A 72,089-nucleotide genomic window follows, 5' to 3' on the forward strand; every position below is an offset into this window, starting at 1 on the left:
GAAACTACACACCAGCCTATCATTATAGGCAAGTGGTTTTTAAAAATGTAACAATGTTTCTGGTACTGTATTATAAATATGACTGTAATATGGTATGCCATAAAAATTTTATAACCATTCATTAGTGTATAGGCTAGGCTACTGGGAAGCAATCCTACCGATTACAGTAGGCTACCATAAAGCAATCGTACTGCTGCTTCTTCACTATCGACCCATGCATTGTTGCATTTGTAAATGAGAATTTCTTGTTCACATTATCTTTTCATTTTTGATGTCTAGTGTGAATAATATATAATGGCTACGGTGTTTGCATCTTGTAAGACAATATTGATGTAGTTAATGACAGATGATTCATCTTTACAAGATTTACACATTCATCTTTACACACTTACAATGTGATGTAAACTTACGGTATCTATAAATACAGTATAGTACTGTACATGGATTTTCTCTTCCTTATGCTTTGCTTAATAATTTGCTTTTCTCCAGCTTACTTTGTTTTAAGAAAACAGTATATAATACTTGTACAAAATGTTTGTTGATTGACTTTATGTCTTCTGCTCTATCAGTAAATTTTGTGGGGAGTCAAAAGTTATAGTGGATGTTCCAATGTATGGGGGTCAGCACCCCATCCTCTGTGTTGTTCAAGGGTCAACTGTGTATTAATTTACAGTCAGACTCTACAACTTGCTTTGGCTGAAATTAAGATAATTTGGCATCTTAGCAACTGGCCAAGTGAAAGCTGCTTTTAATATTTTGTCATTGATTCTTTCTGCTTTTAATACCCTAAAAGCTACTACGAAATAGTCTAAGTCACAAAAGCTATTTCTAAAGCACAAGATGTAAAATGTCAAACTATCACCGGACACTTGATGTTATCATTGGTACTTCCCTATTATGGAATATAGAGAAATGATTAACAACTTCATAAGTCATTTATGTTTCTACATCAGACATGCTTTTCATTCTTTTATTCAGGCAAGGAAAGCAACAGGGGAAAACCTGACTTTCATTGTAACACAGGTTTTAGCGTCCATACTGACAGACTTAGATAAAATAGCCCAGAGAAATGCTTTTAAAAGATAGAAGCCTATAAAATTGGGAGTCATTACGCTCCCAAATATGCTTTGTTATACCAAGTTAAAAGTAAACTGGTTTCAAAAAAAGCTGGGTATTCAAAAATATAATCTCTCTTAACCTCATTGTCCTTGCTCTAGCAGTTTGCTCTGCTTTTTCTATTTCTTGACACATTACTCTGTATAATTATTGTCATTTAATTAGCAACATTCCCTTTGTACATGTGAATACCAATGTTTCTGTTTACAGATTTTATTTTCCTGAAATATGCCATGATGTGTCATACTGGCTCAAAGACAGATGTAGAATTGTATATAATAGTGGCCACTTATTTTTCCTATGGCAGAAATATGTTTTCAAGTAATTTCTAGAGAACTGTTTGCTTCAAACCCACTTCAAGGCTTTTCACTAAAACCCTCTCAAAATTTAATAAATTTCATTCATGAACTCCTCATCCAAATTGAGGTCCTAAGTCTTCTCCCTCAAGCTTATTCTCTGTCAGGGTCACACCACTGTTACAGTAAGTTGATGTGTGATTTACTTAGAAGTTGAACTGAAGCTCTGAAAATAACTTTACGCCTTTACTTTCTAATCATCATCATGAAATAAGAACTGGAAACCACCTGGCTTGTCTTGGGAAAGCTAGCCCTCGGGTGCTGTGACCAATGTCCACTGACTTGGTGGAAAGCAGGGGGTTTCAAGCCCCTGAGGTCTTAGCAGGGGTGGAGTCAGAACAAGTGAGGGGTGGGCCTGGTTGCTGTTCTCCAACCCTCCCTTCAGCCAGAGTAGCTCACACCTCTCGTTTTATCAGTCTGATTTGTACATGCTGCCATTGAGTTTGTTGTGCTCGCTTGCTTGCTCTTTTTTCTCTCCGCCACCTCCTGCCTTTCTTTTTCTAGGAGGTATGGAATGTGCAGCCCTTCCCTTCTTCTGCACGATTCTGTCCTAATGCCATTTGGTGGGCCAGAGCAAGGCAGGGGTCTGTGCAAAGGGGCAGCTAGTGTAGGGTGTCAGAGACTAGAGGAGAGTATGCAGAGGGGGTGTGAAGTGTGGGAGAGGGTAGATAGCCTGGTGCAAGGAGTCAAAGCCCAAAGAGGGCAAGGTGTCTACATGGGGGGAGCGGCTTGGCATGGTGGTTGGAGCCTGAGCGGAGTGAGGAGAGAGGGTATCCTTCCATGGGGGCAGCTTGGCGTGTAGTTCTATATCCCAAGCATGGCAAAAAGGGCAGTTGTGCAGGGGGAAGACTGGGGGCCTGGTGTCAAAGCTCAAGCAGGATGAAGAAGGGGCTCAGGCAGGTGAATGAGGGGAGTCAGAGACCCAGCAGGGTAGAGTGTCTCTGTGTGTGGGTGACTCAGAGCTAGGCAGGGTGAGGAGTGTCCCCACAGAGAGGGCGTCCACTGATGAGGACTGGAACCCAAGTGTGGAGAGTATCCATAGGTGAGGGCAGCCCAGAAGGAGGTTTTAGACAACAGAGGGTGAAGATGTTTACAGGGGGTGGGCGTGGGGGAGGCCCAGCATGGGGTGTTGGAGCCTAAGTGGGATAAGGGGGGCATCCATGATGAGAACAGCCTGGTATGAAGCATCAGAGCCCGAGGGGGTTAGAGGTATCCATGTGAGAGAGAGGTAGCAGTGGTGATGAGAGACAGGTTACAAACAGGGAGACTGATCTAATAATTTACATATAGTAAAGCTAAGGCGACCCAGTCTTCCACAGTCAGAGAAGAGAGAAACCCTATAGTGTTGTTACGTTTGGAGATACCAGTATGAACTCATGGATTTCAATACAGAGACAGAAATCTAGATCTAAATGTATGTCTATATGCACATACATATGTTCCCTAGATTTGTCTCCTAAAAGAGCTCGGGAGAGGCACTCTCTCCAAAGCAACAAGCACACAAAATGCCCAGACCTCGGCTTTTAAGTACTCTCCACTAAAAGACACAAGGGCTCCTGGGAAAAGGGCTGATTCCTGGGTGGGGGCAGGGAAAATTCAAGATGAATCTAGAACATCCTATTGTAGCAAAAATGTAAGGGACTGAAATAATGATTTGTCATTAGGGCACAGAAACCAGCCTGCCACTGGCCAAATAGGGATAATAGGAGCATCAAAAGAAATTATGATAATAAAGGGTAGTAAAGTATGGTCCCTGGGCCAGCAGCAACAGCAGCACTGGGAACTTCTTGGAAATGCAAACTTTTTGGGTCTCCAGACCTACAGGATCTCTGGAGATGGGGCCTAGCAGTTTGTGTTTTTACAAGCCCTCCAAGGCATTCTCAGACACTCAAGTTTGAGAACCACTGAACTAGGAAAACAGGAGTCCGTTAAGGAAGGAAATGAATAAAATGAAAGTTTGTTGAGGAATGTAACTTCCACATAGTCTCCAAAGTACCACTTCACAAAATACTATAAAAAGAGTAACCTTACAATGAAAAAGTCTGGGCTACAGCACTTGGTGAAGTGGTCAAAGTGAACACAGTAAGTAATGGGACAAAGTGAGTGAGCACCGCCTGATAAGATGTGACGAGAAAACATACTTCTGTGATATTCCTGCTACACAGATGCGTAACTTAATAACGAAACGTTGGACAGACCCCTGTTGAGGGTCATTCTACAAAATCACTCCTGCCTCATATTTTAAAAATACCAAGGTCATGAAAATCACGAGAATCACGCGTTGGAACAGCAACTCATTCTTTTCAACAGTAGTAGACACATTAGAAGTGCTCAATAAATGTTTATGAAGTAAAAAGTTTGCCTTAAGTAGCTCTGGAATTTTGGTTTCTTCAAGTCATGATTCCTATAAAATATATAAAAAATCAAAACTTTACAATTTTACCCTATTACTTTTGTAATAGTTTATCTTAAGTCAGAATAGTTGACCTTGAGGGGTTCTTTCTGACAGTAACTGGACTACAAAGAGAAATTATACTGAGGCAGCTCCAAATAACAATAAACCATGTCATCAGTATATGGAATAATGTGTGTTTTCTGAGTCTGCCTGCAGTACATCCAAAAGTATATTTCTACCCTAGGAAAAGGCTGATGTGAACACACTGCTGTTTCACTTGCCTGGAAATTCCCTAATGAATGATCTAATTCACTAGGAAATAGTTTCCAACTCTAATTTTGGAGGTATATTAAGACTACATTCTGTGTATCAATAACCAAGAGTCTTCATCAGACTCAGAGTTGGAAGAAAACACAGGAGTAAATCTTCATGATCTTGAGTTAGGCAATGACACCAAAAGCATAATAGACAAAAGAAGAAATTGATAAATTGGACTTCATTAAAATTGAACTTTTGTGCTTCAAACAATACCATCAAGAAAGCGAAAAGACAGTTCACAGACTGGGAGAAAACATTTGCAAATCCTGTATTGGTTAGGGTCTTATATTCAGATTATATGAATAACACTCCTACAACTCAATGATAAAAACAACCTAGAGCAAAGGATCAAAATAGACACTTCTCCTAAGAAGATATGCAAATGACCAATAATCACACGAAAAGATCCTTAACAGCATTAGCCATTAGGAAAATGCAAATGAAAAGCAGAGACAGTTCACATGCTACAATCAGAGACAGCAGGTGTTGGGGAAGATGGGGAGAAACTGGAACCCTCCTATATTGCTGATGGGAAAGTAAAATGGAGCAGTAAAGTGGTGCAGACTTTGGAAAAGTTTGGCAATTCCTCAAAAGGTTAAACGTAGAGGAACAACGTAACCCAGCAGGTCCACTTTGAGGTACATACCCAAGAGGAAGAAAAACATGTCTACGCAAAAGCCTGAACACAAATATTCACAGCAACATTATTATTCATAATAGCCCCAAAGTGGAAACAGCCCAAATGTCAACTGATGAAAAATATGGGACATACATATCACAGAATATTTGGCAACAAACAGGAATAAGTACGTACTCTTGCTTGATACAACACGAATGCTACTTAAAAACATACTAAGTGAACGAAACCAGTCACCAAAGACCACAGAAGACATGATTTCATTTGTGAAATGTCCAGATAAGGTACATCCATATAGAGAGAGGATTAGTGGCTGCTTGGGCTAGGGGACTGGGGAATGAAACGGGAGAGACTGCTAACAGCGCATTTCTCTCTGCAGTGATGAAAATGTTCTGGGAAGTGACATGGTTTTAGCGAATATACCAAAAACCCCTGGATTTTATACCTTGAATTAAATTGTGTGGTATGTGAATTTTATCTCAAAGCTGCTAAAAATAAAGAATAGAAAAGCATGCATTTCCTCTAAACATTAAGAGAACAGCAGTATGCCAATTCAAATAGTACTTACTGCTTTTTTCTTGATAAACTAGTTGATAATACCATCAAAGCTTTACTGCAGTCTTTTTAACTAGTGTGAGTAACAGTAACGGTAGGGACGAAGAGAAGATAGTGTTAACAATATTATCAACCAACTTCCTCTACTTTTCAATTCCTGATGAAAGGATAGGGTTCGCAGGCCAAGCAATGGTACCAGTGGCAGTTTGTGTTTTCCCCACACTACACTGGCAGTGGAGGCAGAGAAATACTGTTGGTTTTATGGCTTAAAATTCTGCTTTCTAGTGGTGAAATTTTGTATGAGTATACTGTGGTAAAAAAATATTTCAATTAGGGTAGATGCCAAGGACAAAGTAATTCTTTTTAAAGATTTATTTTAGAGCAAGTGGGGGGAGGGTAGGGACAGAGGGAGAGAATCTTCAAGCAGACTGCTTGGCGTGAGCTGAAACCAAGAGTTGGATGCTTAACCAACTGAGCTACCCAGGAGCCCCGAATACAAAATAATTTTTAAGGAATTTATTTTGAGTTGATATTTAAGAGAATGCTATTGATAATAAACTTTACAGAAATGTACCTTTAAAAAGTTTAGAACACCCAACACCAAATCTATGGAGCCTGACATTATAGTTAATAAATGCTGAATGATCTAAAATAACTTAGTTTTAAAAGAAAGCCTTACAATTACTATGGATAAATTTAATTTCAAGGGGACCTGGGTGGCTCAGTCATTAAGCGTCTGCCTTTGGCTCAGGTCATGATATCAGGGCTCTCGGATTGAGCCCGGCATCGGGGGTCTCTACTCGGTGGGGAGCCTGCCTCTCCCTCCCCTCTGCCTGCTGCTCCCCCTACTTGTGCTGTCAAATAAATAAAAATCTTTAAAAATAAATAAATATACATAATTTCATGTATTTTAATCCTAAACTTCACTATGAAATTTTATCCTGTAAAATGTATAGCAATCTAATGCATGTGGATATGTAAATAATTGCTACTATACTCTTTAAAGCTACAACCTATATCTGAGAACAAAATTAGCATATCTGAGAGAAAAGAGTGTGGCTGAAGTCCTGGGACCTTTTAAGAATCATTAGGTATACAACTGAATGCTACCTATCTATAAGAATTACAGAATAAAGGTAATAAAGATATATAAACAAATGACTTTATATTAACTAAGGACATTTTATGCACTTGACCCAAAGGTATGAATTCCTGTATTAAGGTGTATTCAATTTAATATTTTCTCTTGATATCTAGAGAATCTTGCTTTCTTTACATCTATAGTTACCAATTTGGTTAATGAACTGCAGGTCCAGTATAGTCCAAGTAAATTTCATTCAAGAGGAATGGCATGAAAAATAGGCACCAAAATCATTTCCGGTTTACATATAACTAAGATTTAGAAAAGCTTTTTTAGGGGGCGCCTGGGTGGCTCAGTCGTTAGGCGTCTGCCTTCAGCTCAGGGCGTGATCCTGGAATTCTGGGATCGAGCCCCGCATCGGGCTCCTCTGCGGGAAGCCTGCTTCTTCCTCTCCCACTCCCCTGCTTGTGTTCCCTCTCTTGCTGGCTGTCTCTCTCTGTGAGATAAATAAATAAAATCTTTAAAAAAAAAAAAAGAAAAGAAAAGCTATTTTAGAAAATATGCATAATACTCCCATAACCTTAAAAAGGGGGAAAAATTTTCAAGTCACAATATGCAGAGTTAAATTGTAAAATATTTTTTATTGTAAAAACAGAGTCATCAGAAGTTGACAATGCAAATGTCATCCCAGAACATTTCCCCTTGGTTCTTGAATTTGCTAGGTTCCCAGGTACCAGCAAGTCTCCATTAGCACTTCTCAGGTTTCATGGTCATTTTGAGATATGTTGATTAAATATATGTATATATTGCTTGGAAATAAATGTCCATCTGATATTAAAACAAACAAACAAAAAAACTGTTGCGTCTTTGTTTCACATTTCCTACAGGGAAATCTATATATCTCAGATACCTTCACAATTTAACAGTAAAATTAGTGCCTTAACCAAACCCCGAAATTCTCCATCACATTATTAAATCAAACTCATGACATTTGCAATATATCCAGATTTAAATGTTTAAAAACAAAAAAAGTTTGGAATTTAAAACAAACTTTAGGCTGATTTTTTCATATTTAAAAGACTGTAGTTACTTGCAGCATACAAATGGAGAAAATAGTGCAAAATGCATCAAGTTTTATATGATAAATATACTTTCAACCTAAATGGCTTCCTCAAAAGCAAAGAGTGAAAAATTACCAATTCTCAAAAGCAATCTAGACTCAATAAAGTTCACAATTTAGAAAGATCAATTGCTACTCTATTTCTATAGATTGCAAAAGATTTCAGAAACAGATTAAACATACAATTGTTTTACAAAAATAGAAATATTGTTTGGGACTTTACAAAACTTTATAAAATATAACACTATATTTGCAAATTCAAGATAGTTTCACACTGAAATAGACAATACGTCCACCGATATAAAGTCTAGTCAATCTTAACTGGTCTGTCTTGACCATTCTTACACATTATTTCTTCCAAGTCTTCAGCCTAAGTAGATCTGTGCTCTATCATGGGATTTTTTTTTTTTTTAAGAGATTGTTTAATTTCAAAGGTTTACAAGATTTTTCATTCTAGAAATAATGTTAAACCAGATGAATTTATACCTACAAATATGTTTTACTAAAAGTAGAAACTAATGCAATGTGAAAATTCTGTATGTGATAAATTTCAAACCAAATTCTTAAGAATGAAAACCTACCTACTGATTTAAAATATATATTTGACAATTATAATTTGGTACCTATAAAACATAAAAATATAATCACAACTATTTTATGGAAAAAATATTTATTCCTATAAAATGAAGAAGCTCTAAATTTCGTTATTTGTAGCTGGCAGATGAGAAGTATTTTCAAATTACACCCATTCATAAATGCTCATTTTATCACCTCAAAGAGCACCAGTGTATTTTCAAAACAAGCTAAAAGTGAGAAGGTAGGGGCTTATTTCACGTAACAGTGCTATTATGATAAGGCACCATTTGGTATATGAAACAGCCGAACAAAATAATTTCAAATCACGTTTTTTTGTTACTGGTGTCTTAACCATTAGATAGGATGGTTAGGAAAAAGCTAATTAATATTAGCCAACCGCATTGTACTCCTTTTCCCATCTTTTTTTGCTTTTAGTTTTTCCATGTAACAGAACATACAGTAAACAACAATGCAGTACCCGATCTGTTAAATAAACATCTTTTCCCAACCTTCCAACAAAATAATCCAAAATTAGACAAGAATAAGAAACCAAAAATTTATCTGATATACTTTGCAATAATCTATCCCTGTAGAAGAGTGAGGAGTTGGGTGGGGAGGGGGTGACAACACAATGACAGGACCTATTTTCTATAGCATATATTGAGGCACACAGGTTATAAGTTTCTCAGGCAAATTCAAGGCTAGAGCAAAACCGAGAGAAAGCTCAGAATTTTACATTCCCCCCAGAGCTGATTTCTCAGGTAGTCACACCCAATTAAATATTTCAAAGTATGTCCTTAGTCACTGCTATCATCATCATCATCATCATCAGACACATCATTTAAAGGAGACTTCAATGACTGACTGTAGGAGTCTGATCTAGTAGGCTGGCATGCGGACATGTCCCCCGTAGAAAGCAGGTCATAGCAGAAGTCACAAATCCGCACAGGCTTAGAGGACTGGCTTGGAAGAAGAAATCTCTTTTCAGAGCAGGGCCCACAGACGACAAAACCACATTTGCGGCAATGGTGACGACGATTAACAGGTGTGAATTTTGCTTTCTGGCAACGCATACATACAGTTGCTTCAGAGTCAGGAACCCAGACAGCAGCATGTTCATTACTGGGTGTCTTCCCACTTTTGGAGAGTAAATCAGTAACACATTTATTTATGTGATTCATCCATTCTGATTTCTCAGTGGCAGTGGCAGCATAAACTGCAAATGATTTAGTTGGTGTCTTGATAAGCCATCCATTCCTCAAGTCTCCCTCATCTTTGATGGAATCAATAGTGACATTTTCCAGGGGAATAATATGTTGTTTGTTATATTTTTTCTTCTGGATGACAATATTGCCATATACAAGAATATCATTAAATAAGAAAAACTGCCTTGCTTTGGGCTTTTTTCTGCACAACTTAGTCAATACTCCTTCTCCAATAAGAACCCTTCCAGGTATAGTTAAGGGTTGACCAGCTGCTCCAAAACAGTTTTCTACTATATTTATACGTCTAGTATTTGCTTCACTGTTTGCCAAGCGATCCACCATCTTTTGCTAGTAGCCTTAAAAAAAGAGAGAGAAAGAAAGAAAGAAATAAGCACATAGAAATGATAAATTCGTAAGTTAAAAATTATATAACCTAAATTTAATCTAATAAATCGTTACTTTTACTCAAAGGCAAAATTCTCTAATATTGTTTCCCTCTCAAGATAATCACCAAGCATACCAAAAGCATTATTAACATCTCCTACTTTTTATAATCATCAAAAACATTTATTAACCATCTCCATATAGCACTATGCTCGTTATGTAGGTATTTATAAAAGTATAAACTTCTTAAGGCATAAAGGAATAAACAATTGGACAATGAATATAAGTCATCTTGCAAAACAATAATCTCAGTTCCACGAAATTTAATCTCAGAGGGATTCTAAAGAAGAGGGCGAAATTCCGTAAAAACCTGGAGAAATTGATTTTTCTGGTAAACTATTCCCATGGAGCTAAAGCCTTAATCCTCTCACCTGGATTACCAGAACGGTTTCCCAACATGTCTCTTTGTCTTTGGTCTTGCACCCTAAATCAATCTTCAGGCAGTGATTTCTCAAATGCAAATCTCACCATGTCATTATTCAAAAGAACTCCCCTTGATCTACAAAATGCAGAATTTTTAGCATGGCATACAAGGCTGTTTATTATCTGGGTTTTTTTTTTTAAGATTTTATTTATTAATTTGACAGAGAGAGAGAATGAAAGAGGGATGGAGAGAGAGCCACGTGCACAAGCAGAGGGAATGGCAGAGAGAGAGGGAGAAGCAGGCTCCCTGCTGAGCAGAGAGCCAGATGCGGAACTCATCCTAGGACACTGGGATCGTGACCTGAGCTGAAGGCCGACGCTTAACTGACCAAACCACCCAGGCGCCCCCATGATCTGGTTCTTGCTTACCTTCCCAGACTCGTCAATAGTCACTGTCACTCTTTACCTCAAACTTTATGTTCTAAGAAAACTCTACTACTCAGAGTCCATTTCATCCATGCATGCCTTCTCTCACGCTGTTATATCCTTTACTACTTACTACTCAGAGCTAACTCTTACTGATCCTTCAGGACTCAGTTTAGGGTATCATACTGAAGCCAGAAGTCTCCCTTAAACTCTTTTAGACTAAACACCTTCCTCTGTGCTCTTTACATTCCATGTACCCTCTGGCTGCATTATTAACAAAGGATTGAAATGTCTTCCTTAAAGGCTGCAATGGAACCTAGAAGACAGAGACCATCTGATACCTATCTATCTTTGAAACTGACACCCTCTGGCACAACAAAGGTGATCAAAAATGCTGACAAGAATATTTTGGCATTGTGCAAAAACTTATATTAATCTACTCTTAAATGATGACAGATTTAATCTCTAGATCCAATAGTGACTTCACTCAAGTCCTTGAGTTGTGCCCTATTTCAGATCTACTAACCTAATACTACCACAACCAAGTCATATTAAAGAGAAGAGGAACATTGAAAGTCTAACAGCACAGTCTAAATTCCAGTATTCAGCTCACAAACTGTTTGATGATACTGCACCCCTTTTTGGCCTCCATTATAAAGGTTCTGATCATTCCTGAACTTGTCTCCTCTAATCTTGGGTCCTTATAAAGCCCTCTTGCTCTCCACAAGGGTAGGCTGTGCCCTGAAAGTTGTTCCCAATAAATTATATGATAATGCATGGTTCCAAACCGTGATGACTTCTTTTTCTAGTAACAGCAAATGTGCCAGCCAATTAAAGGTTTATTGTCCTATGCACAGTGCATCACAGAAGAGGAACTAAAAACAGCTCATGAACACCAACATGCATAATTAAAGAAATGATAATACAACATTAGGATATTTTTTTCACTTATCAGATTAACAAAAATTTTAAAAATGTCCTAAGATGCAGTACTACTGAGGATATAGGGAAACAGGCACCCTCATACACTAGAGAAAAGATGTGTATTCACTGATCTAGGGATTTTATCAAAAGAAATTCCAGACAAGTGCATAAAGGATATCCAACACTGCGCTGTTCGTAACATACACACAAAACTGGAAAAGCTCCAAATGTCCAAGAGGAACTGGTTGAACAATTTATGATACACCCATAATAATATGCTAGATATCTGTTAATAATGAGATAGATGTAAACACAGTGATATGGGAAAATGTTCAAAATATTTGGGGGGGGGATGTATTTGTTTCAAATATATACTGCGTTTATTGCGTTTCATCAAATCTAAGATGCTACAGATTTTCATTTTATGTGCCACTGAAAATGAAAAAATGCTGCCAAGTATATCATGGCATACCCCTGATTATATGAGGTCCCAATTTCAGAGACATAAAATACAGTAAAACATGTTCATCTTTAGACTCAATGAAATATGGTATAAATGCATAATCACGGGGCACATGGGTGCCTCAGTCGTTAAGCGTCTGCCTTTGGCCCCAGGCGTGATCCCAGGGTCCTGGGACCAAGCCCCTCATTGGGCTCCCTGCTCCGCTGGGAGCCTGCTTCTCCCTCTCCCACTCCCCGCTTGTGTTCCCTCCCTCGCTGGCTCTCTGTCAAATAAATAAATAAAATCTTAAAAAAAAATGCATAATCACAGACACTTGTAAATATGTAAGCATACACACATAAAATAAAATTAGAAAACTATATACCACAATATCAACAACTGTTATTAATCTCTGAGAAGTACGATAATGGATAATTTTTCATACTTTACACTATCTTTAAACATTCAACAGGTATTTATTTTGTTAGGCACTGATCTAAGTGCAGGAGAAAAGAAATATACAAAACAGGCACGGTCCCTGCTCCTTAAGGCTTACATCCTAGTTGGTGAAAACGAGTGAAAAGAAAAGTGAGAACGAACTTGTAAATCAAGTTATAATTAAAGTGATTTTTTAAAAAACCAACTGGGAAGCTATTCAGACTGGATGGTCAGGGAAGGCCTTTCTAAAGTGGTATTATTTTAGCTGATAAGGAGGAACTAGATAGACAAGAGGCCCACGTGGAGAGAGAGTAGTATATTTCAAGCAAACAGAGTAACTGCGAAGGTCCTAAAGCAGAAAGAGGTTGGCACTTTGAGAGAACTGAAAGTACCTATTTATTCCCATCTAAATCAACTGCAGAGTCTACTGCTTTGGACGCACAGTTATTAATCAGCTCATAAGCAATGCAAACAATTTCCTATGATTGCTACTACTGGAACTGATACCATCTAAATTTGTGCAGTACTTTTCACATTTATTATCTTCTGATTTTAACTGTCACAAATTCCTGTGAAGTAATGAGAAGTTTTTACATCTTCCAAAGCAGCATCTAATAATATTAGCTGAAATGTGAGCTGAAGGAGAAACTAAGGCACAAAGTGAGAGATTCCATAATGTTCAAGGCAAAATAGCCTGGAAGTAATTCTACTCATTGAGAGTCCAGCAACCAGCTGAGCACTTTGAATGTGATACAGTATATTCTATTCACTGCAACCTTAAATAGATATGCGCTACTAGCCCCACTTTACAGATGAGTAAACAGATAAAAAGTGGTTAAGTACTTGGCCCAAGGCTGTCACAGAAGTGAGGCTCCAATCTGATTCCTTGGTGCTGTTACCAGCGTATTATGGTACACTAATTATTCCTTATGGCTCCACTCACTCTATAAGAACTGAGAAAGCTATTGCTAACCTTTGGACCTCCTCTGCAAAACCTACAAAGAAGAAAGAAGAAAGAGAATACTAACTTGAGCAAATAACCTGAAACGACAGGTCATCATGATTTAGCCAGTCTCTTGAATGTTTCATTCTTCAAATTTTGCAATATATTAAGCCTGAATCTCTTTTCATAAATCTTGCCCCATTTAAGAATGATGCAACAAAAGAGAAGCTTAGGCATCATTAATTGGTATTTGGCTAGAACAAAATAGCTTTCAAAGTTTGACAGTGACCCACATAAAAAGTACATTTCACACTGCAAGGTTATAAATACATACTCATAATTCTTTCAACTATAAATAATGTGTTCTATTATCTTCACTTATTTTAATGATATGCAGCCCACTTGATTGATTTCACTAATGGATTATAACCTATACTGGAAAAACAATGAGCATGAAGAACTTAAGACCTTTCCATTATCCCTGTATGTCCTAAAATAGTTTCTGTATGTGTCTGACATGAAGAAAGAAAGCACTGAGCTAAAAAACCCAGGAATACACAAATGCCTTACACACACACACACACACACACACACACACACACACACACACACGAGATAGTTGGGTATCCAGCAGGAACAGCACAGAGAGGAATGGGAAAATAGGGGGAAGTTACCAAAAGGGAAATCAAAGTACCACTTTTAGCTGGATTACTGCTAGATACCCCAAAGCAAGGTTCTTTGGTAAACTGGATTAGGGTACTACCCTTTGGCTCAGAGCCTCAACATGGCCTCAACAGGGCCTCTGCCTTCCCCCAAAGCCCAAATCCAAATTTACCACCAGCACACTGAAGTGCCCCAAGCAGTAAGAACTCTTAAAGATTTTTGTAAGAATATTACAAGATTACTCAGCCTGGCCAAGGAGTGAATCCTATGCACAACTTGCTCATTGTAGGGCACAGAAAGAGGAAGCAGAAGACAACTACAGGACAAGGCCCAACTAAATTTGTCTACTTTTCTTAGGAAGGAATACCAGTTACTATAAGAAGAGCTACGAAGAAAGCATCTGAATCTCCTGGCAGAGATGACTTCTTTAGAACAGTTTCCAAGAAGTAAAATTACTGGGTCAAAAGACATGAATGTTTAAGGCTCCTGCCACCTTGTATAAAATTTCCATTCTGAAAGGTAACACCAATTTACCAAGCAGTACAATGACTGTACCCATCCCATCTCGTCTCATGTATTTTTCTTTAAAAATGTCAGTAAACAAGATAGATTTCAAAAATGGTATCTCATTTTATCCATTTATTTTTTTATTTATCCAACATTTATTGAACACTTTTTAGATGGCATTCATATTCTTTTCCTCTTAGAGCACAGAGTCTGCTGAAGGAGAAAGAGAGTAGGTAAGTAAATAGGTGATTCCGAAAGGTGAAGTGCAATGAAGGAAATCAGCAGGGTGTCAAGATACAGGGAAAAACTCATTTACTAAGTGGTTCAAAAGGCCTCACTGGAGATGGTGCTATACACGAGTCTTAAAGGATGGGGAGTCAGCCATACAAAGGAACTAATACCACGGACATAGGTCCTAAGACAGCAAAGAACAAATACACTACTTTCAGTTTAATTAAATGTTTTATTTCATAGCTACCTAGTGAAGGCAACCACTTTCTAATGTGTTTATTAACCACCTGTATTTCTAAGCTCATATATTTAGAGTTTATTAATTCGCATGAGAGTGTTTTACACATAAAGGCTAAAAACCAATTTCTTTGCTTTTCCTAGTATATTAAGCTGTAATTTTATGGAGTTTGGCATGGGGCAGTTTTATCTCTTAAGTAGTTAAACTTACCCATATATTCTTTTGTGCTTTTTCTTCCATTACTCCTAAGCTCTCCTTGTTCAGATATCAGATACACCTACAGGTTTCCTCTGCCACCTCAGAGTAGAGCATTCCTAGGAAACCTTTTGTAAGCCAAAAAGGCTTAAAGCAAAAAAGCAATTACCACTAATTTACGTGGAAAACTTTTGAGTGTTCCCAGACCGAAAAAAAACCCACTTTATTAGGCTTTTCTGATTCCTTAGGACACATCTTGTTAACAGATATACAAAAATAAATCAAGATAAAACACAGATGCTTTATCAAAGACACATGGCGGCTTGATGTGGAGATGCTGAGTTCCAGGAAAGGAGCTTGGTGGTGCCACTCTTCCTGCTCAGGGTATGTACTGCCTCTATAATGGCTCGCTGCAAAACACTATTTTCTTTTTTTATATATTTTTTTTAAAGTAATCTCTACACCCAACGTGGGGCTCGAACTCACAACCCCGAGATCCAGAGTCGCATGCTCTACTGACTGAGCCAAAACAGACACTACCTGCACCTATTTCACTTTTTTTCATAAAGGTAAATTCTTTGGGTTTCTTTCAGCTACTGAAAACAGGTACTAATGTAGGTCTTTCATAAAAGTGAATTGTGTAATGCAAAGTTCAAAAAGTGGGGTATACCTGTATTTAGTGTCTATATATTTAGGATATGAACTTTACATTTAATTCTTTTATCCACCTGAAATGTACTGACATAGGTAAAAATTCCTTTCTTTTTAAATATTTACATTCTAAGAGAGCTAATTAATTTGCTTCAGAATCACCAAATACTGTGTGACCTCAGGTTTCCTCCCTTGTAAATGGGAATAATAGCAACAGCTATGTCAGGAAGAGGATTAAATGATAATGCATATAAAATGTTCATCAAGTAGTGAATAAGTGATAGCACTTAACAGTATTAATAATCTAATCTACAGATTTATAACACTCTCTTTATATTAACTTTTATATATTCTGATATCTGCTTCTGGGCTGTTTGGTCAAATCCATTAAACTGTTTTCTAATTCTTATGTGAGTACCATGTACCTCGTAGGACTAGTCTAGGCTATCTCCATTACTTAACCTTTTAAAAAAAGGCTTACCTAATCTCCTCTGTTTATTTGTTCAGATGAAGTTTACTTAGAACAGTGGTTCTCAACCTTAGCTGTACACTGGAACCACAGGAGAGCTTTAACTTTCAGTATACCAGAAAAAAACAGCCATCCCAACTTACTGAGTCCAAATTACCCCTCTTATTTATTTTTAACATTTTAAGCCATTTTATGACTAATTTATAGAAATAATAAAGGAATAGTTAAAAAATGATTTTACGAATCTTTATAAAAAATTAAACATAGCAAATTTCTTTTTTTTTTTCCATAAAGATTTATTTATTTATTTATTTAACAGAGACAGCCAGCGAGAGAGGGAACACAAGCAGGGGGAGTGGGAGAGGAAGAAGCAGGCTCCTAGCGGAGGAGCCGATGTGGGGCTCGATCCCAGAACGCCTGGATCACGCCCTGAGCCGAAGACAGACACTTAACGACTGCACCACCCAGGCACCCCAAACATGGCAAATTTCTTGTTCCACATTTCTCTGTTATTGAAGGTATATATATCCAAAAAACCAGCATCTTTTGAATGCAACACTCCTTATAAGCTATCATGCATGAATCTGTAATACGTTCATTTCCGTCTTTAGGAGTACTGTTCAATGATTTGAGTTTGAGAAAACTCATCTAGAATATCATCTGAACACTCAGTCTGAGATTTCACTTATGATTCACCAACATTATTAGTCTAAGTGTTGCTGTTTCTTTATATTCATCTTCTGACTTGTCTGGTAGTTCTGAAATGTCTACCTTTTCTGATTTTTTTCTTTGCAGTTAAAGATGAAAAATGTAGAATAAAAAAAATCTTAAATTCTCAAATATGTTAAGTGAAGGCTTAAAACAAACAAACAAAAGTAAAAGAAAGACGAATATCTCCAAACTGTTTTTGTATCTTTTTGAAAGATGATGCAGTACTTTGGGCAATGCCATAATAAAACTGAAGATGGTGCAATACTGATGATTTATTTCATCCTCATATCATCCTTCTAGGCAATTACATCACTCTTCCATTTTTTTCTTTTTGGTTAAATGATTCTTAGGACACTGAAATAGTGAACTGCTTCAAAACATAGAAAAGCAAGGTCATTAAGATCCTGTATTGTAGATTTATATATGTCCTATGAAGCTAGATGTAATTGCAAGCTAGAATGAATTTTATTCTATTTTTTAGTAATTTCCCTTTTTATTTTGCAAATCTCTAAGAAATAATAAAAGTTACAAAATATCAATTACTACAAATAATTTGAACTGCTTAAACAGAAACTCAAAAACCAAAATGGAAGCCAATGGACTCTGATGATAAACAAAAAGAGTTACAGAAATACTGATCCCTAAGGTCCCTCCCCCAAAATAAAATATTCTGATTTTATTGGTCTGGGGTATGGAAGGTATGGAGGGAAACTGGAATATTTTATTTTATTTATTTAATTTTTAATAGATTTATTTTAGATTCACAAAAAGGAGAGAGAGAGAGAGAGAAAAAAAAACATCAGTGGGGGGGAGGGGCAGAGGGAGAGACAGAGGGAGGGAGCAGGGAGCCCAACATGGGGTTTGATCTCAGAACTCTGAGATCAAGACCTGAGACAAAACCAAGAGTTAGACCCTTAACCGACTGAGCCACCCAGGTGCCCCTGGACACTGGAATATTTTAAAGTTCGCCAAGTAATTCTAATATGCAGCTAAGGTTTAGAACCATTTTTCAATTACAATAAATATAGAACAAAATCCACTAAAATTATGGAACTCATATTACACCCATATATTAATTTAGAGTAAGTTAACATCTTAAGCTTTTTTTTTTTAAAGATTTTATTTTTAAGCAGTGTCTACATGTGAGGCTCAAACTCAAAACCCCAAGATCAAGAGTTCCCTGCTCCACTGATCGAGCCAGCCAGGCACCCCAACACCTTCTTAAGTTTTTATTGTTCCTAGTCAGGTTGATAATATCTCTTCCCAAGGTTTCAAATCTTCTTTTGTGGCCCAATAATTTTATAGGTTTCTTCTCACAAGATTATTACACCTTTTTTTTTTTTTTTTTAAAGGGAGGGTTGGGGGAGAGGATGACAGAAAAAGGGAATCTTAAGGAGGCTCCATGGAGCCTGACATGGGGATCGATCTCACAACCCTGACTGAGGTCAGAGAGTCAGACACTTAACCAACTGAGCCACCCAGGCACCCCTACACATTTCTTTAGTGGGTTCCCAGGTATTTCATACTTTTTGTTGCTATTTTGAATCTAATCTTTCCCCATTATATTTTCTAATTAGTTACTAGTATTGATAAGAAAACTACTGATACATGTCTTTTCTCCCCTATGTCCAGCCATTTCACAGAACTCTATAAATTCCCAATTTCCCAAATGATTTCCCCTTTGTCTTCTTTTCCAGCAAACAGTGTCTGGCAGTGCTATTTCATAGCTAAAAATGTTTAAGACTCCATGGCAAAAGAATAAAAAAAAAAAAACTAAACTTTTACAAAGCTAGATTTGTATACCAATTTAAAAAATTAATCCGAAGTTTCAAGTTCTCTCCTTCAAAACTGCAGACAAGAACTGCTTTTGAATTGTCCAAGCTCCACCCTAGTCTTTTGGTAACATCTTGTTTCTGAATATGTTCTTCAGTGGAGTGTCTACCACCTGTTAAAAATGTAACACTAGAAGAGGCAAAAACTCTTCTAAAAAAGAGACAGAATACTATTTACAATGGAGAAGAGAGCCCAACTGTCACAGAATACTATGGCCCAGTTCTTACCAAAAATCAAAACTTCTTATCTTTGCAGTTGAGTTTAAAACAAAAAAAACCATCTAATTAATTTCTTACATGTACCCATGACATCTGATATCAGTGAACATCAGTATTCAACTATGCATTATAGTTGGAAAAATCAATAAACTATGAACCAAAAACCTGGATTCTAATGACAGCTCAGGCACTAAAATAAGAGATTTCATACAAATTACCTAACTGTTGGGGAGGAGGGAGGAGGGGAGGAGGAGCAGTGGCAGCCACAGCCTTAAATAAAGTAATCTCTAAAACACCTTCTGTCTTTAAAATAATAAACTCTGACTGTAGTTGGGCCATGTTTCTGGTTTACTGCAAGGCTGACTTGCCTACTAATAAATTTTTAATAAAAAATTTGACTGTGTCTTAATATCAATCAAGATTTTAAAATCTGTTGTTACTGCTGAATTGAGACTACAGAAAATGTAAAAGGGAGAGACAAACAGAAAAGTGATGAAGAGGAAAAAAATAGCAACAAATTATCAGAGATACATCTTCCCTGGGCAAATGTTAAAGTACTAAAGCACACTACTCCTTCTCCTAATACAGTAAGTCAGATGAACAATTATTCTTTGTGCCTACCATATGCAGAAGACAGGACCATTCTCATTTTCAAAAGTTCTATAGTTTAGTAAGCATGATAACAATAATCAGGAAATTCTAGGTCAGATTTTCAATAAAATAATAGGATGATAAAGCAAAGAAGAAATACTTGGAAATTTATCAAAATTTGTAATTTCAGTAAATTTTACTTATTCCATCAATAAGAAGAGACAAAATTTTGTCCTCACCTTTCCAATAAGATTTCTGCCACTGTGACAAACCAACTGCATAAAAGAATACATGTGTTTACTATTGAGGTATAATTGACGTATAACATATTAGCTTCAGATGTACGTTTTGACATTTGTATACACTGCAAAATGATCACTACAGTAAGACTAGTTACCATCTGTCACCGTACAAATTTTGTTTTCTTGTGATGAGAACTTTAAAGATTTACTCTCTTCAGAATGTGCACAATATTGTTGACCCTGTCACCATGCTACGTATTACCTCCCTACGACTGGAAGTTTGTTCCTCTTGATCCCCTTAACCCATTTCACCCACCCCCCTGGCAACCACCATTCTGAGTTTTTTTGTTCATCTTTGCTTTTAGATTTCAATTTTAATTGAGATCATATAGTACTGTCTCTGCCTAACTTACTTCATTAGCATAACACACTCACGGTCCATCCATGTTGTCACAAATGGCGAGATCTCATTCTTTTTTATGTCTGAGCACTACCCCATTATGTATATATATAGCCATTCTAACAGGTGTGAGGTGATACCTCATTTTGATTTTGATTTGCATTTCCCTGATGATCAGTGATACTGAGCATCTTTTCACGGGCCAGTTCTCCATCTGTATGTCTTCTTTGAAAAAATGTCTATTCAGATCCTTTGACCATTTTTTTTTTATTAAAATTGATTGTTTTTTGTCCATTGAGTTTTAAGAGTTCTTTACATATTCTGGATATAAATCCCTTATCAGATATATGATTTGCAACTATTTTCTCCCATTCAGTAGGTTGCCTTTTTATTTTGTTGATGGCCACCTTTGCTGTGCAGAAGCTTTTTAGTTTGATGTAATTCTACTTATTTTTATTTTGTTGCCTTTGCTACTAGAGTCAGATCCAAAAAACCATTGCCAAGATGGATGTCAAGTAGGTCACTGCCTACAATTTCTTCTAGGAGTTCTATGGTTTCAGATCTTAACGTTCAAGTCTTTAATCTGTTTTAAGTTGATTTTTGTGTATGGTAAATGACAGTACCCTAGTTTCACTCTTTTGCATGTGGCTGTCCAGTTTTCCAAATACCACTTTTTAAAGAGACAGTCCTTTTTCCATTGTATATTCTTGCCTCCTTCAATATAGTTTGAAATCAGGGAGTGTGATGCCTCCACCTTTGTTCTTTCTCAAGATTGCTTTGACTATTCAGGGTCTTTTGGGGTCCATACATATTTTAGGATTGTCTGTTCAATTCTGTGAAAAATAACACTGGTAGGGATTGCACTGAATCTGTAGATTACTTCGGGAAATATGGACATTTTAAGAATATTCTTTTAAACCATGAGCATGGAATATCTTTCCATTTATTTGTGTCTTCAGTTTCTTTCATTAATGTCTTAAAGTTTTCAGTGTGCAAGTTTCTCATCTTGGTTAAATTTATTCCTAGGTATTTTATTCTTTTTGATGCAGTTGTAAATGGGACTGTTTTCTTAATTTCTCTTTTGGGTAGTTTGTTGTTACCATATATAAATGCATGATTTTTTACTTTCTACACTGAGACTCTACTGCATTCATTTATTAGTTTTAATAGTTTTATGGCAGAGTCTTTAGAGTTTTCTATATAGAAAAGCATGTCATCTGCAAATAATGAGTTTTACTTCTTTCCAATTTGGACAGCTTTTATTTCTTGCTTAACTACTGTGACTAGGGATTTCCAATACTATGTTTAATAAAAGTGGTGAGAGTGGGCAGGCATCCTTGTCTTTTTCCTAATCTTAGAGGAAAAGCTTTCAGTTTTTCACATTTAGTATGATCTTAGTTCTGGGCTTGTCATACATAGCCTTTATTATGTTGATGAATGTTTCCTCCATACCCACATATTCAGAAGTTCTTATCATAAATAGATGTTGAATGTTGACAAATGCTTTTTCTACATCTATTGAGATTACCATATGATTTTTATCCTTCATTTTGTTAATGGGCTATATTACATTGATTTGCAAATGTTAAACTATCCTTGCATCCCTGGAATAAATCCCACTCAATTACAGTGTATTATCCTTTTAAGGTATTGTTAAGTAAGGGTTTGCTAGTATTTTGTTGATGATTTTTGCATCTGTGTTCATCAGGAATACTGGCCTACAATTTTTGTGTGTGTGATGCCCGTCTGGCCAGATAATGCTGGCCTTGTAAAGTGAGTCTGGAAGCATTCCCTCCTCTTCCATCTTCCCGAAGAGTTTGAGAAGGGTAGGTATTAACTCTTTAAATGTTTGGTTGGTAGAGTTCATCTGTGAAGCCATCTGGTCCTGGACTTTTGTTGGGAGGTTTTTGATTACTGCTTTGATCTCCTTACCCCCATCTATTCAGATTTTCTATTTCTTCATTATTCAGTCTTGGAAAATTATATGTTTCTAGAAATTTATCCATTTCTCCCAGGCTGTCCAATTTCTTGATGTGTAAGCATTTATAGTAGTCTTTTATGATCCTTTGTATTTCTGTGGTATCACCTGTAACTTCTCTTTCATTTCTGATTTATTTGAGTCCCCTCTTTTCTTCTTGGTGAGTCTAACTAAAGCTCTGTCAATTTTATCTTTTAAAAAACCAGCTTTTAGTTTCATTGATCTTTTCTATCATCTTTTAGTCTCTTTTTCATTTATTTCTGCTCGGATCTTTATTTCCTCCCTTCTACTAACTTTGGCTTTGTTTGTTCTTTTTCTTCTATTTCTTTTAGGCATAAAGTCAGATTATTTGAGATCTTTCTTGTTTCTTATGGTAGGCTTATAATGCTATGAATTTCCCTCCTAGAACCGTTTTTGCTGCCTCCCATAGACTTTGGTAAATTGTATTTCCATTTTCATTTGTCCCAAAGTATTTTTTTTTAATCTTTAAAAATTTATTTAAGTAGGCTCCACACCTAGTGTGGAGCCCAGAATTGGGCTTTAACTCCAGACCCAGAGATCAAGACCTGAGCTGAGATCAAGAGCTGGACGCTTAACCAACTGAGCCACCTAGGTGTTCCTCAAAAAAAAAATTTTTTTTTTTTTTTAAATTTCTCCATTGATTTCTTCATTGACACACTGGTTGTTAGGTAGCATGTTGTTTAATCTCCCAAGTATTTGTGATTTTTCTAGTTTTCTTCTTGTAATTGATTTCCGGTGTCATACCACTGTGGTCAGAGGAGATATTATGATTTCTTCTTAACTTTGTTTTGTGGAGTAGCATATGATCTATCTTGGAATATTCCATGTGCATTTGAGAAGAATGTGTATTCTGCTGCTTTTGGATAGAATGTTCTGTATGTACCTATTAAGTCCATCTACTCTAATGTGTTGTTTAAGGCTGATGTTTCTTTATTGATTTCCTATCTGGATGATCTATCCATTGATGTAAGTGGGGCACTGAAGTCCCCTACTGTTATCATATTGCTGTCAATTTCTCCCTTTAGGTCTGTTATGTAAAGCAAACATTATTTAGGTGCTCCTATGTTGGGTGCATAAATACGTATAAATGTTATAATCCTCTTGTTGGACTGAACCTCTTATCATTATATAATGCCTATGCCTATCTTTGTCTTTTACTACAGTCTTTTTTAAAAGTCTAGCTTGTTTGATATAGGTATAGCTACCCCAGCTTTCTTTTGGGTTCTATCTGCATGAAATGTCTTTTCACATCTCTTCACTTTCTGTCTGTGTCTTTACATCTGAGGTGAGTCTCTTGTAGGCAAGGTATAGATGGGTCTTTTTTGGTTGTTGATTAAACCTATTCAACCACTCTGTGTCTTCTGATTGGAGAATTTAGTCCTTTTACATTTAAAGTACTTATTGATTTCTGGCTGTTTTGTTGTTCTTCTCTATTCCTTTCTTCTTCTCTTGCTCTCTTCACTTGTGGTTAACACTTTCTTCAGTGTTATGCTTAGGTTTTTCTTACTATGTTTTGTGTATCTAAAATAGGTTTTTGTTTTGTCATTACCATGAAGCTCACATGTAACATCCTATATATAAAAAACAGTCTATTTTGACTTGATAGCAACCTAAGTTTAAATGTATTCTTAAAACTCTATACTTTTACCCCTCCATGTTTTGTTTTTGATGTCACTTTTTATTTTGTGTATCCCTTAACTGATCATTGTAGTTACGGTTTTTTTAAATTACTTTTATCTTTTAACTTTCACATTAGCCTTATAAATAATTTACCCACTATCTTTACTATATATTTACCTTTACCAGTGAGATTTATATTGCCCAATGTTACCTTGTTATTAATTAATGCCCTTTATTTTCAGCTTAAAGAAGTCCCTTAAACATTTCTGTAAGACTGGTTTACTGGTGATGAACTTCTTCAGCTTTTGTTTGTCTGGGAAAACTCTTTACCTCTTCTTCAATTCTGAATGATAACCTTGCCATGTAAGATATTCTTAGTTGGAATTTATTTATCTTTCAGCACTTGGAATACACTGTGCCACATTCCCGTGGCCTGCAAAGCTTCCGCTGAAAAATATGCCTTTTCTTGTTACCAGTTGTTTTTTCTCTTGCTATTTTTAAGATGCTCCCTTTAACTTTTGACATTTCAATTATAATGTGTCTTGGTGTGGATCTTTGGGGGTTCATCTTATTTGGAACTCTCTGGGCTTCCTGGATCTGGATGTCTGTTTCCTTCCCAAGTTAGTAAAGTTTTTAGCCATTATGTCTTCAAGTAAGTTTTCTGCCCCTTACTTTCTCTCTTCTCCTTTTGGGACCCCTATATGCAAATGTTATTCTGCTTGATGTTGTCCCATAGGTCCCTTAAGCTATCTTCATTTTTTAAAGTTCTTTTTTCTTTTTGCTGCTCTGTTTCGGAGAGTTATACTGCCCTGACTTCTAGATTACTAGTCCTTTTTTCTGCTTCATCTAGTCTGCTGCTGAATGGCTCTAATGTATTTTTCAGTTCAGTTAGTGTATTCTTCAGCTCTGTGAGTTTGTTGGGTACGTTCTTATTTTTCTATCTCTGTTGAAGTTCTCACTGTACTTATTCTTCTCCTAAGTTCAGTGAGCATCTTTATGACCATTACTTTATCAGGGCAGAGACCCCTGGCTCCTCAAGGAGCAGCTTCATTTGTGAGATCCATCCCAACTGTGCACTGCCACAATGGGTGGGGTGTTTGGAAAGATTGCATCTCTGCCTCTCCTACCTGTCTCAGTGTGGCCCTTTTACTGTTGGTTGTGAAGGAGTTGTTTGGCTAGTTTTTGGGTCTTATTCAGAGGAAATTGTTCCATAGGTAGCTGTAGATTCAGTGTGTCCACGGGAGGACGGGAATTCCTATACCATCATCTTGAACATCCCTTCCACAACATATATTGTAGAAATTAGTAGTGATTAACAAAAAAAATAAAAATAAAAAAATCCATGTTTTAGATAAGAAAAAAGGGACAAGCATTTATATTTTAAATTTAAAAGCATATAAAGCTGGATTGAGAGAACTGAACAAAATATCAAACATTTAGAGAGAAGCCACAGTAATTTTTAAAAAAGTCTCTCCTAGACACCAAATCTGCCTATTATTGAAGCATAAACTCAAATGTATTATTCTACAGGCTTAGCCAGAAAAGGAAAAGAGAAAAAAACTAACATTTACTCAACACCTATACACATGCTAGGCACTTCCACATTTTACTATTTTAATGACCTAAATGTTGTTAAGTGGTAATTATATACATTTTACAAAAAGTAAATTGAATCATGTATAGTTAAACAATTTTCCCATTGTCTCACAGCTAGCTTTTATAAAAATGCATGTTTTTCTATTATACTTTGCTACCTCCAGAAATACTACAGAAATATTTCACTTATGTGAACCATATTATGTATGTGGAGAAAGCCACTGATAAGAGAAAAAAATGAAAACATGGTAGTAAGTATAAAAATGCTAAAAGTGATCATTCAATACTAAAAGGAAGTGAAAAGTAAAGCTGTCACTAGTATAGGGTGTCAGTAAAGGCAATTTCAAATAGATTAGGCTTCCTAGAGAAATTTACCATGGAGTATAAAAACTGAGCCACAGTTGAGGATTTTAGAGAATCTGGAAAACCAAAATAGAGACACTGGGAGTTATAAAAGGTTTTTAGAGAGGTAGGAGATAGAGGAAGAATACAGACCTCAAGTTCTGAGCAGGACTCCAGACTTAAACTAGCATTTAAGGCATACAACACAAGGCAAGATTAATATTCTTTTTTTTTTTTTTTTGAGAGAGAGAGAGAGAACACGTGCACACACGCACACATATAGTGGGGGAGGGAGGGGCAGAGGGAGAGACAGAGAATCTCAAGCAAGCTCCATGCCCAGAGCAGAGCTCGATGTAGGGCTCAATCTCATGACCCCGAGATCATGACCCAAATCGAAATCAAGAGTCAGATGTCCAACCGACCAGGTGCCCCAAGATTAATATCCTTTAACTACACTATAATCAGGTAATCCCTATTCAAAAATCAAAGGTTCCCTGGCTGACCAAATTAAATCGTAAATCCTTAATCTGGCATTAAAGCCCTTCACAGTCAAGCCCCAGCCTGTCCCATTCTATCTTTCCAGTTTTACCTCTTTCTATATGTTCCCTGTTATAGTCAAAGCAGATTACATGCTATTCCCAGAATATGCTGACCTTCCTCACCTACCTCTGAGCCCAATATGTGGCCCCCTCCCCTGCTATTCTGAAATTTGACCAATTCTTCATGATGCAGTCAGTTCAGCAGCCTCATAGCCAGATAACTGTTTCATCTTTAAATCCTCATACCATTTTATCTGCACCACCTTATGGCACTTACGTTCTACTAGGTTTTATAAAGATGTGTATACCTGCTTTTCTCCCCAAAAGATTGGAGGTTCCTAGAAACAAGAATATCTTTTCCTACAACTCTGTATTCCTCAAAGCACCTACAATAATGCTTGCATATATATGCCATCAATCTGTACCAAGCTGAGTATGACCAGCAATTAAAAGTGGCAGTAGCTTCTCAACCTAGAGTTGACAAAAATCAAAGACTTCACTTTGACATCTGTACCAGTGTTCACAGAAAACAGGAACCACACCCTACACATCAATTGCTTCACTAGATCCAGAGATTTTAAATTCACAAGCAAATGTTTGGGTCCATTTAACTAGTACCTAATTATGAATTCTAAGTATTGAGCATGGCAGATCCTGTTTAAAAAAAATCTCAATCTCATGATAATATACAAAAATGATTTCTTCTCTTGCCAAGAAGCACAGCTGTTTAGTTAGCAAATAAAAAATGATGATGTGTGCATAGTTTCACCACCAACAAAATTCAGATAAAAAAGTGCATCATTTCAAGAAGTTTTTATACAGGGGCAGCTGTACAGTGCTGACTGCTATAAAGACACCACTGTATAATACTGAAAAGTAAAGCTAGTGAAGCTCAAATAAACACTACTGTGGAGCTGGTTACTCCATCACATCCCTAACAAATTTTCTTATAAAGCAGTTACAATCCGCTCACCACATTTCAAGGCTTTACGCTTTGTGTCAGAGGGAAAAAAGAATGAACAAGACACTGTGATTTAAGACATGTACCACAGAGTTTTAATAAAAAGCACAATGAGTTAAGTACTGTGATAAAAATAGTAACAAAGCAGTGAGGAAGCAAAAAAGGAAGAATGAAGGTATGGCTTGAAAAATGTAGCTTTTGAACACTTGAAACAGGTGTGAACAGTAAGTGGAACCTCAAAAGGCAAAACAATGGTAAAGGCATAAAGATCTGCAAGAAAATAGGTGTTAAAAAAAAGTCACATGTACAGATGCAGCAGAGGCTAGAGGGAGTTATTTAGTAGAAAAACAGGAGAGAAAAAAAGTAAGACCAGATCTTGCTGGTTCCTGAGAGTTCTTTCTGAAGCTTTTGGAATGAGTGGTCTGACTGAGTTGACACAAGTGAAGTTCGCAACAGAAGAAAGAATAGTGATCAGGTGCAGGATTGCTATGACTAACTACGAGTGGAAGAATAAAGCTGCAATCGCAGGTTTTTGGTCTAAGCAATAGGGAAGCTGGCAAAACCAATATTAATTTTCCACAAATTTGAAGTAGTAGCAAACATTTATTGACCAACTCTAAGATGACCAGAAATTCAAGCTAGGCCTTAAGGCAAAAGTAGTAGGTCAAACTATTTGGGGGAGAGGGAGAGACAAGGGGCGGGGGGTGATGTACAAACATATTCCTCCGAGAAGAAATAGGTGAACCCAGGCTGGAGGAGGTAGGGCCAGGACAAAGTATGGTGGTAGAACAGAAATCTGGTAAGATAGAGAAGAGCCAAACCGCAAAAGAAAATAAGCATCAGACTAAAGAGTTTAGACTTTATTATTATATAGGCAACAGGAAGACTGAGGCTTTCAAATAGGAAAATATTAATCAGTACACAAAAGCAGTACACAGGATGGACTGGAGAAACTACTGAAGTTAGACTGAAGGCAAACAAAACAAAACAAAAAACCAGAGGGTAACAAAAGCCTCAGTCACAGTAATTGACAGCAGAAATAAAAAGGGGAAGAGAGACTTACTGAGTTATAGAGGATAGGATTTAGAAATCAACTGAATATATGCGTGAAAGTGAGTGCAAGATGACTTCAAACATCTAAGCATAAGCCTTTGGCAGATGCCAGGTTTGCTTCAGGAGGGAAAGACATCAGTTTAGGACACAGTCCTCTTGAAGTACCTTCAGGGTATCCGTAAGACAAACATCAGTCCGATAAACACAAATGCTAGGATGAGCAGGCAGCTCCAGAACCGAAAAAGACTGAGTAGCCATTCATGTAGAGATGCTGGTTGGTGCTGCGGAAGACAGAAGAGGTCAAAGGACTGAACTTTGGGGAACACCTAGTTTAGAAAGCAAGAGACAAGCAAGAGAAGAGAGAAGGGGAGAAAAGAGCACAAAGCATCTTTTCAACATGATTTCACATGTCTCACAGGTCTCAGAGACTAAATAATCTTACTGTGCCAAAAAATCACAATAAGCAGTGAAACACGTGGAAAAATTGAGGACTAATGGTAACGTATAATAATAAAATGCTTCAGAAAGCACTGCCCTTTGATCCTGGAATTTTTAACCAGAGAAATCTATCCTGAGAAAGAAACTCTTGTGGGGGGCAGGGGAGGGGCACACATGCTGTACATAAAAAGTTTCCTTCTGGCATTAACTCTGATAGTGAAAAACAGAATCTAAATTTCTAGCCATAGAGAGGAATGGTTATATATACCATGAAAGAGCCAAATGTCTTAAAGGAAGATATTTTACCACATAAAATTTTAAAACCTCAACATTGAAGGGAAAAAGCATTAAAGTTAAAGAAAAATATTTGTGACATATGACAAAGGGTCAATATTTTTAATATATAAAGGGCCCATGTAATTAAATCAAAAGAAAAAAGGCAAATATCCCCAAAGAAAAATGGGTAAGATACAAACAGCAATTTCCAAAACAACAAATAAAAATGATGAGTAAATGGAATAATGTTGGTTCTCATTGCTAATCAAAGAAATAAAAATGAAAATGATGTATTAATCACCCCTCTGAGATGTGGGGAAAATGGGCACTCATATTCTTGACAGAATACACTGGAACAACTTTTCTAAATGCCATTTTTGGCAACAGAAGCACTTTAGAAAGTTTACACAAAAATTCTATTTCCAAGAACATATGCAAAAAAACTTTAGACCATTGTACAAAGTTATTCACATACAGAAGTTCACTGTAGCTTTGTCTTAATAATGCTGAAAAGCCAGAAATAACCTAAGCATTCAACAACAGAATACTAGTTAAGTAAATTGTGGCATATCCATATAATGGATTTTTCGAAAGCTTTTGAAGGAACAGACATTAATATTTATGTGGAAAATTGTTAAATAAGGCAGTTTATTAAATAAAGGTTTCTAAATAGCACATATAATATAAACCTTTTTTTTTTTTTTAAGTCTGGAAAGATACACACCAAAAATTTAGTACTGGTTGTCTCTAAGTACTAGGGTAAAATATTTTTACATTGCCTAATTATTTTATAATGACATATATTCTCTTTTTTTAAAAAAAAGATTTTATTTATTTATTTCATAGAGTGAGAGTGAGAGAGAGAGAGAGAGTGCGCGCATGAGCAGGGGGAGGGGTGGAGGGAGAAGCAGACTCCTGGCTGAGCAGGGAGCCCAATGTGGGACTAGATCCCAGGACCCTGGGATTATGACCTGAGCCAAAGGAAAACGCTTAACCCTAACCGACTGAGCCACCCAGGCACCCAACACGTATTCTAATAGACAAAGAATACTTGTTGCTTCTTAAGTAACGATGTAAAGAAGAACATGTAGAAAAATATAGGTGTAAAAAACAAATGCAAAACTACAGATACAATTGATAAAAATATGAAAAAACAACAAAAATCTTTTTTAATTTCCCCCAACTATTGTTTAAATGAAACAAGCATAAAGAATCAAGTATAGTTCCATTTACAAAAACGTAAAGAAGGGGCGCCTGGGTGGCACAGCGGTTAAGTGTCTGCCTTCGGCTCAGGGCGTGATCCCAGCATTCCGGGATGGAGCCCCACATCAGGCTCCTCCACTATGAGCCTGCTTCTTCCTCACCCACTCCCCCTGCTTGTGTTCCCTCTCTCGCTGGCTGTCTCTCTCTCTCTGTCGAATAAATAAATAAAATCTTTAAAAAAAAAAGTGAAGAAAAAAAGATGAAGTTAATGCAAAGAAGAAAAGAGAAAATTCACATCACAAAATCTTAATCATTTTAGAAGGAAGCAAGTTCATTTCTAAGAGTCAAGCGTTTCAAGATTGGGGTTAACAACGTGAGTTAGACTGAAAACACAACAGAGAAAATGAGTCAACTTTGGGATGAGAAAAAAGGATTAGAAAGCAACTAGTACACAGGCAGCTGGAAAACAAATACTCAACAGTCACCAAAGCTGTGACTTTTTTTCAGGAGTGCTGGGGAGAAGAAGGAAATGGTGGTATTTACAAGCCGAGAATTGACCAGTTATATGCAGCAAAGGTCAAGGAGGGGAATATGAGGTGCTAGTAAGTTCACAGAATATGAACTACAAGGTTCACCACCGGAAAGAAGGTAGAAACTAACAGCCTGGGAGGTAGCAATGAGGACAAAAAGCTGGTTCATCAGGTATGATGGAAAACAGAAACACAGGCTCTTGAATCACCGCCTCTGGTGAGTTTAAGACTTGAGGTAGTTCAAAATGATGACAAGGTTAAATAATGCGGTCATCCGTGTAGGCTGCTGATGTAGAGTGGCGGTGAAGGTCACTGGAGTAAGTCAACTGTAGTTACTTACAAATGTGGCCCACCTTTCTGGTCTGAAATGAATATAACTATTACTTTAATCTCTACATACTTCACTTTCCTCTGACTCATATATATCCTCTGTAGTCTGACTGAGGAATTTGGGGGGCACTTAACTTCTCTCTGCACTTTATTCAACCACAAAATGAAGAGAATAAGGAGACAGGAGAGTGAATTATATCAATGATTCTCAACCTTAACTACACATTAAAATCATGGGTGCTTAAAAAAAAAAACCAAAAAACCAAACAAACAGGCAAAACTACCCATGCTTTGACCCCAAACCCGGTAATTCTGACTTGGTTCTAGGGTGGAGTTCAGGAATCAGTATTTTTAAGAAGTTCCTCAGGGAATTCTAATGTGTGGCCAAGGTGGAGAACTAAACTACACATTTCTAATGGCTGCTTCCCCCCCCCTTTTTTTTTAAAGATTTATTTATTCATTTATTTATTTGAGAGAGAGAGAGAGAGAACATGAACAAGCAGGAGGAACAGAGGGAGAGCAAATCTCAAGCAGACTCCATGCCGAGTTCAGAGCCTCACTCAGGCTCGACCCCACCACCTGGAGATCAGACCTGAGCCAAAACCAAGTCGAATGCTCAACCAACTGTGCCACCCAGGTGCCCCTAAACGTTGCTTCCTTTTAAAATGCTTCCACAAACATATTTTAGTAAATCCTCACAACAGTTTGAGGCAAATATTTGTGTCCATTTCACAAATGAGTCCTGTGAAGCTTAGAAAAATGAAGCAACTTGTTCTAGAGTCACAAGTCAGTCAGGAGCAGAGCTAGGATACAGGTTTGTTTGGCCCAGTCCACCCTATGTGCAACCTGCTTTCTCTAGCACTCACAGCAACTACTTGAATGCCTTCTCTTCCTTCCTAGGACCTCACAAATTGGACACACCAAATTGTGATTTATGGATTGGAGGGAAAGTTATTTTTTGGGGGGGCAGGGAATTAACCCCAAATTCTACAGTAATTTCATTACAGAATTAGTAAACACCTTCACCTAAAGAGGTTTGAAACTTGACACAGCACTCCGTAAGTGTATCTATGAAGTATATTTTATTCAGTTAAGCCAACAAGAATGTTGCTATTAGGCATGCAGCTGGCATACAAAGCTGGTTCTCAGAGATAAGCTTATCAATAGAAAAGCAATTTTTATATGCTTTCCATTAAGTAAGGCATTCTAAACCAAAATCCTAACGTAATTCTGACAAAACAATAATTGACAGAGAAATGAGAGTTGCTCTATCAAAGAGCTTATATGTATAAATATGACCTTCAAATTTATCATAAGGATTTACCTCTATTTCCATCTAGTACAAATAAATTCAATTACACTTTAAAATTATGATCATTATTCTTTCGTTGACACACTGCTTCTTCTTTGTTGATTATACCATTATCTACTTAGAAATTTCATAAACATTCAAGTTCTGTATCCCCAGGCGAAAATTTATTGAGTTAACAAGATAAATTCTCAAAAAAGAAATAAAAAGAAAAGAAAAAAGTATTAGAGAAGATTTAACTTCTATGCCCATGGAAAGGGCAATTTATTTTATCTTAAAGATCTTATTTATTTGAGAGAGAGTGCGAGAGCACGTGAGCTCCTGAGTGAGCATGGTGGAGAGGGAAAGAATCTCATGCACACTCTGCTCTGAGCGCTGGGGTTCCATCTCACAACCCTGAGAACACAAACTGAGCCAAAACCAAGAGTTGGATGCTTAACCGACTGTGCCACCCAGGTGCCCCTGGAAAAGGCAATGTAATAAATTCATGAAGTATATTTACAAGGAACAGATGTGTCCACATCCATTCAAACCTTTCCTGAGCATCTGCTATGTTCTCTGCACACTGGGGATGAAGAGGCAGATCAGACTTCATGCAAGGACTGTGGTCAAGGAGGTACCATGACAGATCAGTGTAGTATTTACGGGACTGCAGTGGGATAAGTGAATTATTCTTGGTGAGAGAAGGGGTGGGTAAGGAGAACAGCACAGAGGTTTCAAAAAGTACAGGCTCAAGTGAAAATTTCACTACAAGAACCCTTGTAAATCAGCTCTCTAGGAAATAAGTATACTGAGAAACTAAAATCAGAAAAAGCAGCAAAGACGGAGGAAACAAGGTGGACAGAGATTGCTCCACAACAGGGAGTTGCGTATCCTACAAAGTTAATGCTATAGGAAAAACAAGAAGGCTTCAGAGTCATAAAGACCTCCGTTAAATACCAGTTTGGCTGCTAGATTTATGAAGTTAGTTAAGTCACCTCATTCCTAAGTTAACTCTTCATCCAGAAAAACAAATGTGTATAAGGGTGTTTACTTGACAATGAAGCAAAACAAAAAGGATTTAAGAACTAAGGAAATTAGCAGCCAAATCTGAGCAGAAGCTCTACTATTACATCTAGATTAAGAAGAGAACTTCTCCAAGACATGTTTTAGGGTTTATCCTATTTGTGGTTAAGAGTCCCTTCACTTTAACAGAATTTTAAAGCTAAGATGCCTTTATTAAAACACATCAATTTACATCCATTGACTGGGGTAAATCAGGCTCAATCTTTTTTGATACCTTGGGTTAGTACATCAGTTTTATTGTTTGAGGCGACAGCATGTGCTTTCCAATTAAGTACAGAAACTCAATACCATTCACCTCCAGTGCTGTCTGGACCCAAAGAGATTAAAAATAGAAGCCTTCGTTAATACTGAATTAACCTGAGGACCCCGTGAGCTACTACAGTACAGGAAAAAAGGTAAATGCTCAAAACAAGACAGGCACGCACCTTTAAAAAACCAAAGGGAGAAAAAAAAAAAAAACTTCGTAACATCAAGATTACTTCACCTTAAGACACACGCCTTTAAGTATGTCAAAGCTCCTAAGTCTGTCGTTAGTCTCTTCTGTAACGTACTAAAACACAACAAAGAAGGTATTTATCAATTTACATACTTTGAGTCTATGAATTACAAAAGGGCTTAGTTATCTGTAACCTTATTACTACCATTTCCACCGCACACTCAGGGGTTATTGCTATAATGTCAGAACACACAAGGGAATTCAAACAACATGAGCAGCAAGCTCTCGGCCCTCGGTAAAATTTTAAAAAGGAAAAATAAATTCAGCCGAAGACTATAAACTTTAGAAGACTCTAAATAAACGTGTTAGAGCCAGCCTTCCATCAGAGCAAATTCTGCGGTGCCATTTTTTGCCCCAAGTCACATAAAAATATGCTGTTCAACTTACAACGTCCCTAATGCCCAGACCCCGCAAACTTTTTGGAGAGAAAGACGGAGACTCCAGTGGCCGCGAATGGGACCCAGTCCTCACGCCCCACAACTTCTCGCCGACCTCGGGACCCCCTTGGCGCCTCCGCCCGTCCCCGGCCCCCCGGTCCGCGGTCCCGCGGCCCCGGCAGGCACCAGCGCGGACCCTCCGGACAGCCCCCAAGCCCGCGGGCACAGGCGGCGGTGTTCTGCGGCCGGGCGCGACTCGCTCCCGGCGTCCGCGGGCCAGCCCAAGCTCGCGGGGAGCGGCCGGGAGCGCCCCGTTTCTCACAGACCCCAACATGGCGTCGGCCGCCGCCCGCGACGACGACACCTCCCCGCGCCGCAGACGGCCCGGGGACCGTGGAGGGAAGCGCCGGAAAGTTTCGCTTCTCCTCTCCCGGCCCGCCAGGGACCGGCGCACAACCAACCTAGAGCTTCACCTACCCGGCCGGGCGCGGGCGGCGGCGACGGCGGCGAAGGTCCGACTCCTCCTCGTCCCGGGCGCCGGGCGCGGACTCTGCCCGCTCCTCCGCCCCAGCCTCCCAGGGTGTGTGTCGCCAGCGGCCCAGCGCAGCCGGCGCGATCCGGACGCGGCGGGCGGACGGGCGGGCGGGCAGGCGGCCGGCACCGCCGCTCGCAGGTGACTCCCCCGCCGCTCCAGTCGAACCCCACAACGGCCGCCTAGGCTGGCCTCTCCCCTGCGCGTGCACGGGCGCGCCGCCGCCCACACGCCAGGCGCGAGCGCTCGGGTACGAGCACACCCACAAGGCTCACTCCCCGCCCTTTCTTGCTGGTCCCCTCGCCCCGCCCGTGCGGCCCCGCGCGTTGTGCTCGATGAGGCGGGGCCTCAGCGAAGGCCACACCCACCTAGGCAGCCGGGACAGAGAGTAGGTTCCTCCGCTCGCTCTGCGAACGCGCGCACCGGAATCGTTTGGGTGCACTTGGAACGCCTTACCTGATTTTCCTGGCTCTTGGCAATCCTTTGGGAAGGATTGTTCATCTCATTACTAGGTTCTTAGGAAGAACGGAAGGAAGGTTGGGTTGCCTTTCCCCTACCACCGAACGGGCATCCCAGGGAACTCAAACTTTCTGCGGGCGAAAGAGAAAGGCTTTTTGGATGTTAGATGCCCAAAGGATTCCGGGCAGACGTCTGTTTGCTACTCCCAGTTAGCGCGGCGTTCCTGTCCGTCACACCTTTCATTCGCTTTCCCTGAAACCCCTACCTCTTGAAACCGAAAGAGCTGCGGTTGCAACACATATACCCTGCGGACTCTGCACAGCCCTTTAAGTGCATGCCTTTATTGCCTGCCTTAGAACTCTGGTCTTACCAGAGCTTTTCTCTGACGCTGCAAAACCTCATCTACCTACTTCACATACTTGGAAACGGTAATGATAGTATATAAGGTTAAACCTGCCCTTCTCATACCGCAGCAACTGTGCTAAACGCGCTGGGGGGTACGTGGAGAGATATCAAGCTGTCGGAGGTCGCCAAGGAATGGGGGAAGGGGACGGCATACTCCACACAAAAAGTGTATAGGTGAAATTAGATTTGGGTAAATTTTATCTTTCCCATTGGTCTATTCAAGGGTATTTAACCTTTGTTTGTTAGTTCTTGAATCAGAGCCTCCAGCATCCAAGCTGCACGTCAATGAGCACCCACCCAGGGAAATGAGCAGGTCTTGCTTCTGATCAGCTTTCTCTACATCTGGGATTCTACCTCCTCCGGGTCTTTGGCCCATCCTCCCCTATTTCAATGTCTCAGAAACAAATCTTTTTTTTTTTTTTTTTCAAAAAAAATTAGTAACTAGAGCAAAACTAGCAAGGATGGACTTGGGGAAACTTACAGTATCACCATCACACAAATCTTCATATGTGTTAGCTACACTTGTCTCTGTAGACAAGTACGAATGCCCCCGGACCCTTGTTTCAACCATCACCCTACCCACCCCTTCATTCAGCCTCATCCCTCTCTACATGCAAAGCAACACTTTATCAGTGGGAAAAAAGGTGGGCTTGATCATCCAAAATTCCTTTAAATTTTGAAATTAGGAGTTGCTATGTCTAGTCTACAGCAATAGTCACCAAACATTTTTGGTCACTCAGCCATCAGTAAAAATGTTTGCCTACTCTCCCCTCCCAATATACTTATTTAGCTTATCCTAAAATGCATGTAGTTAGAAGTCAACAGGACTGTAATGAAAGCATCTACCTCACAGTATCATTATGAAGATTAAATGAGTTAATATTTGTAAAGCATAGTGCCTGGTACATGGTAAGTGCTATGTAAGTGTTAGATAAGAAGTATTATATATAATATATATTAATTACATATGTAATAGTATATATAATACATAGTATGCATATACACACACATCTATTATATAACTAATATATTAGGTACATTATAAAACATACACACAAAAAATCAGAAATGATTATTTAAAATGTTGTGTGGGTTTTCTTTCTCTATTCTGCATGTTCTGTCCCTTTCCTGGGCTGTGCACAACCCAATTTGTACTCCATTGATTTAGAGCTGTACTGACAAATATGGTAGCCACTAACCACATGTAGTTATTAAAAATTCAGTTCCAAAAAAAAAAAAATTCAGTTCCTCAGTCACACTGACCACATTTCAAGTACTTAATAGCCACAGGACTACTGGAAGGTGCAGATATAAAATATTTACATTGTTGCAGAAAGTACTATTGGATAGCACTGACGAAGCTGAAATAAACAAGGGACTAAGGCAAATAGGATCAACTCATGCCTGGGACCTGTAACCATGGCACCATGTTCAAATCGAGTGATAAGATCTCTCTTTGAGCTTCACATCTCTGTAAAATGAAGATAAAAATAGGAACTACCTCATGGACTGCAGAGCAGAGGAAATGAGATAAGGTGTGTAAAGTCTGTGGCAGAGTGCCTAAAACATAGAGGAACTTGAAAATATTGGTAAAATTTGACTTTAACCCAATTCGATAAACCTGAAAGGCAAAGATCTTATTATTGTCCTTGATTTTAATGGGTAAGTTTTTCAAGGTATTTATTTTGGAAAAGACAAAGAGTTTGGTGAATTTTTAGTTAAAAGCAGAGCATTCAAGGAGAGCTGGCAAACACCTGGATTTTACTTACTCCTTGATTTCCTCTTTCTGAAGCCCCTGGTCTTCTCCTAGTTGTGCCCATCTCAGTGAAATTGCACTGCCACCCACAAGCCTGGTGAGTCATCACCGTGTCATCCTCTTTTCTATTGCCTTCATCCAGTCCCTTGGCCTCCAAAATATTGTAGAATCTACTTCCAAAGCACTTCCGCTGAAATCCTCTCATCTCCTTGTGTCCCCTCCACACAGGGACAACACAGGATTGCACCACTCCCCTGCAGAAAGCCTTCCATGGCTCCCCACAGAGGCTGCCATACACAGTTGTACAGGTTGCAGTAGAATAAAACTTTGCAAGAGTGCCTTTCACATTGGGGCATTGTAAATTTTGTATTTATTACAAATATCCTCTGGCAGGTTTCAGAGAAATGGCTTATTCTACTAAAATTATTTTACAACAATTTTCTAGCAAGATAGAAATGTGTCGAGGAGTGGATGCCTTTTTCTAATTTGCCCAAAGGTGTCATATGGAGTAGGAACATTTCACATTTCTATTTCACTTAGAACTAAATGCCAGTTCATCACCGAGTCCTATAAAGCCCAGCACAATCCAACCTCGGCCATCCTCTCCACTGTAAAATGATGCCAAGCTCCACCAAATTCCATTCATGTCGACCTCCTGTTGTTTTTAAAATATACCAAGCGCTTTTCTGCTAGGGGACCCTCTGCCCCGGCCACTTCTCTACCTAGACAGTCAAGCCCATCGCACCTCACACTTCACATAACTGTGGCTCCTTGTCATCTTTCAGGCCTCTGCGCCCTGACAGACTGCCCCTGTCATTCTGGGTCGCAGCGCTGTGTGTTTCCCTCATGGCCCACACACAGACTGTAAGCTCTGTGAAGGCAGGGAGTTCATTGTCTTCTCTGTTCTATCCCCAGCTTCTCCGGGATCAACTTAGCACTGTTGCCACCCCTCTCTACATTCTTCTGTGCACAATGGGAGAAAGCCCAGAATTCTATTTTCCAGAAGACTTTTCACTGAATGCTTCCAGGTGAAATTCTGCCAGTGGAGACACCTATCTGAGATTCGAAATGTAGAAGAAAAGGAGAAATCGTTCCTCTTCAGCATAGCTTCAGACAGACAGCTCAGATCAGAGAGAGCGTTTCCCTAGGTTTCTGGGAAAATATCAGACAAACTGAAAACATAATATTCTGTTTTTTAAGAGAGGCGGTAGGGCTATAGTCTTAAAAAGAGCAGTGGAAATGTTCCAGATTAAAAAGAGTAAAAGAGGGGGCGCCTGGGTGGCACAGCAGTTAAGCGTCTGCCTTCGGCTCAGGGCGTGATCCCGGCGTTCTGGGATCGAGCCCCACATCAGGCTCTTCTGCTATGAGCCTGCTTCTTCCTCTCCCACTCCCCCTGCTTGTGTTCCCTCTCTCGCTGGCTGTCTCTATCTCTGTCAAATAAATAAATAAATAAAATCTTTAAAAAAAAAAAAAAGTAAAAGAGATATGACAGTGAGGCCTTGGTGGCTCATTTGGTCGGGTGTCTGAGTCTTGATTTCGGCTCAGGTCATGATCTGTGGGTTGTGGGAGTGAGCTCTGTGTCAGGCTCTGTACTGGGCATAGAAGCTACTTAAGATTCTCCCTTTCCCTCTTCCTCTGGCCCTCCTGCCCCCACCCCAAAAGAAAGACACATGACTACTAACTATAATACCTGACCCTAGACTGGGTCCTGTAGTGGAAAGGGAGAATGCTACAAAGGACATTATTGGGCTAATTGAAAAAATTGGAATATGAACTGAAAAGTAGATAAAGGTACTATATTAGAGTGAAACATACTGTCTTGGTTATATAAGAGAATGTCCCTCTTCTTCGGATATACACACAGAAGTATTTAGGGGTAAAGGACCATGAGGTATATAACATACCCTCAAAGGATTCAGAAAACATTTCATATGTAACATTTAAATATTACCTCTGAAAGAAAGACACCACCTATATATATGATAAGGCAAATGGAGTAAAACGTTTGTAAGTAAATCTGGATAAAGAGTATACGGGCGTTCTTGGTATAATTTCTATTTGTGCAAGCTATAAGTTTGAAATTATTCCCCCCCTAAAAAATAGTTTAAAATGTGTATATAAGAAAGCACTAAAGAAACTATACTAAATAATTCAAAACAAACTAGGATAGGTGTCTTAAATATCCAGTCTCAAAATAGGTCCAGACTGACAGACACATGATTAAAGAACAATGTGTTTTTGCTTTTTTTCTAATTCCCCAGGGAACAAAAAGTGAATTTATCCTTCCTGCAGGAGACAAAATGCTCCCTGGCTATGGGAGAATAATCCCTCCTACACAGAGGGTCTTTCTAAACACTGAAGCATGGGCTGTTTGTGGCTTTGCCCGCCACTGTGTCCTACAACCGGTTTGGCACAATCACGTTTACTGTAGATCCTGGGCTGCAGGGAGTGGGAACAGACACTATATTCCTTACAGAACTTCATTATGTGAAGAGAACAATCCAAATTATAACCATATCTCCAAATGTCATCACTGCACACTTTTTGCTTTGAAGCAGGAAGGCCCCGTGACTCCGGGAAATACAGTTCTATGCTGTTTTATCAGAGAGCCTTATAGTCAGCCCTTAGAAGATCATTTAGAAACATTTCCCAATTAAATGACATAGAAAGTTCTCTTAAAAATATTGCAAGACAGTCAAATGATCCGTGGTTGCCAGGTGTTAGGGGGAAGGGAGGGATAAGCAGGATTTTAGGGCAGTGAAACTATTCTGTACGATACTATACTGGTGGATACATGTCACTATGTATTTGTCAAAAGTCATAGAATGTATTATAACAGGAGTGAACCTTAACACACACTATGGACTTTGGGTGATAAGGACATGTCAGTGCAGGTTCATTGATTGTAATAACTGTGCCACTCTGGTGCAGGATGCTGATAGTGGGGGAGGCTTGTGTGGGTGTAGGAGTTTTATGGAGCTCTCTGTACTTTCCACTCAGTTTTGCTCTGAACCTAAAACTGCTCTAAAAAACATAATCCCTGCAAAAAGAAAAAAAAATATTGCACATGTCTCTTGGAAAGTTTGGAATTTAAGCTTGGGGAGTTGAGAAGCTTTCTGGAAGGAATTTTAATTCATTTCTTGAAAGATTTATTGTCAATTGTATTTCCCAGACTACTGCTCTTTTAAGCATCTGTCAAACTATCTTACCTTAGAATCAAAAGCTGACATTTAAATTTGAACAAAGAAGCCTATTAATATTTTAAAAAATTAAATTTTCTTGGCAGAAATTTGATGTTGAGGGCGCCTGGGTAGCGCAGTCGTTAAAGCGTCTGCCTTCAGCTCAGGGCGTGATCCTGGCGTTCCGGGATCGAGTCCCACATCGGGCTCCTCTGCTGGGAGCCTGCTTCTTCCTCTCTCACTCTCCTGCTGTGTTCCCTCTCTCGCTGGCTGTCTCTCTGTCACATAAATAAATAAAATCTTTAAAAAAAAAAAAAGAAATTTGATGTTGATCTTGGCAGTTTTTTTTTTTTTAAGATTTTATTTATTTATTTAACAGAGATAGAGACAGCCAGCGAGAGAGGGAACACAAGCAGGGGGAGTGGGAGAGGAAGAAGCAGGCTCATAGCGGAGGAGCCTGATGTGGGGCTCGATCCCACAACGCTGGGATCACGCCCTGAGCTGAAGGCAGACGCTTAACCGCTGTGCCACCCAGGCGCCCCTGATCTTGGCAGTTTTAACATATGAATCTAGTATACATCAAGAATCTTGTGAATTTTCCCAACAGTGGATATAAATTGATCAGGGATTTGCCTCACTGCAAACCAAGTTTATGTATTTCCAACAGGGACACCATGTATCATATTGGAAACTAAGGGACTAGTTTCAAGTTCATCTCTGTCTCACCAGAAACATAAGGCTTAACGCCCCTTACTGAAATAACTTCCATGTAGAGTAGTAAATTACATGTAAACTATGTAAACTTTGGAATAAAAAAGACATGTAAAATATACAACTATATTAATTATCTTTAGTAGGGTTATGCATGATTCTTTTTCTTCTGTGTTTTACCAATCTTCTATAATAAATATGTACTGTTTTATTAAAAAAAAAAAAACCACAAGGCACAATCATTGGTAAGTTCTCAATGAAGTAAAAATCATATTCAAGTACTCATACACAAAAAGGCACAATGGTTGCTTTCTTCTCTAGAAAATTCCTAAATTATTTGCACATTACCTTCCCTGCCGGTAGAGTGGAATTATACAACAAATGCCTTATGCCTCTCCGTTAACCCTATAAATGACAAAACGTGAATCTCAACAAGCAGTTATTGAAAAAGTTTACCTTCTATAAAACTAGCTTAAAATAAGTACCAAACTTGCAAAGTTGAAATACTGTATCACATTTTTATTTTATTTTATTTTATTTTATTTTTTTTAAGATTTTATTTATTTATTCGACAGAGATAGAGACAGCCAGCGAGAGAGGGAACACAAGCAGGGGGAGTGGGAGAGGAAGAAGCAGGCTCATAGCGGAGGAGCCTGATGTGGGGCTCGATCCCATAACACTGGGATCACGCCCTGAGCCGAAGGCAGACGCTCAACCGCTGTGCCACCCAGGCGCCCCAAGTATCACATTTTTAAAAGTTGGTGCCAGATTAAATAAAATTTAACAGAAACTTTAAATCCAAATATTATCAAGAGAACCTATTCTAAAAAGCAATATACTTTTCAGGAGTAGTAGTATAAATAGGTCATTCATACTTCTATGTAAAGAGAAGAAATTGAAGCATGATTTCATTTAAAAAATTCATTTCAAATAAAAATAAAAACTTTCAGAGTTTGGAGCCAGATAGAGCTGTGTTCAAATTCTGATTCTGCAACTTATTGGCTGTATAACCTTGTGTACATGGCTTAACCGTTCTGCTCTGCTCAATTTTCTTATTTGTAAAATCTGTAAAAATGGGAAAAGAATCCCTTCTGCCCTAGGATGATAAAGATTGGGGATAATAGAAGCAAAGCTCATAGTGAACAGTAGGTGCCTGGAAAATATTGGTACTCTATAAACAGCGGATGCGGTAGTTATGTTGTAGTAGTAAATGTTGTTGCTGTTGAAATTCTTAATAAAATATAAATTTTATCACTTCTGTGAAAAGGCAGGAAATAGCCTATTAAATCTTGACATGCCTGATTTCTAGATCTCTGGCCAGTTCTTTCAAAGGTCCTTCCTCCATATTTGTGTCTTTCTAGTGACCCTTCATACACTCTAGATTGACAACAAACAAGGAATGTTCATAAGCAGAAGAAATCCCATGAAAACAAGCCATTGTTCATTACACTCCTCACCTAGTCTCCCCCTGGCTCTGTATGGAGCCGCCCCCAACACCACCTCAGTCCGTGACTTCTACCCAAATCCACCCATGCGTTTCTTCACTTCTTAACCCAAACTCAGCTCCCAGAACTGGTGGGTGCCAGCATGGCCAGATACAACAGGGCCTCTGGTTCTGGAAGAGGGGCCAGGTGGCTGGGCCCAGAGCACTCTGGAGACTCTTTGTAGAACAGTAGTCCTGTTCCACCTCACTCGAGCCTCAGCATATGCAATCACTTTACTGCACCATGACTCACACGTGAGGAAACTCGAATTTGGAAATGAAACTGAGTGGCAAGGCAGGCAAACCAGCCAAGAAATAGGGAACACAGTCGAAAGACATAGGCTCACAGCCAGAGACCGTAGGACGTGGTGCAGAGGACTACTTCTAAAGCTGGGGTCAAAACTCCTTAAGGTTGGAAAGAACATTTTGATCTGGAAAACACTGAATAGCTTTTTTAATGATAATGCAAAGGTATGAATGGCCTCTTCTGCCATATAGCACCTTCTTCTCATGTTCTCCAAGTATTGAACCCTTTTCCTGTCATTTTTCTTCCATATGATCGCCAGCATATTTTCACTTTATTTTCTCCTAGCCTCTGCCTTCCTGCATGAGGAGTCCTGATACACATTCTACTTTCCCAGAAATGGACTGTCATGTATATGTATAGAAATATATGGGGCGCCTTGGTAGCGCAGTCGTTAAAGCGTCTGCCTTCGGCTCAGGGCATGATCCCGGCATTCCGGGATCGAGTCCCACATCGGGCTCCTCTGCTGGGAGCCTGTGTCTTCCTCTCTCACTCACCTGCTGTGTTCCCTCTCTCGCTGGCTGTCTCTCTGTCACATAAATAAATAAAATCTAAAAAAAAAAAAAAAGAAGAAATATAAATATGTACATCATGGATTTGAAGACCAAAATAATCCATGAAAATCTACTTGGGGATAAACTTGGGATGGAGATATAAGATAGAGTGACTCAGTCCTATTTATTTATAAAGCAATTCATTAACTTATTAGAAAATATCCATTGATTGCTATGAGTTAGGTATTGTTCTTAGAGTTGGGGGTGGCATGGGGTACATTAGGAAGACAGACAAGAACCATGTCTTTAAGAAGCCTACCTTCCAGCAAGGGGAGAAAACCCAGATAAGATCATCGCGGACAGTAATGAGTGCAGTAAAGGAAATAGATATGACAAGTACCATGATATCACCCAGGACTGTTGAGGGTGGGAGGTATTTTATCCCCATAGTATTCATCAATCCCACCACCACTGTTACTGATCTTTGAGAAGACAATTGATAGTCTCTCAGTCTCATGCAAGTTGCTACGTGAATGCATTTTCAAGACAAGCATTCTAAATGAAAGTTGCCACCAGCCCCTCCCACCTCACACACTCAAACAGACTATTGCCCCTAAACTATTCTTCTATAAAAGTTCTGGAACTATCACAGGGTATTTAATGGAAAGTGACTGGCTATTTTCAATAGAATAGTCCATACAACTTCTCTAAGAAGACGACAATTGAAAGATAAGAAAGAGGCAACTCCTGGTAGAGCTAGGGAAAAGTGTTCTAGGACAAGAAGGAACAGATGCAAAGGCCCTGAGGCAGAAAGAGTTTATAGTGAACTCAGACAAGAAAGATCAGTGTGGCTGGGGAGGGGCAGATGTTAAGAGCTATGTGCAGTAGATAGAGGCCAAAGGGTTCTGGCCTGAACCAGAAGGGCCTGAACTAAAGGGTTATAGGCAGGAGAGTAACACTCTCTGATTCACAGTTTTAACAGATCTAACTCAGAATTGAAGACAAAAATGGAAGCAGGAAGACCTTTTAGCAAAACATTGCAATAGCTCAGGGGAAGACAATGATAGATTAGGCCAGGCGGGCAGCTTTGGAAAGAAAGAAATGGACAAAGGAGGTATATTTTGGAGATAAAACAGGTAGGACTTGTTAACTGACTGCAAGAGGGCAAAAGAATGGATGGAATGAAGAACGACTCCCACATTTAGGCTTGAGCAGTTGAGCAGATCCTGGCCTCATTTACTGAGAGAAAAAGGCCTGGGGAAGGAGCTGATTTGAGAAGTGGAGGGAAATCAAGAATAATTTGACGTATTTGGTTTGAAATGTCTATTAGTGATCACAAGTAGTGATGTCAAATCTAGAGTAAGTGGAGAGATCTGGACTGGAAATATAAACTGGGGCATTGTCCACAGAGGACACAGTTAGGGATGATCTCAAGAAATTTATTAGAATAAAACCTTTCAAAATCAGGGATCTAAAGATGAATGAATATAATCTATCAAAAAGAAATAACACTTTAAGCACAAAGATATTTATGGCAGTATTATATATGGCACTAAACGTATCTACATGGCATGATAACTATACAAAAATATGCATAAAAGATAAGAAGGAAATATATGAAAGATTAATCATAGTCATTTTTTCTTTGAACTTTTGCATATTTTCTGTAATTCCCATTCTGTTCGATAGCTCCAGTGAGGCTTATGCTAAGGTAACAAACAACCCCCAAAATTTCAATAGCTTATTGCATAAAATGATTTCTTGCTCATCCAAAGTCCACTGTAGGTCAGATATAGTAGATAATAAAAGATGGCCACTATCATACTTTCCCTTCCTAAAACATATGCTACTCTCTATATCAAGTGTAGGAGTTTGATTTCCCTTGCTTTGAACCTGGACTGGCCTTGGTGACTTGCCTTGACCCATAGAATATGGCAGCAGTGATGGTATGGGACATCCCAAGATACGTTTTAAGAAGCCTTTTAATTCCTCCTGGGTCTCTTGGAACACAAGCTCTTGGGATGCATCTTCTCAGAACCCGGGACCCAGGCAATAAGAAGCCCAAGACATATAGGCACTGGGGTTGATAGCGCAGAGCCCCCAGTTGATAGCATCAAGTCCAGCCATTTTGGACATCCAGCTCAGGTGAGTGGTCAGATGACTGCAGCATCAGTCAACCACTGTCTGCATGAGAGACCCCTGGTGAGATCTGCCTAACTGAGCCCGCTCAGCACACACGGAACCGTGAGAGCTAATAGAAAATTATTGCTTTAAGCCAGTAAGTTTGGGAGTGATTTGACACACAGAAATCAATAACCAGAACCTGTGACCACTTTCCAAGGCCGCTGACATCCTTGCAGTGACTCAGAGATGCATGTTTCTTTGCTCTTGTGGCTCTCCCATCTCACCTGTCTGCCATCACCATCACCCTGAAGGGGAAGGCAGAACTGAACGTTTGCACAGGACGTTTCACTGCCTCAGACCAGAAGAGACAGGTATCATTTTTGCTTACAGCCTGTTGGTCAACACGAGGCAAGCAAGGAAACGTAGTTTCTTGGGTATGTAGGAGGGGGAAAAATGGTATATTGGTAAGCGCTGGTAATGTCTACTGTGCCTTTACAGTACTTTCACTTTTTAATTGTGAACTATTCTAAACCTAACAAAAAAGGTACAAAGAGGAAAATAATAGGCGTCCATCTACTCACTAACCAGACATCAAACTCTTAGAACTACACACAAAAAAGTTTTATTTGTAAAAAGGCTGTTAGATACTAAATGCCTCTGGAGAGCTTTCTGGGGATGTTGGGTGATGATTGCTGACTACAACTCTTCGAAGGATGTCAAGTTCAGACTCCCTAACACAGCCCTTCACTATGACTCCTCAGCCTCCCTTTCTGGATAGCTTACAGTCTTCCCCCCAACACACTTAATAGAGAATGTTGGTTATTTTTCCCTCCTTGTATCCATGTACTCTTCTTTTGGTAAAACATTATCCCAATTTTCTTTTGCATAATCATTTCTACCCCATTCTTAGCAAAATGATTTAGTGGGATCAACTCACCTTCAGCTCAAGGATGAGCTGGCTTTTGTCCAGCACGCTACCCCATCCTCCCAGACCCAGGAATCTGTCCCATTCCTGGGATGAAACCCAGGAATTGTAGTTGTCATTTGAAGAAAAAGATGTTCTCTCTCCTGACATGAACAAAGAATCCTATGACCCCAGGACTGTTAGGGTCACGTAGTAGAAGCCAAAACAGAGGGAGGAGAAGAAACGAGACCCTTAACCCATCAAGCCTTATCAGTAGCCTGAATCATCTCTGGCATGAACGACTGCTTGCCTTTTAGGGGAGACAATGAATTTCTTTTGTTTTATCAGTCTAAATTGGATTTTCAGTTGATTTCAACAAAAAGACTAATTATTATTAGTTAATAGCAACACTGTGATCCAACCACCTTAAGTCACTTTTGGTTCCCTAAAATACATGTATTTTCACTTCAAAATAAGGTTAAACTGAGCCTAAAATGTATTGAGAGTTGTCTCCACAAAAAGCATGGTCCGGGCCCCTGTTGTCATGGCTGAAGAACAAAACTACCATCTGCAGCATCCAGGAAACATTTTAAAAATTGTGAACATTCCAGATTATCAGCTGTCGAGGTGTGCTGTTCCTTAAGTGTTGACTTGTAGACATCAGTAATTTCAGGGCATTTGCCTGGACAAATGACCATGGGAAGCTGTCTGAGGTCCAAGTTTCCCTCAAAACTATACATTGAGGGGCGCCTAGCTGGCTCAGTTGGCAGAGCACGCCACTCTTGATCTCAGGGTGGTGAGTGTGAGTCCCATGCTGAGTGTAGAGTTTACTTAAAAAACAACAAACAACAACAACAAACTATCTGTTGAGCAGTTGGGTTGAATGCCCCTGAGAATAAACCTGACGCAATGTAAAGACCCTCATCCGAGGCCCAACAGTTTGCATATGGAAAACACGTGGACAGAAAAATTACCGTTGAGTCAAAGTTATGCTTCTAACTTCCTGATGCGGTCCTATGAATGGGGAAGTGTGTGTCCCTTGGAGAATATGCAACGCAGCTCCAGCCAGTGTGACCGAGTCAACAAGACAGGGTTTCAAGGTGACATCAAAGGGGGAAGTGGAGAAACATTTTTCAATCAGAGGAGCTAGACCCTCCCTTACCTTCATATTATCATTTTCTCATCTTGTCACCACATTTGAACAGCTAGAGAAGCCTCCAAGGAATGACGATAGAACACTTAAAAGTTGCCAAGGGAGACCTTCCAGAAATAGTGTAGTAAATGAAACAGGTGGTTTACGGTCTTCCTGGCCATATGAATCCATCTTTTCTTTTCTTTTCTTTTTTAAAGATTTTATTTATTTATTTGATGGAGAGAGAGACAGCCAGTGAGAGAGGGAACACACCAGGGGGAGTGGGAGAGGAAGAAGCAGGCTCCCAGCGGAGGAGCCTGATGGGGAGCTCCATCCCAGGACTCTGGGATCACACCCTGAGCTGAAGGCAGACGCTTAAGGACCGAGCCACCCAGGCATCCCCTAATCCATCTTTTCTTGAGTCACTTTCCCTCTCTCCTTCAGTCCGCTTGGGGTTGACACATATGGGGGTGTTCAAGATTCACTTTTTAGACTCAGTAGCAATGACGGACAGAGCAGACCTACCGAACATGAAAAGGGATTTTTGAAGTCTTGGTCATTTGGTAAGAGGAGCACACGATTTGAGAGGCCGGGCAAAGGCAAGCCTTTCTCGATATACACTTCTGCTTATTGCAAATCGCAGAAGAACTTTTATAGTAGCTTATTTGCAATTTCAGATAGAAGTGGAAGCACCAGCGTCAAAGTGAGTTTTAGAAATCCCCATGGGGGGCGCCTGGGGGGCGCAGTCGTTAAGCGTCTGCCTTCGGCTCAGGGCGTGGTCCCGGTGCTCTGGGATAGAGCCCCACATCAGGCTCCTCCGCTGGGAGCCTGCTTCTTCCTCTCCCACTTCCCCTGCTTGTGTTCTCTCTCTCGCTGGCTGTCTCTGTCAAATAAATAAATAAAATCTTAAAAACCAAGAAAGAAGGAAGGAGATCCCCATGTGATAGTAACGAAAGTCGCATCTGCCCTTTGGGTTCTTGTTGCTATTTTGATCTCAGAAAAAAAGAATGTAGGCGAAGGTAAAAACATCATTATCACCTGTATTCACTGAATGAAAGAATGTGATTATAGAACAGGGGTAGAAAATATATACAGCAAGCTGGCGAGATGACTCACAAGTAGAAGTGCCAAAATAGCTCCGATTTTGTATATGATATGACAGGTCTGCCAACAGCTAACTAATGTCGTAGAATCATGAATCACTTGGGACTAGATTGATTTAAAAGTTCCCATAAAGCACACCTACACATGTAGTACCAGAAAAGGCCACTGACTTTGCCCAAACACGGCCGTTAGCATATGTGGGGTCAGGGAGTAGAGGCAAGGAGATCATGCACTGGTAAATCCCATAGTACCAGACACTCTTGCTTTTAGTAGGCCCCCTTCACTTTCCCCTCCACCTGTCTGTGGTGAAGCCCCACGGGCCACGCCTGTGGCTGAGCCTGAGGTAGGCCTCCCTGGTTCTCCTTTTTCTCTTCTGCAGGTCCCAGGCTGCTGAGGGCTCTTCCCTCTTTCAAGGCAACACCGCCCCTGTTATCTCTGGATTCACTTCTCCACTTCAAGGCTGGAGATGCAGGCTTGCTTGTTTTATGGTCTCTGCCCCTCCCTCAAATAAGCTCGTGTGAACTTTCCATACCAAGGCCTCACAGGATCAGCTCAGAGAGGCCGGCAGGGAAAGAAAAGCAAGTGTGGGGAAACCTCAGGCTTCAGGAAATCTTACCAAGTTCTCTCCTGGCTGTCATTCCCAACCCTCTGGAAGTCTCTCAGCCTCCATGTACTCTGAGCTCTCTGCCATGATTGTATCATGAGCTTGGAGCTCACCTCAACCTGGGGTGCCAGTGGAGGGCACCCCATACCCCTGCCCAATCTCCCTCGAGGTTGATGTATTCCTTGGGTCTGAGGCTCCAACTGGGACTAAATGATGAGTCCACTAGTAGCCCCTATGATGCCATTCTTCTGAAATAATTAATTTGTGTTTCTGAGGGCCCCGGGCTGGATGACACTCCTTTCCAAGGATTCCCTACTCCAGAGAGAAATGACCCTCTCCAGGCATTTCCTCACATGCTCTGCAGCAGAGCTCAGAGCCAAGCTGCGTGGCCTTGGGCCCTCACTCTGCCACCTGCTTGCCACCTATGGGACCTCAGGCACCTCATTGAACCTTCTTTAGCCTCAGTGTCTTTACCCGTCTCGTGGTGGTGGAGTTTCAAAGAGATGGTCCACTGAGCGTAGTTCCCAGAACACAGTAAGAATTCTCATCGGGACACTTGCCAATATCTGGCAGCCATGATCCAGCACCTAGAGGGGTAGTGCCCAGCCCGGCAGGGGCCTCCGGGACCGTGCTCCATCCCTGCAGCCAGCGGCCATTCCGACTGGGCAGGGCCTGGGCCATCCCACTTGCTCAACATTTTTAATCTTCACGTTGGCTACACTGTGTGTATTGAAAGCAGAGCTACACCGGGGACTGTGGGCTAATGAGTCCTTAAAGCACAGGAGAGCTGAGACAGGAACTACCAGCAAAAGCATGGAGGGAGGGAGCGAGCAGGAAGGCAAGGTGTCTTTTGTCTACAGTGTGCTAGGCGAACAGGATCTTAGCGGCTCACAGCATGACAGAGAAATATAGGGAAGGTGGTTGTATTTTTTTCTGTGACTGCCATAACAAATGACCACAAACTGGGCTTTAAAACAGGAGAAATGGATTCTCTCACAATTCTGGAGGCCAGAAGTCTGAACTCCCTCTGAAAGTGTTGGCAGGGCTGTCTGTGCTCCTTCTGAAGACTGGTATAGAATCCTTCCTTGCTTCTTCCAACTTCAAGCAGCATCAGGCTTTCATTGGCTTGTGGCAACAAAAGTCCAATCTTTGCCACTGTCATCACATGGCCGTGCCACTGTGTGTCTCTGTGCCTCAAATCTCCTGCCTTTCTCTTATAAGTACATCTCTTGTTGGAATTAGGGCCACCCTGAGACCAGGATGATCTTATCTTGAGATCCTTAATGTAATTATATCTGCAAGGAACTTTATTCAAAATAAGGTCATAGTCGTAGGTTGTGGGGGTTAATACTTGAACATATTTGGGGGGCACCACTATTCAACCTGCTGTAATTACATACAAAAGCAGAGGCCTTGGGGCACCTGGGTGGCACAGTTGGTTAAGCAACCAACTCTTGGTTTTGGCTCCAGTCATTATCTCAGGGTTGTGAGATCAAGCCCCACGTCTGGTTCTGAACGCTCAGTGCAGAGTCTGCTTGGGATTCTCTCTTCCTTTGACCCTCCCCGCCTCTAAAATAAATAAATAAATCTTAAAAATGCAGAAGTCTTTGCACACAGAGGGCCCCTAATAAATATTGTGGCTGATACATGTCTACGTTGTGCTTGACGATTTTCAGAAGACTGTAATTCTCTGACATCAAAGAAGATAATGTGGGAACCTTGGCACTTACTCAAAGATGTTTCTCAGGACCATTCTTCTGCTCTGGCTCTAGGAAATAATCTATTTTTTTCATTTTCCGAGCTTCTGGAGGACACGTCTGCTTACATCTTCCTTCTCTGACTCGGGCCCTTCTGCTTCACTTTTATAAGGACCCTTATGATGACATTGGGCCCACCCAGATAATCCAGGGTAATCTTTCCATCTTGAGATCCTTAATTTAATTACATTAGCAAAGCCTTTTCTGCCATGTAAGATACCATAATCAGGTTCCAGCATTTAGGACATGACTATCTTTGGGGTCATTATTCTGTTAACCAGAGTCGGGAATTTGGGTTTCATCCTTAGAGCAGCAGAACTCAACAGAGGGTTTTAAGCAAGGAAATGAAATCAAAGAATCAGAATGGTAAAAGCAGAAGAAGAATCACTGGATTGCGAGGACAAAAGAGTTAACCATGGCCAGTGGACTTAAAAGTTAACATGGAATCACTCTAAACAATACTTGGAACTTATGGAATATCTGGTCATGTGTAGGATAACTGGTATATAATAGGTTCCTCTTCCTTCATAGTCTGCGTTTGGTCTGTTTTATTTAATTCTTTGAGGTTTTTATGAAGCCCTGAGTTCCACCTTTGGTTATATTATTAGAGGTAGCCAGCTGGGCAAGGTGGACCTGAAAGACTCTTCCCGTCAAGATTCTATGCCCATGATGAGTATGAGCCCAGGTGTACGTGTGCCTGGGGGAATGCTGCTTTAGCAGGCGCAGGTCCACAACATCTTATCAAGCATTGCCCAGGACAGAAAGATACTGGAGTTGCTGCTTTGAGAGTAAGGAAATGGCCAAAGAGCAACAGGAAGGAGTGTCATAAAACTTAAAGATCCAAGAATGTGGACTCTGTTGATTACTGGAAATGCCTCATTAACACTAAGTGAAAAGAGTACACAGAATTGTTCCTATTGATTACATGCATATGTAAGGGATATGAAAATTAATAAGATTTGAATAGAATTTTAAGTTTTCTCTGACGTTTGTGAAGTTTATTCAAACATGTCTGTGCTTCTGGCAACAACTTCCTGTCTCTGATCTTGCACAGAGTTGCTCAAAATTGCCTGGAAGGCCCTCTAATGACTCCTTTTGGCTGGCCTCTTCCTGCTCCTGTCTTCACTGCCTTTCTGAACCCATTCTTCTCCGCTTTAGCTCTTTTTACCTACCTCAATGTTACCTTGTTTAGGTGACGTGTTAGAATAAAACTCCTGAGTTCATTGGCTGTCTCCAACCTGTCTGAGAGTCTTGGCTCCCCTTTCATAGCCATGGATGAGAGCCTCAGCCTCCCTGCCCAGGCTGCTCAGGGTCAGACAAGCCAGGCCAGCCCATCAGGCTTCACCTCCAAGTAGGGAATCCAGAGAGATGGGATAATAATTCCTTTCCAGGGACATCTGGCTGGCTCAGTCAGTAGAGTATGCGACTCTTGATTGGTTGTGAGTTTGAGCCCCACGTTGGGTGTAGAAATTACTTTAAAAAAATAAAATCTTTAAAAAGTAATCATAATTCCTTTCCAGAAACTCATTGCCTGAAAAAGTTACAAGTTATTTACTAATCAGCATAAGAAAACCTCTTTCAGCCAGAAATTTTCCGTAGCAACACAAATCACAGAACTGACACTAAATGTTGGTATCCAGAAACAATATCAACCAAGGACACCTTGATGGGGGGCGAGGGGTGGGGAGACAAACAACCAACCCTAAAGAAGACCAAAATGTCCTTCAGGAGGCTGGAAGACAGTGTGGTTCTGATGTATAATTATCAGCTATGTCAAACTGTATAGGACAGATGAGGCAGAAGAGTGTCAAGATTTAAAAGCACAGATTCTGACACCAGCTTTTCTGGACTCAAACCCCAGCTCTGCCACTTGCTGGCAGCTCCTTTGGGAGAAGTGACTTAACAGCTCTTTATTCAATCAGAATAATCATAGTCCCTACCTTACTGGGTTATTTTGAAGATGAAATGAGTAAACATCAAGAGCCCTCAGAACAGTGCCTGGGACAGAGAGAGCACTCAACGTGTGTTAGTTATATTTGTACTGGAATGTGTCTAACACTGTACATGGGTGATAGTGAAAACTGCCTAAATAGCCCATCTAGCTTCTTAAGTGAATGGCACCCACGAACGATACATCATTGAGCAATGAAATCGTGTCTGTTGATACAGAGCTCTGCAAAGGCGTCTTGATGGTTGCTGGGTAGGAGGCTGGAGCATGTTCTGTCTGGTGCCTGGTTTGCGGGGTAGGCAAGATGCTAATGAGACCATAGCTGTAGAGTTAAATATGTTCATTCTGTTCCATGACCCCAAACTGAAGTCTTTGCTTCTCTAACCATCTCTAAGGTATATGCCACTAGTCCTAAGGGCACCTGCCCACCATTACTGGTTACTATTGGGGACTAAGGGCACCATTATTGGAAGAAATGCCCCAACTCATGGGCAACATTAGGATTCCCCATCCTTAATTGATAAGAATGACTTCTATCCTCATCAGAGGGCTGGATAAAGGTAATTCGAAGAAGATAGAGAAAAGAAGAATCCCTATAAAGACATACTGATACACAACTTCAAATTGTTTGGAAGTGTAGCAAACTATTTCATAAAGAGAGGCAGAGACAGCCCCCCCTGCATAATCTTGGATAAGCCACTTTTTATTTCACAAATTAAAGTTTGTTTCCTTATCAGCAGAGGGGTCGGGAGGTTGCAGACAGTGACCTAGATCAGCCTTATTGGAAGACCGAATCCTTTCCTACCCGGAACACGCAGAACATCACATGGCACATTATTAGAAGCACTATCCCAGAGGGTCTGTCGTGAGAGGTATCTCATTTATTATGCTCCCAGGGCAGCCGCAGCAGCCCCCCTGGCTCAGACAAGGGTTTCCGCCTCAAGTCTCACACAGCACTCCCTCCCCTTAGCCTATCCCTATGCTCTTGGGTCTAGATGCCACGTGCATTTATGATATTCTAATTTGCAGACTCAAAATAATATGAATATGAATATTTATGCATGAGCTTGGAGCTACAGAGAAGAGAGCCCCTAAGTATCCCACGTGGGTCTGAGACTCATCTCAAGCCTCTGCTCAATTCTTCTGGGTCCTGTATCTTGGTAAAACCTGAGGGATGGTTTTGGGTGCCATCTAATGCCCTCTCTGTGCTAATCTCACTGCATTGCCTCTTACATGCTCCCCACTCCACACCCACCACTCAGGACAAAGCTTCTGTGTAACTGGGTTTCCTTTTCTGTAGAAAATAGTATGGCAGTTTCTCTCCGGGGGCTGCACCATTTTAAGCTCCCAGCAGCAATGCACAAGGGTTCCAATTTCTCCGCATCTGCACCAACATTTGTTGTGTTCTATTCTTTTGTTAATAGCCATCCTAATGGATGAGAAACGCCAGCAGATGTTAAGATCCTTGGAGCGAGAGGGCTTGCCAATAGAACCTAACTAGACACCTGCTGCCCGGACCATTTAATACCACAGTCAGGGGCCGTCCTGGTCCCCTCAGGTTTCCTCTGGGATTGTCCAAGCTCTTAGGTCACCAATCCAAATGACCCAGGGCGTCTGGTTATACACTCCCAAGCTCCTCTTGTTCCTTAAATTCGGGCAGACTCAATCTGTCCCACACATTTGTCCTTCATGACTTCCCTGGTACCTTCAAAAAACTCAATAATTGGTATTTACATTAACTGTCTTTTAAAAAAAAAACACTTTAAAATAACAGCTTTATTGAGATATAATTCACACACCACAAAATTAGCCTTTTTAAAGTAACATTCTTAAAGGCAACTTTCTGGTTCCTATGGGTGATTAAGATGGTTGCCCCACGTTCATGGTCCCTTTTTGGAAGAGGAGTCTCTCATGCTTGAGCAGGAGTGAACTGTCTCCCAGCTAGACGTCTGCTTACAGGCATGGCCTGCTATCTTGGTCAGGCTCCTTTGGTTGATCGAAACAAAGACTCACTCAAGTCCTTCGGAAAAGGGCATTTACGATAAATATCTTTGTTAACAGAAACTAGGAAGCCATCCGGAAACAAAGCTACTTTTTATCTCTTTCTCTTGGACAACGCTATCTCCGGCTCTGTTTCTTACAGCAACATTGTTTCTCTGTGTGCATCTGTCCCACTCAAAATGTGACTTGCTATTACACATGTTGGTGGCCCCAGTTCTAACTTGTGTTCACTCTTTCTAGGCAGCCTTTCCTTTCCTGTTCCTGTTAATAGCAGCTTCATTGTCTCAGAGAGAATTCTGATTGGCCCGGCTTCTCTTGTCCAGCCGGGCTGCAGGGTAAGTGCTGACCAGCTGATGTAATGCTGTCCTAGAATCAGGTGCCCAGACTGGCCCAATTTACTTTGCCATAAGGGGGGACTAAGGTCACATAATAAACACAGCTGTTGGGGTGACGTGAAGAGAACCCAATGGCAACTGCACACACAATGGGGTGAGTTATAGGAGGGAAGCCTGAGCTTAGGAAACGTGAATCTTTTACAATGGGCAGTAATAATTCCCTTTGCTCCAGAGGAGACATTATCTTTATTAGATTGGACGGTATGCTTGGCTGCCCTTTGCTCTGCAGGGAGACGCTATTTTTATATTCCAACTATATTCCAAGGCTAGTCACTGTATAAACATTCTTAGATGAGGCTAAGAAATACGATCTAGGGGCACCTGGGTGGCACAGTGGTTAAGCATCTGCCTTTGGCTCAGGGCGTGATCCCGGCGTTGTGGGATCGAGCCCCACATCAGGCTCCTCCGCGATGAGCCTGCTTCTTCCTCTCCCATTCCCCCTGCTTGTGTTTCCTCTCTCACTGGCTGTCTCTACCTCTGTCGAATAAATAAATAAAATCTTAAAAAAAAAAAAAGGAAATATGATCTAGAGGGGCACCTGGGTGGCTCAGTCGGTTAAGCATCTGCCTTGGGCTCAGGTCATGATTCCAAGGTCCTGGGATCGAGCCCGCTTCGGGATCTCTGCTCAGCGGGGAGTCTGCTTCTCCCTCTCCCTCTCCTCCCACCTGTCCCCTTGCTTGTGTGCACTCTCTTTCTCTCTCTTTCAAATAAATAGACAAAATCATAAAAAGAAAAAAAGGAATATGATCTAGAATAAAGGTAGGTCAGTAACTGCTTGTAAGCCATACAGAAACACTAAAGATCAATAGAGAGTTATTTCCTGACAGTTACCAGCAAATCTCTTCTCCTCACTTTGTGTGTGTGTGTGTGTGTGTAAATACTAGGAAGATCATAGGATTCTATTGTGTATGCTGTGATGTGCTATTCATGAATGCGAATGTGGATATTCTAAATTCTTTTCTGCGTGATGATTATACTATTATAATCACCACAGCCATGCTTAACTGCAAAGGTAACGTGCCTATTGTTGTTTTATTCTTGTAAGAGTTACAGAAACAGACCAGCCTTTGCATGGGCCCTTCTAGGCTCTACTTGGTAAGTGTTGACTAGTCTCACCTAAAAGAGTACAGATGGGTGTCCACCTGGTTGAACCAAGATACCCAGAATGGCAGGGAAGACCCCAACCATGGGGGCCTAGCACACGTTTAAATGCCTACATTGGCCAGGCAGGTAGGTAAATGAGTGAGGTGGCCAGTTGTAATAACTGGGATTAGTGGGGACTACAGCAATCAGGAGAGAGCATCCTCTATTCTGAAGGTGGCAGCCACTACTCGGGTCTAACTGATCATTTCATTTTGACAATGAGAGTCCTAAGTCCCTTGATTTCCACCCTCCCACCAAAGAACTTGAAATGAGATTTGTATGTGGTATCACCCACTCTTTATATGTTGCAACTAATTCAAATGTAAAATACAGCAAGAACCCAGAAAATAACCCAAAGGAGCAGTGGTTGGAAGTGAGGGAGCCTCATCAAGGAGGGAGCCAGATCTGATGGGTGCCTGAGGCTCCAAGAATAGGTAGCTAAAACTTCGTTAACCCAATTAACCAAGCTAGAGAGTGTGGGTGGAGCTTTACTAGAATTACATTCCTATTCTCTTGCCCACTACCCCCCCCCCCACTCTTCCCCAGGGGAAGAAGAATAGCTTATTTGCAGAGGGAAGTTTAGAAAAAAGAATTGCGCATGTCTGGGTCAGCTCACTCCTCTCCTTCTCTTTGAGATTTGTCTACCTACAGAGAACGCAAGCCTTGGTCTACTCCCCTAGGTCTGTCATAAGCTTTACAGTTGCCAATGCATATGGCCTGAGGGACGGGGAGGTGTGCAGCATCCTGCGGGCTGTTCAGTACTACCAGAGACTGGGTCAGCCCCTGAAAGTCATTCAATACCAACTTTTCTCCCTAATAAAGCTGAAATGCTATACTCCATCTTACTGACTCTTGACTCTATTTCTCAATTGTTTCTAAATGTGGTCAGGAATAAATGTGTGGCATTTTTAAAATCCCTTCAAACGCAAATAGGCATTATTACCATTTGTACTCTACAAAGGTGAGAAAACAGAGGCATTGGTTGATTGAGACCTTTGCTCTAATAGCCACCAGTGTGTTTTTTGCCTGTGTATCAGCTGTTCCTTCTTCTGGTATCGACAACTTGATTTTACTTGGAATTTTCTCTGTACACTTGACAGGGGTGATGTGGACTCACCCCTACCTCTAGGGGCAGGATACCTCAGGGCTGGCCTTTCAGGGCAACAGAACCACCAGGATACTGTGACTGGTGCAGGAATGAACACATGATACAAGATTGACAAACTAGGGTTGATTAAAATTCATCTGGTATAATACTTGGGAGAGTATTCCCTTCCCAGCTGAGTCACCAAGAGGAGGAGATAGAAACCTGGGGCTACTGACAGCCATCTTGCCATCATAGTAGAGTGGGTACAGAGCCTGAAGAGAGGAAAGGAATATAATGGTTGTTTGCCAGTTACTGATTTATTGTCTCTGAGCCCCAAATTCATCTTTTATTGTCTGCTCTGCAAAAGTGTAGATGGGCCCTTAAATATTTTTTCTTTAGTAGCTGTCATATGCTACACTTTGTCAGCATCTACACTTTCCCCAGCATCCTAAGAAGATGAATTTGCAGCAAATTCCAGGGGGTAAATTTCCAGAAAGTTCCCCTGAAACAGCATGACAGCTACTTGTCTGCCGGTCAGTGAAATAGAGCTGCGACCTCTCCAACAAGGCCTGGATCTCAGCTTAGGGTCAGGGAATGGGAATGGCCGGCTTTTCCTTGGATACTCTATTCCAGCCCTAAGGGGAATATTGTTCCTTCTTTGTGCTACTCCTGCATTTTTAAGAATTCTCTTTACTTCTAGGGGCACCTGGCTGGCTCAGCCGGAGGAGTATGTGACTCTTGATCTCGGTGTTATGAGTTTGAGCCTTATGTTGGGTGTAGAGATTACTTAAAAATAATATCTTGAAAAAAAAAAGAATTCTCTTCACTTCTTGATAGCCAATCCCTTGTTAATCAAATCCCCTGTTATAGTTAATAGTTCTTTAGATTAAACTTTCCCCGTTCAAGTGATTGTGCGGTTTTTTTCTCCTGATGGGACGCGGAAGGGCACAGATGGCAAGTGAGGCCAAGTTCTAACGGAGGTGACTGGGCCAGAATCCTCCTCTTCCTCTGGACTTTTCGGTTCGTAAATCAGTACTTTTTTTCTTCATTTGAGCCAGTTTGAATTGGGTTTCCTGCCTCTGGCAAGTTAAAGAATCTCAATTGTGTAAGCCACAGAAGGAGAACGAACAGTTGAAAGAACAAGAAATGTTGACCTGGAAAAAGAAAGTCCCCTTCTTAGGGGCAATATGAGAACTATTTACATTTTCTCTGTGGGAAAGAAGAATTTAAACGTTGCGATCAATTTGAATTTTATGACCATAATATAACCTGTCATTTGATGATCAAATTAGGACCAATGGGTGGAAATTACAGAGACCAAAATCTCAGTTCATCATGACAACATGAGGAAGAACTTTCCAGGAATTCAGGGATGGGGTTTTGGAATATAGGTGAGGTTCAGTGGGGTGGAGTCCGGAGCCGATGACCAAGAAAGAATTCTTGAGATGTCTCTGGTGCAATGGTGGTTCAAGAAAGCACGGGGACAGGAGCGGTGGGCAGAAAGAGCTGCTGCCCAGGGTTGTGAGGGGTGGCGGATTGTAAACTATGGGGCTGGGGGTGGTAAGGGAAAAGGGAGGTTTCAAAAGAACTTTCATATGCTAAAAAGGACCTAAAAGATCGGGAGGCCTTGCCATTGTCAAGTTAAGGTTGTTTCCCCTCTAGCAAGGTATTAACATTAAGATAGTTGGGAGACCCCTGGAAGAACTTCACACATGTCCCACCCAGGAGTGGGGGTGGGGGGAGGTTGCAAGGTGTCAGCTTATGCTTTGTCTTCAGCTAGCTTTCTGCTCCCTCATAGTCAGTGTTCAACAGTGGAATGAAGTGCCTTGTCCACTGTGAGGGCCCTGTCCCTGGAAGTGGTGGGGGACAAGGGGTGATGGCCGCTGGCAGGTATGCTATGGAAGAGAGTATTGCACTGGGTGGGAAATGCACTGAATGACCTAAGAGGTCCCTCCCAAATCTAAGATTCTACTAATAAGTTTGTGGAAATTCCTTAGCCCAAATTCTGTTGGACAGTCCCACTTAAAAGAAAACCAGACAAGAGCAACATCATACATGATGTGAATCACTGGGCATTGGAACTTCGGATACTGCCAGATGTTATCATCAGATGCAAAGAAAATGGACCAAGTCACCAGATAGGGGTGTTTAAATACACTTCTTTGCCCTGCTAAGAACACAATGTATTGCATGAAAAACAGGAAAGCAATTACTATAAATAAAATTATTCTGAAAATAAGCATATTAAACACTTGACATTAATTTGGCTCCAGCATATTTACCTGACTCAGAATTAGATTGCTTAAATGAGTAGGCAAATGAAAAGTGCTCCAAGATCCGGCAACATTAAGCTGGGAGGCAGCCAACATTCACTTTATTCCTGCTTTTTATAGTGACCTTGGGGCGAGGGAGGGCGGGGTGGAGGGGAAGAAGAAAAAGAACTTGGTTTTGCTGAGCTTTGGCTTGTCCAAGTACAAGAATCAACAAAACAATAGTCATACCTACATCACAGAGTATGTAAAAGTAAAACAGGAAATGCCTACAAAAATAGAAAACAATGTATTCTTCTGTGGACATAATAGGTACAGTGACTCAGAATTTTTTAATGCAAAGGTTTCTAGTCAGAAATTACACTGAAAGCTGCATTATTTAACTAATATTTTCCAGCACCCTCTGAATTAATATAACTTTAAAAAATATCTGATCCAAAACTAGCTAGCTCTAGCACAGAAGATAAGCTGGTTTAACATATGCTAACAACACACAGAAAGTGAAACTAAAACCTAAAGAAAATCAGTAACAAGTGGATTCAAAGGTATAATATATTTAGAAAGTCAGAGGCAACTTTGCCTCTGACCTTATATGGAATAGTTCTCTAAACCAAACATTTCTGCAAATCAGACCATTTTCTTTTCACTATCAGTATTTTTTTTTCTTTTCTTTAAGAGAAAAAAAATCCAACCACAATTACATCACAGTTTTTGTGGAGCAAAACTTGCTTTCAAGTTTAATTACTTGCTTCTGCTTACCATTGTTCCCTCTATTTATTTTTTGCATGTAGACCCCATCCTGAGGAGGAAATCATTTTAAAACCTAATTCTTATGGATATCCTCATTTCAGGGTCTTTTTGTGATAGCATGTTTATTCCTAACACAGAGTGAGGGACAACAGGAATTACTAGGAGCCGAGAAGGGTAGGGACTGCCCCTGGATCGACTCTTTACAATTTAGCTTCCCTGATTGGTTCAAGTCAATTTCTAGATCTGACAGACTCATCCATATTCAATTCACTCTAGTGCCTCATGTATGATTTAGGGGATCATTATCTGCAACCCAGATCGATGCAGAAGAGCCCAGACACTCTCAGAGTCTCAGAGGGAGAGGGCTTGAGAAAGCACTTTTGCAGATGTTCTCCTGAAGCCTAAAGCAATGAAAGGGGTACCAGAGAAAGCATTAGAGGCCAAACTTCTACTAATGGAAGATCCATTATTTTATAGGCACTTGCAAACGCCCAGTTATAGGAAATGCTTCAGAGATGAGGCAGAAGAAGTGGGGTAGTTAGTAATGAGAGTGGGACAGTAGGGGTGGTGGGTGCCTCCAGCAAGCCCGTGAGAACGGTTGGACTCTGTAACCTGGGTTGAAGAGGTGGGAAGGATGGAACATTTAAGAGGTTGGTCTTCAGGGAACACCACTGCAGGCGCTCTCCTCTCATAGTAAACCCCTGGCATTAACCATGGAAGTTTTGACCAGGCATGGAAGTGAAGGAGTGGAGACAAGGTGGAGGCAGGTGTGATGAACACAGCCATTTTTTTGGCCGGCCCGAAGCCCAGGAGAACCGGTGGTGACCCATCAGAACACACCCAGAGAGCAAAGCCAGCTTTCAAGGAAAATGGGTCTTTCTGGATTGAGGTGGTGCCCCCACCACACTGGAAGTAAGAGGAGAGGCCTCAGTGTTACTAAAGACTTTGAGGTCGCACATCAAAGGACAGATGTAGCCGAAATCTACCATGAGCAATGGCCTGTTTTAATATGCTCGGGATACGGCTGAGTCAGCATGGGTGTATTTTCTCAGGTTTAAAGGAAAAAGACCCTGTTCCTTTCATAGTGCCTGGTCCCAGGGAGGGCTTGGCTTGTTGGGAAATAGGTTTTCAGGATTCAGGGATTTTAACCCCCCGCCCTTGCCACAGCTGTAAGTTTGGCTCTTTCCCTCTGGAGAGGTGCTCCAGCAGACTCCCTGCTGAGCTCGGAGCCCAGCGTGGGACTCAATCCCACAATCCCGGGATCATGACCTGAGCTGAAATCAGGAGTTGGACACTCAACAGACTGAGCCACCCAGGCACCCTTTTTCTTCTAGTCTTTTTTTTTTTTTAAAGATTTTATTTATTTATTCGACAGAGATAGAGACAGCCAGCGAGAGAGGGAACACAGCAGGGGGAGTGGGAGAGGAAGAAGCAGGCTCCCAGCGGAAGAGCCCGACGTGGGGCTCGATCCCATAACGCCGGGATCACGCCCTGAGCCGAAGGCAGACGCTTAACTGCTGTGCCACCCAGGCGCCCCTTTTCTTCTAGTCTTTTAAAATTGAATGCATAATTTTTTAAAACTGAAGTAAAAATACACATAACATAAAATTTCTCATTTTACTCAGTTTTAAGCGTGCGATTCCATGGCATTAAGTACACTCACACTGTGAGGCAAACATCACCACCATCCGTCTCCAGAACTCTTTTCTTCTCAAAACACTGGAACTCTGTACCCCTCCCCCACTCGTGTGTGTGTGTGTGTGTGTGTGTGTGTGTGTGTGTGTGTGTGTGCGCGCGCACGCGCGCATGTACAGGCTCTTTCTCTCTCTCTCTCTCAAATAAATAAGTCTTTGAAAAAAAAAAACTAGAAGAAAGTAACAAAATACCAGAAGTTATTACTTTGCAATGGTGAGATTACAGATAGTTTGTTTTCTTTATGCTTTTTAAAATATTTTCTAACTTTTGTAAACATTTTTAATCATTAAAAATTTTTTAATCAAAAAATAATTTTAGACATCTCTCTTCAAATTCCAGTTTTCTCAGATTTCTCAAATTGTCAGTTTACGTTTCAACTTCCTCAAGATTTCCCAAGCACAGCTACTAGGTTTTCTTCTTCTTGGGACACAATCTGTCTAGTTTCCCATTAAGGTTTTGTAGAATTAGGAAACCATATATTCCAAATATTGCAACAGAGTTCAGTTTCATCCTCGTACTCAGAACACCACTATTTAACCCAGAGAGTGTGCCACTGCACCTATGAGGTTTTTCAACTGCCCGCAGCCATTGCCCACCTTGTTTTCTCTCATCTCTTCCTTTTGTTATCTCAGAAGCTGTGGTAGGTGAGGTTTCACACCTTGCCCCCTGATTGCAGTCAGTTCATTGTTTCATTGTTCAGTGCTCTATACATCTTCCCAATTCTGAACACTCAAGATGTAGCAATAGACAATATTATTTTAAATTTGTTAAGAGAATTCACCCTGGAGACCCCAGATTCAGAGGAGACCCCAGATCAGAATATCACCACTAAAGCATCAGCTGCTCTCGCCTGCAAAAAACCCTTCACAAACAAGGAGCTGTAAGAAATAGAGGACCTCTTCTCACCTTTCTAATGTGTCATTGCAGCTGCAGACAAAGGGATTCAGAAGCCACCAGGAATCTCTCAAACACCTGCATCAGCAGCCTCTTTTCCAGTCCAGCCATAGACTTCGGAAGACAAAGGAGGTCTGCACACCAGGCTCTACTCCAGTCTAGGAGTTGACTTCGGAAAACCAAGTAGGTCCTGGGAATGAAAGGAGCCCTAGCGATCCCCCACAAGCAACAGATGAGCCGCCATATAGCAGGATTTTCCAAAGACCTTTACAGTCATCAGATCCTAGGCTCCCCCGTTAGTGCCTTTAAGTTCTAGAAGTTAGTTCTTTCAGGAGCATGGCGACTTTTAAAAGCTTGATTTTCAACTAGGAGTCAACCATATAGGCAGAAAAGAGATTGTGCACAAATATTTAAATGACTGTATAGCAGTCTATATCTTCTATGCTGAACATTTTGGTTTTCCCATTTTTTATCTCTTACCAATTATGCCATTACCAACAAGGGATGTAGTAATTCTTTATTTTCATTGGGAACTTTCCTCCTGCGTAACGCTTCTGTCATCTAAGCTCATGTTGTATATATGTGAATAATTCGATCTAACTTCCCTTTACAGTAAAAGCTGTGCTGTGTGTTTTAGGGGCCAGATTTACCTGGACGGTTAAAACTGTCCTTCTCTTTGGCATGGGTCCTCATTTGGAGTTAACCTCACTGCCCAGGATGGAAACTAGAACTGCCTTTAAATCATAATTGGTAATTTTTTTCAATTTTAGGCATGCTCTTCTGTTCATAACAACAACAATAACAGTGATTTAATTAATAACAACAACGGTTATAGTAACAACTATCACTTGAGGCTGCTCTGTATGACAGGCCCTGTTCTAAACACAGTCATGAAGTCGATTAATTCTCATGCCAGACCTATGAGGTAGGTGTGTTATTATTATCTTTAACTTGTAGGGATAGCGACATAGTTAACACATCCAATAATCGGCCGGCCCGTGATGTGAAGCCAGGCAGACTGGCTCAAAGTCACGCTGCTGTGTCTAGCCCGAAGGGGCTCTACAAAGTTGGGGAAGTCTCTGTGGGTATTTGAGGGAACTGCCGAAGAGTTTTGCAAATGAGCAACACTAGCAAGTTCCTACTCTTAAAATAAGCTTCAGCTCAATATCCTCATCTGTCTTTTTCATTTCATTGCTGATTCTCTGGGCTTCTTCAATGCTTCATTTATGTTATGTTTTGCATCCACTATATTTATCATAATGAGGCTATTTACTCTACCAAATGTGACCTGAGGGAAAGGATCCCGTATTATTATTTTAGAATCTTTGATATTTATTCAATCAACACACTTATTCTTTTATTGATTTATCCATTTAGTGGTAGGAATTTAGCTGCTTTTCCATAATCTCCATTATTCTCTGCACCAAATCACTCCAAGTCCACCCATGATCTAAGGAGAAAGAAGGCGCTTGCTGGGCAAACCAGCCTGAAGGCACGCGCCTTCCATCAGCCCTCGACTGAGACCCCTCAGCTCCGTTTATATAGAAACGAGGCAGCCACTACTACGTTCGGTAAATTTATGTCAACTACACAGCACAATGGTTGACTCATCCATTCACCAGAATGAACCAGCAAGAATCTCATAGAGCAAGTACTTCTACCAGCCACTGTTCAGGCTCTGGGATGATAGCAGTGATCAAAGGAACTGGAGGGCCTGCCCACGTGACGTTCGTGTTCTGTACATCATACAATACAACGTCAGGCAGTGTACGTTCTACGATGAAAATGATGTTCGTGTGAGGGACAGAGAGCTGGGAAGAGCTCCAGTTTTGAATCCCTACTATGTACATAGCCAGGTCTTCAGGAATTTTGGGGATGAATGCATGTTACAGCTCTAGATAGAAATGCAGTCTACTGCTGGGGCGCCTGGGGGGCTCAGTCGTTGAGCGGCTGCCTTTGGCTCAGGTCATGATCCTGGGGTCCTGGGATCAAGTCCTGCAGCAGGCTCCCTGCTCAGCAGGGAGTCTCCCTCTCTCTCTGCCTGCAGCTCCCCCTGCTTGTGCTCTCTCTCTCTGTGTCAAATAAATAAATAAAACCTTAAAAAAGAAAGAAAGAAAGAAATGTAGTCTATAGTCCTAAACTAGAATCAACTATTAGGTTATAATTCTATTCTGAAGGATGAACATTTGCTTAAGTAATCCATACTTAAAAAATAAAGTTGGCCTCTAGACCAGGAGGAAGCTAGGCCCTGCTAGGAAATATTTGACTTGGATTCAAGAACTTTTGCTCACTTACTGAATTCAAACAGAATGATACTTTTAGGGTCAAGTTTTTTTTAAAAATCTTATTTATTTATTTATTTGTTTATTTATTTATTTATTTTTGAGAGAGAGAGAGAGAGAGAACTTGCGTGCGCATGAGCAGGAGGAGGGCCAGAGGGAGAAGCAGACTTCCCGCAGAGCAGGGAGCCTGAGGCGGAACTCCATCCCAGGACTCCGAGATCATGACCTGAGCTGGAGGCAGACGCTTAACCAACTGAGCCACCCAGGCGCCCCTGGGGTCAAGTTTACATGCATCTTTCAATTCATGAATTTGTTAAGACTTTCCTTTGTGGAAGACTGAAGAAAGACTTATCTTGCTTTGGGATGACAAAGAGGAAAAAAAAATTATGAGTGAGTAAATTAGGCATGCCAGCAATGGTCATACGTGGAATGCTAGCAAAACAGCCCAGGCAGGGCTCATTCTCATTTAAAGTCATTCTCTGTCCTAGTCTGTCATTGGATGAGCGGCTTTGAAGTGGGCTACCCCACTGCTTCGTTCAGCTTCCGAGGACGGCCACTAATTAGGGTATTACGTAGCTAAAGAACGCAGCTCTTTCCAGGCCTGTGTGAGTTCTTAGAACGGGGAGCTCTGAAAGGAAAGATGGAGATTTGCTTCCTGGCACTGGAAGTTCGGAGAAAACCCAGCTCAACAGTGACCGCTTCCCAGCCTTCTCCCTGTAGCCCCCTCTTCTCTGCACCCCACCTCCCACCAGAAGCATCCTCATCTGCCAGTCTAATCTGCTCCTGTTGTCCTAGAGTCTCTCTATGGGGCTTGTTTCTTAGGCTTTCTTGGGACCCATGAGGCCGAGGGTTGCTTGTTCATGCTTTTATCCTCAGGGCTTCACACAGGGCCGGACCTATAGTAGGTGCTCAATAATTACGAATTGAATTGGAGGCGATCAAAGTGCCCCCTTGAGCGTCCTCCTTTAGGGGAAAGAGAAATGTCTCCTGAATCTGCACACATACAGGATTTTCTTTAAGCGAGCCTGGCAAGCTCCATGGCAGGGCGGCTGCCGGCTTACAAGTTAATGCACGCCGCACCGGGTGTGCCGAGGACGGCCGCGCCCCTGCTGCCTCGCAGGCCGGCTCCGCGGGCCTCGCGCGAGGGGCGGCCTGCCCAGCCCGGCGGTGCAAGCGCCGGGAGCGCAAGCCCACGGCGGGGATGGCCCTTCCAAAGGCGTCGGGGCCTCTTCACTCCGTTCTGGGGCCCCGGCTTGGCCGAGCCCGGGCCCTTCCTTGATGTGGCCTGTCCGCCAAAGGAGACGCAGCGGGTGTTGGCTTTTCCAAATGCGCTTTGGAAATGACAGACGGAATCTGCTCCAGCAGACGCGAGGTCTCTGCTACTCCCCGTCCCCTCTCTCCTGATTTCTTCCGCTGCTCCAATCCTTCCACAAACCAGTGTAAGAATACGCACTTGAGACAGACTTCGAATTGCTTTCGGCGGCTTCACAGGAGGAAAAGCTTTTCTACTAACTTCACTTTGGGGACAATTGGAATCTGTTTATTTAAACTTGGAGACCCACTTCTCTGTTTTCCAATGAACCGAGAAACTAAAAGCTGCTTCTTCATTGAAGCTTATGGCTGGCTTTTAGGTGGGCGGAGGGCAAGACTGATCAGTTGGTAACTACAAAAAATATGGCACATTACAGGGATATGTATGGAGAAAAATACAACTTTTTTCTGGGGACTACTAACATTTTAGTCAGTATCCCATTGTAGGCTGTATGGCTGAAGAAAAATTCAAGATCTTAGAAATTTCTTATAGACCATGATGGTGATCAGAGTGTGGAAAATAGGGGCTTTGAAAGTTGCTATCACTTTTATTTCCAGTGGCCAAAAAGAAAGTTGGGAGCTGACTTTAATAGGATTCCCTTACAATAAGGCTTTATAAGCAAAATCTGGGTATACTACATATCAATAAAGGAAATTATGTAATAGTAAACAATATATGGCACGGGCATGGAATGATCTCTTTAAGAGATGTCGTCCATAATACCGGTTCTGGGGGGAAATCTCTGGTGCTTTAGCTGTTGATTATAATGTTGCATATTGTTTACATGTCTTAAATAACAAAGGTTCTCCATCAGCATTGGTAAGAAGCCCATCACTGAACTGGATGGGTACAGAAATTCCCACACCGGAGAAGCAATGTGGGTGGAAAGGAGATGGGCTTTAGTTTCCATCAGAACCAGAATGACATTCCAACCCATGCTGTTGTGGACTTGCAGCATGACCTTGTTGGTTATACAATCTCTCTGAGTCTTAGTTTCTTTATTTGAGAGCTGGGGTCAATAATACCTTGCAGAATTTTTGGGTAGGTTCAACGAGAGTCCACAAAGCTCTAATACCCATCATGCTCGCCACACAATAAATGTTCAAAGCATGTGGCTGTCATGATTTTGGAAACATCTCATTGTAAAAATGCTATAAACGTGCATCAGGAGCAAATTTTATTGTGTTCTTTTGGTGGTATTTTCTTTTTTTTTTTTCTTTTAAAGATTTTATTTATTTATTCGACAGAGATAGAGACAGCCAGTGAGAGAGGGAACATAAGCAGGGGGAGTGGGAGAGGAAGAAGCAGGCTCATAGCGGAAGAGCCTGATGTGGGGCTCGATCCCATAATGCCGGGATCACGTCCTGAGCCGAAGGCAGATGCTTAACCACTGTGCCACCCAGGCACCCCTTTTGGTGGTATTTTCTATCTGTATTCATGTCAAGATAATTCTCTAGTTCCAAAAATTAAATACAGAGATTATATTGTCTCCTCATGAAAAGAAATTGCAAAGCAAATGACCTCACATCTTATGTAGAAAAAGAAATTAAATGCCAGAAAGATCCAGAGTACATGAGATTATCGAGGGAGAGCGCAGTGGAAAGATGATGAACATAGCTGTGGAGCTAAGGGTATTTGGAAGACAGTGATTAATTCAACATGTCATGGAGACTGGGTTTGATAGGGAAGGAAGTAAAAATAGGTTGATAGAGAAGGAGAAAGCAGAGGAGTCAAGATACCTAAGGTCTTGCTGAAATAAAAGATAGATGGTAATTGAAATGAAAAGTGGTAGCTTGTGATCAGAGTGGGCTGTTGGATTTAAGATGTCATAGCCAGAACAATTCTGAGTGATGACAAGGTTTAGGAGGTGGCCAAGAGGAGGAAGGCTTAAGTGGCTTTGAGGGAACATTCTTTTGAGATCACAGAACTAAGATCTTGAAGCTGCCCAGGATAATGGCGGGACTTGGTGGGGAAAGGAAGTTTGGGCAAGGTGCCAAAAGCTCCTTGAATGAAGAGGAGGAACGTCTGGAGGTTGGCATTTGACGTTGACAGAGTGTAGTATAAAGGCTCATTTAGCATTAGCCTAATTGGGTAAAGGAATTGTCATCTGGAACTGACATTGGGATTCTCCCAACTCCTAGATTTAGTCTGTGGGGTGAGGGAGAATGAGTGGCATCTCCTTGGGAAGGCTGCAAAGGAGAAATGCTGTCTTTGCAAGGGTGAGCTAGGGTTCATTTAGCCTGAAGAGATGGAGGGAAGTGACATGATTGTGGGTGAGAGAGATTTTACGTGGCATGAAGTTCTAGAGGGCTCAGATAAAGGTTACAGAGGGAAGAGAGCAATGGAAGTTGGTCAATGGCAAGGGAGCTCATGTTTGGGGTTAGAGTATAGGCGAAGAGATGACCAGGGGGCTCACGTTTTGGCCATTGGTCAAAGATAGTAGGACTCTGGTGCTGGGAAAGACTGGCTGGCTGCAAGTGTTCCAAAGAATGGGTTCAGAAGTCCCTCAGTAGATGGCAGGGGGATGAAGACTTGGGTATCTCTGAAAGAAAGCAGCCTTCCTTGGACTGGAGAGGGAGGATTTTCCCAGAGAGGGAAGGGTCAGACGCACAGAAGAAGAGGCAGTTTCGTACTACCAGGAACCAATGACTAAGTAGTTCAGTGGGGCTGAGACACAGTGTTTGTGGAAGAGTGACAGGCGGGGCCAGACCGTGAGGGGCCTTGCAGCACTGCTCAGATGTTGCTAAGCAGGGATGTGCAGAGCGACTGAATGCAGACTATGGCAGGGGCGGGGTGCCAGGAGCTAAACATGCAAGGTTTGACCCTTGCTGCCCTCACCCCACCCCACTCTAAATAGGAACATGTAAATACTATGGAACAGATCTTCTTTTTGTACATTTTGCTTTTTTAGGACCTATGTGAACAAATAGATGTAGTTTCTGTTTGTTACCCTTCCTTTTTATAAATGGTGATTATTAACTGTACTAAATCTCTTGTAATTTAATCTAACATCCCAAACTCACTTAGAAACCAAATAATGCACATCGTTGAGGCTGCGGGGACCTCACCACCTGCCAGTCCTTAAATGAGACATGGTTATTCTTGATTTATAAATTTATTCATGCCTTGACTCCTTTAATTAAAAATCCAGGGATAAGTAACTCAGAAACATGAGGATAGACTAGAGAAATTAAAGGTAACTGAAACAAAAATCTAAGTAAAGGCCCGAGGTAGCATGTGGGGCTATGACTGGCTACAGGGCTTGATAAACTCACGCAGTGATTGTTTGATGCGCCGTTCTCGGAGTTACCGAGGTTTAAACATTCCGAATTTACTCTGGGTTTCTCTGTAACTGCTTAACAATTAAATATGAATTCATCACTATTTTATTCCTTTTGCTATTTTGTAATACTAACAGCAGGAGTCTATATAAGTTCAGAAGTTCAGTCATATTGGGGCGCCTGGGTGGCTCAGTCGTTAAGCGTCTGCCTTCGGCTCAGGGCGTGATCCCAGAGTCCTGGGATCGAGCCCCACATCGGGCTCCTCCGCTGGGAGCCTGCTTCTTCCTCTCCCACTCTCCCTGCTTGTGTTCCCTCTCTCTCTGGCTGTGTCTCTCTGTCAAATAAATAAATAAAATCTTAAAAAAAAAAAAAAGTTCAGTCATATTACCCATAAGGGATAGATGATTTTGCTGACCTCCTTATCATCAGTTGTCCTAAGACGTTCTCATGAAGTCCAGTGCAGGGCAGAGACTGTTTTCCTTATTCTATGTTTATGAGATACAACGTGTTTAGCCTGCGTATGGTATACGCAGCAGAGGCCACCCGCATGAGTATATGTGTGCAAGTGTGTGTGTTCATATGTCTAAGTGTGAACTGGTCCATCTTGGGTAGTATACCCAAAGTTCATACACTGGTCAGAATTTGAGACTTGGAGTTCTTTTTCACTCCAGCCTTCGCCTGCTGTGAGGCAGGAGGTGAACACAATCATAGACGTTTGTAGCTGGAGGGGCTGTAGGTCGTCTGACCTGCTCCATGTGTCCAGGCGAGGAATCTGAAACCCCGGGTAATGACTTGCCTGAGGCCTTGAGACGGAGGCCTGCGAACAATCCAATGTCCTAGTTACTTGGTGATATTTGCTAATTGGGATGATTGAGGTCCTGGGGTAATTTTGATAAAGAATACTGAAATGAAGACGTGTCCTTTGAAATGAATGTTTGAGTGAAGAGAGCAGAGAGCAGGAGACCCATTGCGGCTTCTCCCGATGCATGGTTCCAGTGCTTGGGTGCGGCTGGGTGGGGAGTGGAAGGACGGCTGCCCCTCGAGTCCATCCGGACATGGGCTCATGACCTGACCCGAAGGCAGACGTGCTTCCGATTTAAGCAATTTAAGCATTTGTTCATTTGATACCATGGTGGACTATTATTTTGCTGAAACCAATTAATTCTAATACGAAAGTCATATAGATAAGATTATCCCAGCCTCTTAATATACTTCTTTCTCTCCTCTCTTATGTCCTCCCTTTGCTTCCCTTTACTTTCTTTCCCCAAACTTAGCTTCTATTTTTTTTTTTCTGGTAGAATTGTTTGAAGCCTCCCCCCACCACTAGCGGTGTCCTGCTTAGAAAATGTTACCCACTTTCTACGTCCCTCTACTTACTCTTTTATTTCTTCCTTCATCCAAGCTTGTCAACTATAGCTTGTTTATTCTTTAGAGTAAGAGTTTGTGGGTTTTTTTTTTTATTTTTAATTAAATTTATTTGTTTGTTTATTTTGCTTTTCTTTTTTTCTTTTAGGAAAAAATATTTGATGACTTCCCCTTACCTTTAAGTTTTCCTTCAGTTAATGCTAATTTCCTAGCTGGTCGCTTATTGGTTGTGTGACTGGACACAATATTCTTAACGTGTTTAAGCCTGTTTCCTCTCCTGTGAAATGGGGATAATA

The 72,089-nt window shown here is 40.8% G+C and overlaps 1 protein-coding gene across 4 annotated transcripts; it reads right to left on the reverse strand.

The window, feature by feature from the left end:
* Positions 1 to 7,079: 7,079 nt before the first annotated feature.
* On the reverse strand, positions 7,080 to 35,118 carry PLEKHF2 (pleckstrin homology and FYVE domain containing 2). 4 transcript variants are annotated; one of them, XM_040625766.1, is made up of 2 exons: positions 34,900 to 35,118; positions 7,080 to 9,715 (listed from the first exon to the last, which is right to left on the reverse strand). In XM_040625766.1, exon 2 carries the CDS (start codon positions 9,699 to 9,701, stop codon positions 8,952 to 8,954), a length of 750 nt encoding a protein of 249 aa, XP_040481700.1. In that variant the 5' UTR covers positions 9,702 to 9,715; positions 34,900 to 35,118; the 3' UTR covers positions 7,080 to 8,951. The 4 variants fall into 4 exon arrangements, with proteins under 4 accessions (XP_040481700.1, XP_040481703.1, XP_040481702.1 ...); XM_040625769.1 differs by lacking the exon at positions 34,900 to 35,118 and adding an exon at positions 34,034 to 34,076; XM_040625768.1 differs by lacking the exon at positions 34,900 to 35,118 and adding an exon at positions 19,886 to 19,904.
* Positions 35,119 to 72,089: the final 36,971 nt, after the last annotated feature.

The sequence above is a fragment of the Ursus maritimus genome, unplaced genomic scaffold (genome assembly GCF_017311325.1).
Source record: "Ursus maritimus isolate PB19 unplaced genomic scaffold, ASM1731132v1 scaffold_9, whole genome shotgun sequence".
Taxonomy (NCBI): domain Eukaryota; kingdom Metazoa; phylum Chordata; class Mammalia; order Carnivora; family Ursidae; genus Ursus; species Ursus maritimus.

What these genes read in the sequence shown, in the direction of transcription:
- PLEKHF2 (XM_040625766.1), bottom strand. Translation starts at nt 9,701, where the DNA reads ATGGTGGATCGCTTGGCAAACAGTGAAGCAAATACTAGACGTATAAAT.